The sequence below is a fragment of the Rhinoderma darwinii genome, chromosome 11, assembly GCF_050947455.1.
Source record: "Rhinoderma darwinii isolate aRhiDar2 chromosome 11, aRhiDar2.hap1, whole genome shotgun sequence".
Lineage (NCBI taxonomy): Eukaryota > Metazoa > Chordata > Amphibia > Anura > Rhinodermatidae > Rhinoderma > Rhinoderma darwinii.
Window position 1 is genome coordinate 100,380,885 of NC_134697.1, and position 72,089 is coordinate 100,452,973.

General features: G+C 46.8%; 4 protein-coding genes across 6 annotated transcripts in view; 2 read left to right on the forward strand and 2 right to left on the reverse strand.

Moving 5' to 3' along the window:
• The window catches only part of LOC142663484 (uncharacterized), a 13,754-nt gene extending 4,002 nt beyond the window's left edge, over window positions 1-9,752 (forward strand). Inside the window, exons 2-7 of one of the 2 annotated variants that reach the window (XM_075842155.1) lie at window positions 1,528-1,629; window positions 4,885-5,070; window positions 5,155-6,478; window positions 6,563-6,678; window positions 6,791-6,896; window positions 7,475-9,752. In XM_075842155.1, the coding sequence (XP_075698270.1) occupies window positions 1,534-1,629; window positions 4,885-5,070; window positions 5,155-6,478; window positions 6,563-6,678; window positions 6,791-6,896; window positions 7,475-8,370 (2,724 nt within the window). In that variant the 5' untranslated portion in view covers window positions 1,528-1,533 and the 3' untranslated portion in view covers window positions 8,371-9,752. The remainder of the gene's footprint in view (window positions 1-1,527; window positions 1,630-4,884; window positions 5,071-5,154; window positions 6,479-6,562; window positions 6,679-6,790; window positions 6,897-7,474) is intronic. The other variant, XM_075842156.1, reaches the window with a different exon arrangement.
• An 8,367-nt stretch (window positions 9,753-18,119) lies between these two features.
• Window positions 18,120-33,192, reverse strand: LOC142663517 (uncharacterized). The gene is made up of 6 exons (XM_075842240.1): window positions 31,545-33,192; window positions 27,306-27,411; window positions 25,003-25,252; window positions 24,791-24,888; window positions 22,417-22,525; window positions 18,120-21,892 (listed from the first exon to the last, which is right to left on the reverse strand). The coding sequence occupies exons 2-6, from the start codon at window positions 27,381-27,383 to the stop codon at window positions 21,012-21,014; spliced, it is 1,416 nt and encodes a 471-aa protein (XP_075698355.1). The 5' UTR covers window positions 27,384-27,411; window positions 31,545-33,192; the 3' UTR covers window positions 18,120-21,011.
• A 645-nt stretch (window positions 33,193-33,837) lies between these two features.
• LOC142663503 (uncharacterized) lies at window positions 33,838-43,050 on the reverse strand. Its single transcript, XM_075842215.1, has 7 exons — window positions 42,776-43,050; window positions 38,271-38,378; window positions 38,001-38,180; window positions 37,493-37,916; window positions 37,299-37,390; window positions 37,128-37,215; window positions 33,838-34,885 (listed from the first exon to the last, which is right to left on the reverse strand). Exons 2-7 carry the CDS (start codon window positions 38,340-38,342, stop codon window positions 33,855-33,857), a joined length of 1,887 nt encoding a protein of 628 aa, XP_075698330.1. The 5' UTR covers window positions 38,343-38,378; window positions 42,776-43,050; the 3' UTR covers window positions 33,838-33,854.
• A 38-nt stretch (window positions 43,051-43,088) lies between these two features.
• Window positions 43,089-56,689, forward strand: LOC142663492 (uncharacterized). 2 transcript variants are annotated; one of them, XM_075842179.1, is made up of 3 exons: window positions 43,089-43,152; window positions 51,895-51,959; window positions 53,394-56,689. In XM_075842179.1, the coding sequence occupies exon 3, from the start codon at window positions 53,395-53,397 to the stop codon at window positions 55,672-55,674; it is 2,280 nt and encodes a 759-aa protein (XP_075698294.1). In that variant the 5' UTR covers window positions 43,089-43,152; window positions 51,895-51,959; window position 53,394; the 3' UTR covers window positions 55,675-56,689. The 2 variants fall into 2 exon arrangements, with proteins under 2 accessions (XP_075698294.1, XP_075698295.1); XM_075842180.1 differs by lacking the exon at window positions 51,895-51,959 and having other exon boundaries at window positions 43,113-43,152.
• The last annotated feature ends 15,400 nt before the right edge of the window (window positions 56,690-72,089 follow it).

Genomic DNA, 72,089 nt, shown 5'->3' on the forward strand with positions numbered 1-72,089 from the left:
GCAGACTGTGGTGTCCTGCCTGGTATTATTATATTACAGGAGGAGCAGACTGTAGTGTCCTGCCTGGTATTATAATACAGGAGGAGCAGACTCTAGTGTCCTGCCTGGTATTATTATACAGGAGGAGCAGACTGTGGTGTCCTGCCTGGTATTATAATACAGGAGGAGCAGACTGTGGTGTCCTGTCTGGTATTATTATACAGGAGGAGCAGACTGTGGTGTCCTGCCTGGTATTATAATACAGGAGGAGCAGACTGTGGTGTCCTGTCTAGTATTATAATACAGGAGGAGCAGACTGTGGTGTCCTGCCTGGTATTATAATACAGGAGGAGCAGACTCTGGTGTCCTGACTGGTAGTATAATACAGGAGGAGCAGACTGTAGTGTCCTGTCTAGTATTATAATACAGGAGGAGCAGACTGTGGTGTCCTGCCTGGTATTATAATACAGGAGGAGCAGACTGTGGTGTACTGTCTAGTATTATAATACAGGAGGAGCAGACTGTGGTGTCCTGACTGGTAGTATAATACAGGAGGAGCAGACTGTGGTGTCCTGCCTGGTATTATAATACAGGAGGAGCAGACTGTGGTGTCCTGCCTGGTATTATATTACAGGAGGAGCAGACTGTGGTGTCCTGCCTGGTATTATAATACAGGAGGAGCAGACTGTGGTGTCCTGTCTGGTATTATTATACAGGAGGAGCAGACTGTGGTGTCCTGCCTGGTATTATAATACAGGAGGAGCAGACTGTGGTGTCCTGTCTAGTATTATAATACAGGAGGAGCAGACTGTGGTGTCCTGCCTGGTATTATAATACAGGAGGAGCAGACTCTGGTGTCCTGACTGGTAGTATAATACAGGAGGAGCAGACTGTAGTGTCCTGTCTAGTATTATAATACAGGAGGAGCAGACTGTGGTGTCCTGCCTGGTATTATAATACAGGAGGAGCAGACTGTGGTGTACTGTCTAGTATTATAATACAGGAGGAGCAGACTGTGGTGTCCTGCCTGGTATTATAATACAGGAGGAGCAGACTGTGGTGTCCTGCCTGGTATTATATTACAGGAGGAGCAGACTGTGGTGTCCTGCCTGGTATTATAATACAGGAGGAGCAGACTGTGGTGTCCTGCCTGGTATTATATTACAGGAGGAGCAGACTGTGGTGTCCTGCCTGGTATTATATTACAGGAGGAGCAGACTGTGGTGTCCTGCCTGGTATTATATTACAGGAGGAGCAGACTGTGGTGTCCTGCCTGGTATTATATTACAGGAGGAGCAGACTGTGGTGTCCTGCCTGGTATTATATTACAGGAGGAGCAGACTGTAGTGTCCTGTCTGGTATTATATTACAGGAGGAGCAGACTGTGGTGTCCTGCCTGGTATTATAATACAGGAGGAGCAGACTGTGGTGTCCTGTCTGGTATTATATTACAGGAGGAGCAGACTGTGGTGTACTTCAGTGTGGAAATTATATCGTTTTCAATGTAATCTCTCAACATAAAATCAATTTTATATCATTTACTTCTAGATTGAGATGTCGTCATGTGACGTGGAAAGAATCCTGAAGAGTCACATGACAGAGGGGATATTAACCCTCGCCCTGGAGATCCTGTACCTGCTGACCGGAGAGGTGAGGATTCTTGGAAATATGTCACATGACATCACTCTTCTCTATTAATAACACAGGGACATGACTGGAGAGGAGAGGATTCTGGGAAATATGTCACATGACATCACTCTTCTCTATTATAATAACACAGGGACATGACCGGAGAGGTGAGGATTCTGGGAAATATGTCACATGACATCACTCTTCTCTATTAATAACACAGGGACATGACTGGAGAGGTGAGGATTCTGGGAAATATGTCACATGACATCACTCTTCTCTATTAATAACACAGGACATGACCGGAGAGGGGAGGATTCTGGGAAATATGTCACATGACAGCACTCTTCTCTATTAACACAGGGACATGACTGGAGAGGTGAGGATTCTGGGAAATATGTCACATGACATCACTCTTCTCTATTAATAACACAGGACATGACTGGAGAGGTGAGGATTCTGGGAAATATGTCACATGACATCACTCTTCTCTATTAATAGCACAGGACGTGACTGGAGAGGTGAGGATTCTGGGAAATATGTCACATGACATCACTCTTCTCTATTAATAGCACAGGGACATGACTGGAGAGGTGAGGATTCTGGGAAATATGTCACATGACATCACTCTTCTCTATTAATAACACAGGGACATGACTGGAGAGGTGAGGATTCTGGGAAATATGTCACATGACATCACTCTTCTCTATTAATAACACAGGACATGACTGGAGAGGGGAGGATTCTGGGAATGACGTCACATGACATCACTCTTCTCTATTAATAACACAGGACATGACCGGAGAGGGGAGGATTCTGGGAAATATGTCACATGACATCACTCTACTCTATTAATAACACAGGGACATGACTGGAGAGGGGAGGATTCTGGGAAATATGTCACATGACATCACTCTTCTCTATTAATAGCACAGGGACATGACTGGAGAGGGGAGGATTCTGGGAAATATGTCACATGACATCACTCTTCTCTATTAATAGCACAGGACATGACTGGAGAGGGGAGGATTCTGGGAATGACGTCACATGACCTCACTCTTCTCTATTAATAACACAGGGACATGACTGGAGAGGAGAGGATTCTGGGAAATATGTCACATGACATCACTCTTTATTAATAACACAGGGACATGACTGGAGAGGTGAGGATTCTGGGGAATATGTCACATGACATCACTCTTCTCTATTAATAACACAGGACATGACTGGAGAGGAGGATTCTTGGAAATATGTCACATGACATCACTCTTCTCTATTAATAACACAGGGATATGACTGGAGAGGTGAGGATTCTGGAAAATATGTCACATGACATCACTCTTCTCTATTAATAACACAGGGACATGACTGGAGAGGTGAGGATTCTGGGAAATATGTCACATGACATCACTCTTCTCTATTAATAACACAGGGATATGACTGGAGAGGTGAGGATTCTGGGAAATATGTCACATGACATCACTTCTCTATTAATAACACAGGGACATGACTGGAGAGGAGGATTCTTGGAAATATGTCACATGACATCACTCTTCTCTATTAATAACACAGAGACATGACTGGAGAGGTGAGGATTCTGGGAATGACGTCACATGACATCACTCTTCTCTATTAATAACACGACATGACTGGAAAGGTGAGGATTCTGGGAAATATGTCACATGACATCACTCTTCTCTATTAATAACACAGGGACATGATCAGAGAGGTGAGGATTCTGGGAAATATGTCACATGACCTCACTCTTCTCTATTAATAACACAGGACATGACTGGAGAGGTGAGGATTCTGGGAAATATGTCACATGACATCACTCCTCTCTATTAATAACACAGGACATGACTGGAGAGGGGAGGATTCTGGGAATGACGTCACATGACATCACTCTTCTCTATTAATAACACAGGACATGACCGGAGAGGGGAGGATTCTGGGAAATATGTCACATGACATCACTCTACTCTATTAATAACACAGGGACATGACTGGAGAGGGGAGGATTCTGGGGAATATGTCACATGACATCACTCTTCTCTATTAATAACACAGGGACATGACTGGAGAGGTGAGGATTCTGGGAAATATGTCACATGACATCACTCTTTATTAATAGCACAGGGACATGACTGGAGAGGTGAGGATTCTGGGAAATATGTCACATGACATCACTCTTCTCTATTAATAACACAGGACATGACTGGAGAGGAGAGGATTCTGGGAATGACGTCACATGACATCACTCTTCTCTATTAATAACACAGGACATGACTGGAGAGGTGAGGATTCTGGGAAATATGTCACATGACATCACTCTTCTCTATTAATAACACAGGGATATGACTGGAGAGGTGAGGATTCTGGGAAATATGTCACATGACATCACTCTTCTCTATTAATAACACAGGGACATGACTGGAGAGGTGAGGATTCTGGGGAATATGTCACATGACCTCACTCTTCTCTATTAATAACACAGGACATGATTGGAGAGGTGAGGATTCTGGGAAATATTAATAGAGGAGAGATGTCATGTGACATATTTCCCAGAATCCTCACCTCTCCAATCATGTCCTGTGTTATTAATAGAGAAGAGTGAGGTCATGTGACATATTCCCCAGAATCCTCACCTCTCCAGTCATGTCCCTGTGTTATTAATAGAGAAGAGTGATGTCATGTGACATCATTCCCAGAATCCTCACCTCTGCGGTCATGTCCTGTGTAATTAATAGAGAAGAGTGATGTCATGTGACATCATTCCCAGAATCCTCCCCTCTCCGGTCATGTCCTGTGTTATTAATAGAGAAGAGTGATGTCATGTGACATATTTCCCAGAATCCTCACCTCTCCAGTCATGTCCCTGTGTTATTAATAGAGAAGAGTGATGTCATGTAACATCATTCCCAGAATCCTCACCTCTCTGGTCATGTCCCTGTGTTATTAATAGAGAAGAGTGATGTCATGTGACATATTTCCCAGAATCCTCACCTTTCCAGTCATGTCCTGTGTTATTAATAGAGAAGAGTGATGTCATGTGACATATTTCCCAGAATCCTCACCTCTCCAGTCATGTCCTGTGTTATTAATAGAGAAGAGTGATGTCATGTGACATAACACATGACATGACCGGAGAGGGGAGGATTCTGGGAAATATGTCACATGACATCACTCTTCTCTATTAATAACACAGAGACATGACTGGAGAGGAGAGGATTCTGGGAATGTATGTATATTATTAGGGTCTTCCTCCACTAACAGGATTACACAGTAGTGAAGACATTTGGTGACCATGTGACCCCCAGCAACCGTCCCCATGAGTCCGGAGGACGGAGCAGGACCCAGAGCCCCATCACGGAGCCTCCTCCTCACTCACTGATCCCTGAGAGGAACAACGAGAAGATCCTGGACCTCATCCACAAGATCATCGAGCTGCTGACTGGAGAGGTGACACTGCCGGGAATGCTGGGACATTATATAATAACACAAGGTATAATGTGTCTGGGTGATGACTGTATCATTGTGTGTCAGGTTCCTATAAGATGTCAGGATGTCGCCGTCTATTTCTCCATGGAGGAGTGGGAGTATATAGAAGAACACAAGGATCTGTACAAGGAGGTCATGACGGAGGACCACCGGAACCACACACCTCCGGGTAAGAGGGATCTGTACAAGGACATTATGATGGAGGACCACCGGAAACGCACATCACCGGGTGAGGGGGATCTGTACAAGGACGTAATGACGGAGGACCACCAGCCCCTCACATTACCGGATAAGAAGGATCTGTACAAGGAGCTCATGATGGAGGACCACCGGAACCGCACATCACCCGGTAAGAGGGATCTGTACAAGGACGTCACGATGGGGGACCACCAGCCCCTCACATCAGCGGATGAGAGGGATCTGTACAAGGAGGTCATGACGGAGGACCACCGGAACCGCACATCAACGGGTAAGAGGGATCTGTACAAGGACATCATAACGAAGGACCACCAACCCTTCACATTACCAGATAAGAAGGATCTTTACAAGGAGGTCATGATGGAGGACCACCAGAACCGCACATCTCCGGGTAAGAAGGATCTGTACAAGGACGTCATGATGGAGGACCACCATCCCCTCACATTACCGGATAAGAAGGATCTGTACAAGGAGGTTATTATGGAGGACCACCGGAACCGCACATCATCGGGTAAGAGGGATCTATACAAGGACGTCCTGATGGAGGCCCACCAGAACCGCACATCACCGGGTAAGAGGGATCTATACAAGGACGTCATGATGGAGGACCACCATCCCCTCACATTACCGGATAAGAAGGATCTGTACAAGGAGGTTATGATGGAGGACCACCGGGACCGCACATCACCGGGTAAGAGGGATCTATACAAGGACGTCATGATGGAGGCCCACCAGAACCGCACATCACTGGGTAAGAGGGATCTGTACAAGGACGTCATGATGGAGGACCACCATCCCCTCACATCACCGGGTAAGAGGGATTTGTACAAGGAGGTCATGATGGAGGACCACCAGCCCCTCACATTACCAGATAAGAAGGATCTGTACAAGGAGGTCATGATGGAGGACCACCAGAACCGCACATTACCCGGTAAGAGGGATCTGTACAAGGACGTCATGACGGAGGACCACCAACCCCTCACATTACCGGATAAGAAGGATCTGTACAAGGACGTCATGATGGAGGACCACCATCCCCTCACATTACCCGATAAGAAGGATCTGTACAAGGAGGTTATGATGGAGGACCACCGGAACAGCACACCACCTGGTAAGAGGGATCTCTACAAGGACGTCATGATGGAGGCCCACCGGAACCGCACATCACCGGGTAAGAGGAGAGTTTCAGAAGAGCAGTTTGAGGGTCACCCAGATCCTCCCATCATCTGATCATCACATATAACAATGTATTCAGTCACTGTGTCTCCTACAGATGGATCCAGGGAGAGAAATCCACCAGAGAGATGTCCCCGTTCTCCGTATTCCCAGGACTGTCCAGAGGAAAATCTCAATATCCCTCAGAATCATCAGGTAATTATCCGTAGGTGGCATCAACAGCAAATCTACAGTATGGCATATAGGGAACTGTGCAGATCTTATACAGTATTTCTGAAAAATTATTTTGTTTAACATTTTCTTTTAGGTTGAAGATCTGATTGATTTTAAAGTTGAAGTGATAGAGGAGGAGGCATTAGTGAGGTATGACAGACACTTTAAAGAGGAAGAGGTACCTACAGCTATCAGCACAGGTCAGTAAACAGCAGTTCACGCATTAGAGCCACGTTCCTTCTTCATGACCGGTCCTCTATAGGAAGTTAAAAGGGGATTTCCAGTCATAAGAAGCGGATAACCTAAACTTAGGATAGGCCATCAATATCTGATCGGTGGGGGTCCGACTCCCGGCACCACCGCCGATCAGCTGTTTTGAAGGGCTGCTGCACTCGTACGACCTCTGCTCCTTCTTCATTCCTTATCTTCTCGCTCTGTGAATCGCCAACTGAATCGACTCTGAGAATTTCTTATGACTGGACAACCCCTTTTCTGTCCTCCATGAAAAACAGCTAGACCATGTTGGAGATTATCGGACCTTCACAAGACGCCATCATTTAAAACTCCAAAGAGCCAAACCCAACAAATAAACTGGTGTTATTTACTCCTATTCAGTCATGCTACTTACCATCTACGTATCTTTCATGGAGGCCCCTTTTGAACTCGCACTCCCATTCTTCTGCATGTACAGTTATATCTGGTCTTAATCAGGTTTTGTAAGCTCCCGGAAGGTTTTTAATAAACCTTTTTTTTATCCTTTTATTCTTTTTATCCCTAGAATCTAGAAGAGAAGATCAGGACATGGGACAGGATTCCCCAGGAGAACACCCCATTACTTCAGCTATGTCCCACCACTACCTATTCCAGGCTGACCGATCCTCTGACTTCTCTAATCACGTGGCTCTCTTTCCAGATCAATCATATTTTGATGCTCAAAATTCAGAGCAGATCGGGGGGGAAACCTATTCCTGTTCCGAATGTGGAAAACTTTTTATGTTTAACTCCAAGCTTTTCGCTCACCAGAGAACGCACAGCGCGGCGAAGATGATCTTGTGCTCAGAGTGTGGGATTTTTTTCTCTCAAAAATTGTCTCTCGTTCAACATCAAAAAATCCATACAGATGAAAACTCCTCGAGTTTAGTCCAACATCAGTTCGGTAACGTGGCGGAGACATCACTTAATTGTTCTGATTGTGGGGAGAGCTTTACGGACAAATTTGTTCTGCTGAGACACCAGAGGAACCACATGGAGATAAAGAGATTTCCCTGTTCCGAGTGTGGGAAATATTTTTCATTGAAGTCCGGTCTTGCCCGGCACCAGCGAATTCACACGGGGGAAAAACCATTTCCATGTTTTGAATGTTGGAAATTTTTTGCCGTGAAATCAGATCTTGTAAAACACCAGCGGATCCACACAGGGGAGAAGCCCTTTCCCTGTTCAGAGTGTGGGAAACGATTTACTCAAAAGCCTCATTTTATTAAGCATCAGCGAACTCACACCGGAGAGAAACCCTTTTCCTGTTCCGACTGCGGGAAACGTTTCAGCCAGAAACCTCACCTGGTAAAACATAAGAGAGTTCACACGGGGGAGAGGCCGTTCGTATGTTCCGAGTGTGGAAGATGTTTTACTGGTAAACAAATTCTCCTTAAACATCAGAGAGTTCATCTAAGTTGATAACCACTCGCCCTCCTCCTCCGATCGTGCCACCATTAATAGCTGGGACTGAGAGCTGTATAAAGCCCGTGCTCTGTAGTACCACTGCCTTCTGAAATTCATGGACACCCGTGCATTTCAATGGGCACGTGATGTTCTCATACTAATGTGATATACTTTGAATGCTATCAGAAAAAAAAGCTGCCAAGTCTTTCTTTTTGGTAAAGACTTTAACATGTATGGACAGTGATGTCAGGGGCTCACATGTAGGTAGTCCCCAGCCAGAGCATCGGTAGCGCTCTGACCGAGGACTGGAGAAGCCTCTAACGTTACTATCCATATATGGTTAGTGACGTCAGGGGCTACTCCTGTCCCATAGTCCCCGGCCAGAGCGCTTCCGAAGCTTTGGCCGGAGACTCTGTATTTTAAAGCCCCTGACATCACTGTCCACATATGGACCGAGACGTCAGGGGTTCCCTTCAGGAACGTGTGTTAATCAGCCAGAGTGTATTAGACGCACGGATTGGGAATTTCGTAATCCTCATATGTGGTCAGTAACATCAGGGCCTTCGCCATGAGCAGAATCCCCGTGCAGGGCGCTACCAATGCTCCGGCTAGGGACTCTGCAGTTGAAAGCACCCAAAATCCCTGTCCATATATGAACACTGACGTCAGGGGCTTCCCCGGGCACAGTGCTTCAAGTAGTTCTCTGCCTGGGGTTTTCGGGCCACGTATCCCACTGTATGCCTGTACATTGGCATGCGTTGCTACCTTCGGGACTCCTCGTGACGTAAACCTCCGATCCAAGGAAAAAACAAGATGTGAACAGGGCCTTAATGCTGTGGGCAGGTGAGAGAAGGGAATTATTGGAATTCTTTTTGTACTTCAATGGTGGTCATGAAACTATCAAATTCTCATTGAAGTATAGTAGAGATAATCAATTTAAGATGTCAGTTTGGCCAGAAATTGGGACGACTTTGTGATGTATACCAAAACTACAGAGAAAAAAAATTACAATTTCATGCACCAGCTATATTTAAAGTTGACCCGTTACCTCTCCTGATATGTTTATTTTTTAGCAATTACTTGTATTCTCCATGGAATAACAACTCTGGCTCATGTTTTCTTAGAACCCTGCATTGTGACGTTCCTCTGTTATTCCTCCTAGAAAGGTAATCATAAATTGACCACGGGCGTTAACATTTCCCTTGTCAAAAGGGCGTGTTCCAATTTATCCAGACATTTCCAGGAGGAACGGAATAATGTCAGTCACCGGTCCTTTGATTGCTGGGACTGTAATACTGTTCCATACTCCAGTTTTGTATTTTTTGTATTATGCTTGGGTTTTATCATTGTTTTTAATCGGTCATATGTGTTCCCAAAATAAACTTACACTTTTTATATCTCCGTTTGATCTGTACCACTTCTATAGAAAAAGTAATGGGTATATCTAGTTGCTATTATTAATGGTAGGTGGGCTACACCAGGGAAGGCATGATTCCTATTTAAGTCCAAGTACCATCCCAACCTCAGTGTTGCGTATCTGTGGGCATCAGGTGAGGTGGCGTCACGCGTGTCACAGACGCGTTACATCGCATACCCGTGCCGGCCATGTGACGTGGAAGCGCGGATCCACCGGTTAGGAGATATCATGCGTGGGATGACGACAACTGCCGACTGTAGTTATTGAATTCATGTGTAATGGTCTTCTCCGGTTTGGTTTGTCGTGGGGACAAATATACGGCTGCTATCATCATTACTCCAGACGCAGGATGGTGCCAGTCCCAAGCAACAGAGGATATATCACCAGTCCAGGCGATGTGGCCACCCCACCAGCAGAGCAGCTATGGCGCCTGAGTTAAGCAGCAATTTTGCGTAAATCGTGGCAAAAAACACGACATGACTGCAATATGAAAGTTTACTCTTACAGATTATCCTACAACTACAGGGCTGGGGGTGTCTTTAAAGGTTTCTTGCAGGATATGGGGTATAGGCTCTCTATAAATGACAAAGAATGAAGAGCCTTGAATTTTCAAGCTGGCTGTAGATTATGGGATTTTATCAGAATGAAACGCTACAATATATATATATATATATATATATACACATACCGTGAAGGAAATAAGTATTTGATCCCTTGCTGATTTTGTAAGTTTGCCCGCTGTCAAAGTCATGAACAGTCTAGAATTTTTAGGCGAGGTTAATTTTACCAGTGAGAGATAGATTATATAAAAAAAAAAAAAAGAAAATCACATAGTCAAAATGATATATATTTATTTGCATTGTGCACAGAGAAATAAGTATGTGACCCCCTACCAACCATTAAGAGTTCAGCCTCCTCCAGACCAGTTACTGCTCCAAATCACCTTGGTGCCTGCATTATAGACAGCTCTTACATGGTCACCTGTATAAGAGACTCCTGTCCACAGACTCAATGATCAGTCTGACTCTAACCTCTACAACATGGGCAAGACCAAAGAGCTTTCTAAGGATGTCAGGGACAAGATCATAGACCTGCACAAGGCTGGAATGGGCTACAAAACCATAAGTAAGACGCTGGCTGAGAAGGAGACAACTGTTGGTGCAATAGTAAGAAAATGGAAGACATACAAAATGACTGTCAATCCACATCGATCTGGGGCTCCATGCAAAATCTCACCTCGTGGGGTATCCTTCATCCTGAGGAAGGTGAGAGCTCAGCCGAAAACTACACGGGGGAACTTGTTAATGATCTCAAGGCAGCTGGGACCACAGTCACCAAGAAAACCATTGGTAACACATTACGCCGTAATGGATTAAAATCCTGCAGTGCCCGCAAGGTCCCCCTGCTCAAGAAGGCACATGTACAGGCCCGTCTGAAGTTTGCAAATGAACATCCGGATGATTCTGAGAGTGATTGGGAGAAGGTGCTGTGGTCAGAGGAGACTAAAATTGAGCTCTTTGGCATTAACTCAACTCGCCGTGTTTGGAGAAAGAGAAATGCTGCCTATGACCCAAAGAACACCGTCCCCACTGTCAAGCATGGAGGTGGAAACATTATGTTTTGGGGGTGTTTCTCTGCTAAGGGCACAGGACTTCTTCACCGCATCAATGGGAGAATGGATGGAGCCATGTACCGTCAAATCCTGAGTGACAACCTCCTTCCCTCCACCAGGACATTAAAAATGGCTCGTGGCTGGGTCTTCCAGCACGACAATGACCCGTAACATACAGCCAAGGCAACAAAGGAGTGGCTCAAAAAGAAGCACATTAAGGTCATGGAGTGGCCTAGCCTGTCTCCAGACCTTAATCCCATCGAAAACTTATGGAGGGAGCTGAAGATCCGAGTTGCCAAGCGACAGCCTCGAAATCTTAATGATTTACAGATGATCTGCAAAGAGGAGTGGGCCAAAATTCCATCTAACGTGTGCAAACCTCATCATCAACTACAAAAAATGTCTGACTGCTGTGCTTGCCAACAAGGGTTTTGCCACCAAGTATTAAGTCTTGTTTGCCAAAGGGATCAAATACTTATTTCTCTGTGCACAATGCAAATAAATATATATAATTTTGACAATGTGATTTGTTTTTTTTTTAAATATAATCTATCTCTCACTGGTAAAATTAACCTAGCCTAAAAATTCTAGACTGTTCATGTCTTTGACAGTGGGCAAACTTACAAAATCAGCAAGGGATCAAATACTTATTTCCTTCACTGTATATATATGGCAAAAATTGACTTACCTGAAATCTTCCTGGAGTCCTCGGCAGCACCCATGGGCTGTTCATCCCGACCCATTCTAGGACAGAACATGTTATAAAGCAGCAGACTTTACACGGTTAACAATAGGAAACACCCCTCCATTATAAATGCCACCCACTACCCCCTCCAAGTGTGAAGTAATACTAAAGCTACATCACTAAATATATTTATCGGGTGGCCGTCTGCTGCCTCGGACTCAAGGAAAAGAAAACTTCAGGTAAGTCCATTTTTGTCTTCCTTATCGTCCTCAGCAGAATGAACGGGACTTAATAAGCGAAGACGGGAAGGGGATATTTTGTAACGTGTAAGGCCCCATGCACATGACCATATATTTCATCCGTAATTACGGACCCATTCATTTCTATTGGCCAAAGCCACCTTTCCGTATTTTTACGGATGGGAGTCCGTGCTGAGCAAATGATACAACCCGTCCTATTCTTGTCCGTAACTACGGCACGGACGCTCCCAAAGAAGCCTATGGGCGCTTCCGTAAATACAGATGGTGATGGATGTGCAACCGTAAACCGTCCGTATTTACGGAAGCATTGCTATGCAACATGTTGGTGACATTTGCAGCTCCTTTTTTTTTTTTACGGATCCGTATATACGGATGAAATACAGACCGTATTTACGAACACCCTTCCATATATATGGTTAAATTATGAATGACTACGGATCCTTATTTACGGACAGTATTTTGGGATAGATGAAAATACGGTCGTGTGCATGGGGCCTTACTGAACACTCTTGTGCCAGGATCTGTACGCCCAGAAGGAACGACCAGTCTGTAACGAGAGAGGAAGGTTCGAGCAGAAGCCCAGGAAGCTGCTTCACAGTTCTCGCTGCAGGACCACTGTCCCGTACTGTAATCATGTTTTCAGTATGGGACAGTAGTTCCACAGAGAGGCACGGACTCCTAGCGTCGTACATAACTATTGTCACGGTGCGGGGTGTGGACCCACTGGGCCGTACCGCGTAGCGGGGATGGCAGCTGGCCAAACCGGAAAGTACCCAGTTCAATGGTTCAGCGAGAGTACCTGAGGCAATCGTAGGCAGTGGCGAGGCGGACACGTCCAGAACCAGGCGGTGGGAAGTCGTTCGGTGAGGCGTAGCAGGGTAGCGTAGACTGTAGCACAGCACGGTAGGTAGAACAGCACGGCAATAGCACGAGTAGCACGGAAACAGGATACGGAATACAGGAGCAAGGTACACTGGGAGGCTGGAAGACACTGGGAGACCATAAGCAAGACGAACAACGGGAAAACGAACAACGCTCTGGCAAAGGGCAAGAGGGCAGAGCCATTTTTATAGCCCAGGGCATCCTGGGCCAGATTACAGTTTTTACAAAAACGTGCGCACTGTCCCTTTAAGGCCGTGCACGCGCGGGCGCGCGCACCCGCCGGAGACACTCGGAATCCGGAAGAGAGTGCCGGCGCCTGACTGGGGGACGACGCTGCAGGCAGGTAAGCTGTCCATGGCCACGGCCGTCGGGGTTAACGACCGATCGACGGGCCGTGGCCATAGACGTTACAACTATGATGCTAGGAGCCCCGTCCTTTACGGACCGAACATGCTCGTGTGAATCCAGCCTTATAGTGGCACCTCACTCCGCTCTGCCCAGGGAACTGCTGTGGGTCGTGTGGAATGAGCACGAATCCCCTCCGGTACTGGAACGCCTTCCAATGAGTAACAAAGCGAAGAAGTGGATTTTAACCATCTGGCAAGAGTGGCTTTTCTGGCCACTTGACCTTTTCTCCCACCAATGAACAGCAAAAATAGTCCTTCAGACGGTCTAAAGTCTTTAGTTCTGTGCAGGTAGATCGGGACTGCTCTTATATCCTCCAACAACCGCAGAGGCTGCGCATCTTCACACTCTGCAATGGTAAATGGAGGTAGATAAAACTCTCGGTTAACATCAGTATCAGAAAGAACTTCAGGAAGAAAGCGGCAGGAGAAGTTCTTAACTGAACACAATCTGGTAGAACTTTCAAGTAAGGAGAGAGCCTGCAGCTCACCGACTCTTTTTGCCGGGGCAATAGCAACCAGCAGAAGAACTTTCCCAGAAATGATCTTGAGGTCCACTTCTTCAAGAGGCTCAAAAAGAATCAGTTGTCAGGCGTTTCAGGACAATCGCTAAATCCCAGACAGGACAAGGAGATTTTACATTAGGTCAGGAGATCTTGGTCCTTTTAAAGAAACACCTGATGAGGTGGTTATTTGAAAAGCTGAGATCCAGTGAGGCATGAATAGCAGAAAAACGGACACTAAAAGGTTTTCACCCTGCTCGAAAACCTTGTTGCAAAAATTCAAAGCAACTCGGCCGATTGAATATCTCTGGGGGATAGATCACGGGCTGTGCACCTAGTTGAAAAAAAATGCGCCAAACACAATTATAGACCTTCTGAGTAGAATCTCTTCAAGAAGACAATAGAGTCTTGATGACATCTTGCAAAAGGCCTTGGTTATGGAGATTTATCCTCAATATGTATACCATCAGGTGCAAAATCTTCATGCCTGGGTGCAGAAATCTTTCCTGAAGAAGGAGATCCTCTGATAGGAAGTTTCCAACAAATTCTGTTTGAGAGTTCCAATAAGGCCTGAAACCAAGCCCTCCTGGACCGGAACGTAATTATTGCTAGGACCTTGGCCCTGTCTTGTCTGATCTTCTGTAGGCACCTGAATATCAGTTGCAGGGGGGGGGGGGGGGGGGGAAACAGAGTAATTTCCCCGTCCAGAGTCTCTGGATTGCACAGAATTTTTGAAGTTTCCTGTTGGAGGCAGTTGCCATAAAGTCCACTTCTGGTTGGCCTCATCTCTCTATTAACATCTCGAACACTAATGGATTTCCCTGCTCAGGAGATCTGCTGAGCAGTTTTCGGTGACTCTGATATGGACAGCTGCAATACTTACAAGGTGACATTTGCGGCCCAAGTAGGCGACATCAGGTACCAACCTGCTTGTTCAGGTAGAATACAGTCACCATGTTGTCTGACTGAACCTTCAGATGGGTACCTCTTATTCTGTTCGGGAAGTGGAACAAGGCCAGTCTCAGCACTTTCAATTCCCTGTAACTGGATGACATCTTGAGGTCCTGAGAAAACTAACCCTGAGAACTTGCTGTCCTGAGAACCCTAACCAAACATCATGAAGATGGGCACCCCAGCCGAGTTTGGAGGTGTCCGTAGTTAATATAATCCACTGGTGTGCAGCATGGATTTCCTTTTCAGAAGATACCTGTCCATCAGCCACCATCTGAGAGACAGCTTTGTTTTGGGAGAGATGACAATTCTCTTAATTAATCCGGCAGGGAGTCTGTTCCAAGATCTGAGGATCTCCGCTTGAAGTGGTCTGAGATGGGCTTTTGCCCACAGAACTGCACCTATAGAGGCAGTCAGAAGGCCCAGGACTCTCATTGCGTTCCTGATAGATATAACAGGGGAGAGGAGAATTGACAATACTGCATGCTGGATGATCAGAATCTTCTCTGTCGGAAGAAAATCTTTCATGGTTCTGGTGTCTATTTTGAGCCCCAGAAACTTGAGGGACCTGCTTGGGGAAAGTAGAGACTTTTCCCAATTGATTATGTAGCCATGGTCTTCGAGACAACATGTGAGGACTTGAATGTGTTCCATCAAGATCTCTGATAAGGAAGCTATTATCCACCAGTCGTCTAGATACGGGGCTAAGCATATTCCCTGAAGACGCAGTTTTGCAGCGAGCACCACAGATGTTTTGGTGAATACCCTTGGAGCAGATGAGAGACCAAACGGGAGGGCAGCAAATTGGAGGTGTTGAATCCTGTTGCCTTGATGATAAGCGACCCTTAGGAACTTGCTGTGTTCCGGGTGAATGGGTATGTGCAGGTACGCATCTTTGAGATCGATTTTTGCCATCACATCTTCTCTGGACAACAAGGCAATGGCATCCTTGAGTGACTCCATCTTGAATTTTTTGAAGACAATTATTTAGACCTCTTAAGTCTATAATTAATCTCCACTTGCCGTTGGGTTTGGGAACGTGAAATACAAGGAAATAATAAAATTTTCCGATTTCCGCAGGAGGCACAGGCTCGAAGGCCTGTTTCGCCAAGGACTCTTGAAGGAGAGATGCTATCGGAGGACGTCTTCCTGGGGTGATCAAATATCTCTGAGGAGGATGAGAAATAAACTCCAGCCGGAGTCCGAAACGGTTGATCTTTAACACCCAGGCATCTGAAGTCGAGGTCTGCCAGCTGGGGAAAAAATGCCTGAGCCTTGCGCCTACCGAAGACAATTGAGGCCTGGCGTCAGAAATGTTTATTTCCCGCAGAAATTGGCTTTTTGCGGTTCTTATCTCCCTCAGGTTTTCTCCTCCCTGCAGGCTCCGGTTTACAAAAGGAACAAAAATATCTCTTACCTTTGGGTGGAGAGGACCTGCAGAAACGGAAGGTACGATTTCTTCGCCTAGTCGTCCCTGGAAAGAAATGTCCTCTTTCTTCATTGAGCGATTTCAAAATGCTGGTAAGCTAATCACCAAATAAATGCCCTGGTTGGAGCGGGTGGGAACAAAAATGATTTTTAGACGATAAATTTCCATTCCAAGCCTTGGGCCACATAGCACGTCCAGCCGAGTTGGATAAGGCCATCAATTTGGAGGAAAGACATAACACATCAACAGGAAAGTCACATAAATCATCAGAGGCAGTCTATAAAGGTAGGAAACATCTCAAGATTTATTTCCCTAGGGCTTCCTGCCTATCCTTGATGGCCATGTCTTTTTTTCAACCGTACTATGTAACTCATCAGTCATGGCTTAGCCATACTCCAAGAGCTCTAGTAATAGGTGTGAATGCCAGAGAGGCCTTACACAGGGCAGCAGAAGAAGAGTAGACCTTCCCGAAGGCAGCGTCCGCCTTTCTATCAAGTCGATCTTTTAACATAGAGGAATCATCCACTGGAAACACAGCACATATAGCCAGCTTAGCAACTGCCAGATCGACCTTGGTTGGGGCCCCCGTATCCTTCTCATCTAATATGTGCACATTTTTTAATTGTACACCGAGATCCATCTGGTACTGCCCATTCTTTTTGAAGTGTCGATGTAAGGATTCGATGGGAGGGCAAAACTTTCGCTTTTTTTCTTGGGAAATCGAATACAGCCCGTATCCCTTCTTTAGGAACTTTATCCTCATCAACCTCAATTGTGGACTAAACAGCTTTAATTAGCTTTCGCATTATTTCTCCTTTAGACAAGAACTTATCATCATCAGTGTCAGAAGCGTCAGAGGACAACTTCATCATAACCGGATACTTTGATCCTTTATCCTCCGACAGGCTCCCCGGCCACGGTGTAAATTCTAGAAGAATTTCCCATAGCAGACGAAAATTCTTTAAGGGTCTCTGGTGAGTAAAGGCCTACAGAAACGGGTAGAAACCCTCTACCAGGAACTGGACATATACCAGCTGGACACCTCCATCCGGGATGGAGCGGGAAGGAGAGTAAATATAAGATATAATAGAAACAACTGCACATGCTACTTACCTCGTTTGATAGACGTATCCGACCGCATGTCCTATAGGGACAGAACAATTTTTAGGGACAAATGTACTTACCTGAAGTTTTATTTTCCTAGAGTCCGAGGCAGCAGACGGCCACCCAATCGATATATATAGCAATGTAGCTTTAGTATTACTTCACACTTGGAGGAGGTAGTGAGTAGTATTTATAATGGAAAGGGGTTACCTATTGTTAACTCTTTACAGTCTGCTGCTATATAATATGTTCTGTCCTAGAATGGGTCGGGGATCAACATCCCATGTCTGCTGCCGGGGACGATAAGGAAAGAATTTTTTTCTTCTCAGTTACAAGCCCAGAACCTATATCTATGTCCTTTATACTACAGTTCTATCCATACTAGTGTATTGTTCAGATTTATAACATACTTGGTACCACAGCGATCACAAGGACCAGTAAAGTTAAATTATTACTTATACTGCACAGCGTAAAAAACAAAACAATGAATTTTCAGTTTTTTGTTTTATTATGCCACAAAATGTTTTTATAAAAATTTCACGTACCCCAAAATGGTACCAATAAAACCTACAGCCAATCCTGCAAAAAACAAGCCCTCACTGCTAAGTTGACGGAAAAAAAAATAAAAAATGATGACTCTCGGAATGTGGCGACTCAAATTCTACCTTTTCTCAGAAAGGAAAAAAAAAAACACAAACGGGAAAAATTAAATAAAAAAAAAAAAAAAGGTATAAAAATTCGGTATTGCCGTATTCGTACCCACCCATACATTAAATGTGACATGTTATTTTTTACCACACAATAAAAACGGTGGGAAAAAAAACAAAGATGAAATTGCTGTTCTTTTTGCACTCCCCACTCAAAAAAAAAAAAATTGCAAAAGTGAATCAATAAATTATATGTACCCCAAAATTGTGGCATTAAAAAATACATTTTGTCCTGCAAAAAACAATCCTCACACAGCTGCCGATGGATAAATAGAAAAAGTAATGACTCCTGGAATCCGACAATGAAAATAAAACAAATTGCTTGGCCATTAACCCCTTTACGACCAGGAATATTTTGGCCTTAAAGAAGCTCCGTCACCAGATTATAAGTGTCCTGTCTCCTGCATAATGTGATCGGCGCTGTAATGTAGATAACAGTGGTCCTAGTAATAAAGAGGCTCTGTCACCAGATTATAAGTGCTCTGTCTCCTACATAAAGTGATCAGCGCTGTAATGTAGAGAACAGTGGTCCTAGTATTAAAGAGGCTGTCACCACATTATAAGTGTCCGGGCTCCTACATAATGTGATCGGCGCTGTAATGTAGATAACAATGGTCCTAGTAATAAAGAGGCTGTCACCACATTATAAGTGTCCTGGCTCCTACATAATGTGATCAGCGCTGTAATGTAGATAACAGTGGTCCTAGTAATAAAGAGGCTGTCACCACATTATAAGTGTCCCATCTCCTACATAATGTGATCGGCGCTGTAATCTAGGTTTTTATTTTAAAAAACTATCAATTTTGAGCAAGTTATGAGCAATTTTAGATTTATGCTATGTCGTTTCTTAATAGACAACTGGGCGTGTTTTTACTTTTTACCAACTGGGCATTGTACAGAGGAGTGTATGATGCTGACCAATCAGCGTCAAACACTTCTCTCCATTCATGTCCATCTGTACTCAGCACAGCGTGACCTCGCGAGATCACGCTGTGCTGTCACATACACCCACATTAACTTTACTGAAGTGTCTTGAGAGTGAAAAGACATCACCTCCAGCCAGGACGCAATGTCTATTCACAATCCTGACACTTGGGTAACGTTTCTGTGAATGACAGCACACGTGATCTTGCGAGATCACGCTGTGCTGTGTGAGTAAGTCCTACACAAACGTTACTGAAGTGTCGGGAGTGTGAATAGACATCATGTCCTGGCTGGAGGTGATTTCTATTCACTCTCAAGACACTTCAGTAACATTAATGTAGGAGTATGTGACAGCACAGAGTGATCTTGCGAGATCACGATGTCGGAGTACATGAATGGGGAGAAATGTATGACGCCGATTGGTCAGCGTCCTACACTTCTCTTCACAACGCCCAGTTGGTCAAAAGGTAAAAAAAAAAAAAGCCCAGTTGTCTACTAAGAAGCTAATTAGCATAAATCTAAAATTGTTCATAACTCATAATCTGGTGACAGCGTCTTTAATGACCAGGAATTCTTTTTAGTTTTTTCAAAAAAGTCATAATTTTTTTTCTTTTTCTGTCAACATAGCCGTATGAGGGCTTGTTTTTGCAGAACGAGTTTTCAATGGTATCATTTTCGGGTACATAATAGATGTTCCAGCATTGTTTTCCACGGTTTAAATTTACGCCGTTCACTATGTGGTGTAGATAACATGTTACTTTTATCTATGGGTCGGTACGATTACGGCGATACAAAATATGTACAGGATTTTTAAAGAAACATTTTTAATTAAATAATATTTTGTTTTTGCATTCTAGAAGCCAGGACTTTGGTATTTTTCCATCCACGTAGCCGCATGAGGACAAAGTGCTATTTTCATTGGTACCATAATGGGGTATATGGGACTTATTGATTAACTTTTATTATATTTTATTTTTTTGGGTTGGATGGAAAGTAAAAAAGCCAAAAATAGGCATGTCCTTAAGGGGTTAATAATAACAATAGTGTCAAGATTGTGGCACAGGAACACAAAATGACGCTTTATTTCCTTCTCTATGGTTAAATAGCGCCAGGACTTTGCTGTACTAACTTCTATCTATGGTCTGGCTTGGGACTTGGGCCAATCTGAAAATGCTCTACATTTGTTGAACTCCGGCCACAAACCTAGAGAAACTTTTAATTCTTCATTTCTAGTAGAACTTGTGAGAGTACAATCCGGCTCGTAGGTGGTTACAGGAAGAAAAAGCGAAGAGGGAAGGATGAAAAGTCAACAGGAAAGTAATGGGAAGGAACGCCATCAAGAGAGCAAGTTAGGATCTGGGATCGGAGCTTAGAGAAGACAACTGTTTTTGCCGACTAAATGTTCTGAAGTCCTTAGAGTGGAAAGTCCATATTGTAATGGTTGGTCGCTTCGAGAAGGAAGGGAGAGCTCAGCCTCCTTGAGTGCAGCTGCCTCTTAAAGTCAAGGTCTGATTGGCTCTAATAAAGCTGAATTCACCAGCAGATCCTATGAAGGCAGGTGACAAACGTCTAAGCTTGACAGGGGATCCCAAATGAAACTAACTTTCAAATAGAATTTTTATTTTCTTTCCTCCTACCTCCAAATGCTGGATCGGCCAGTCTTCTTATATGAAATGATGCATTCAGCCCTGCTGGTGGTACTTACTATCCTGACAACATATGGTCTCTATGTACAATCCTTCATTTGTAACAATTATTCTCAATACCGTGACAATGTGTCACCTCGTTGCCGTGTGAACTCTTTGATGATGTTTAACAAGACTCGATTTGTGTCCAAATAATTGCCCACAATGGGAACAAGAATATGGCTTCTCCCCCGTGTGAGTTCTCCGATGGCCCAGCAGCTTGGATTTTTGAGCAAAACATTTACCACAATCAGGACATGGAAATGGCCTCTCTCCTGTGTGGATTTTAATGTGATTTACAAGAATCGATTTCTGCGTAAAACACTTCCCACATTCGAAGCACTGAAATGGCTTCTCCCCGGTGTGCATCCGCTGATGCTTGATGAGATCCAAATTACTCATAAAACGCCTCCCACACTGTGGACATGGAAACGGCTTCTCCCCAGTGTGGACTTTCAGATGTTTCAGTAGATCAGATTTTTGCATAAAACATTTCCCGCACTCGGAACACAAAAACAGCTTTTCTCCAGTGTGTATAACCTGATGCTTGATGAGATGTGATTTCTGGGTAAAACATCGCCCACACTCCGAACACATAAATGGCTTCTCCCCTGTGTGAATTCTCTGGTGAGCGTCAACCATAGATTTATGGGTAAAACATTTGCCACATTCAGAACATGAAAATGGCTTCAAACCCGTGTGAATCCTGAGATGTCGGGACAGATTGGCACTGTTGTGAAAACACTTGCCACACTCCGCACATGCATGTGGCCTCCTCTCGCTTTGTGTAAGGTTATTTGATTTATCGTGACAACTTTGCTCACGATTGAAGGGCTCAGACGAGAGGTCTGAGGGGAGTTTTTGAGTCACGGGATTTACTCTCGAGGAATCATGAACGATATGTAAATTTTCCGTTTCACAATCTCCAGTCGAAATGAAAACTTCTTTTGAGGTATCCATACTTCTGTGCACATCTGTTAAAAAATAAAGCAGATTTCTGAAAATAAGTATCTTTCCATTGTATATGCCCTATGCCACATGTGTGTGTAAAAGACATCTCTCGACATCTGCAGCCAGTGTACAGTGGGCATAGCACCAGCCGAACCCCTCAATATACTGGTGGATTCAGACGACATTTTCTCTCATGCCCATGGCAACTTACATTTTATCTAAACTACAGATGAAAGTTGGATACCTACTGTATCATAAAGAGTCATATCTGAGACTACCAAGCCTGTATTGCCTATGGCCATACTCCAATGTAACGTTAGAATACGGGGGGGGGGGGGGGGGGGGGTGTGTGAATGGGAAACGTAAGCCCGGATTATTAGTGTGTAGATAGTGGAGTGGTCGGGCATGAAGGGACTAGTATAATGGGTCTCCTTGACTGGGCAGATACTTCTCATGAGTTTGCAGTGCGGAGAATAAGAGAGACAGTTGTAGAGATTAAACACGGAAAATATGTGACGCTTATCTTTATTTACCAGCTACTTCTCACCTGGGTTATTATCTTCAGGCAGCTCCTCCTTACATTGCTGATCAGCCATCAAATACGTCTCTTCTTCTCCTTCTACAACCTTTACTTTAACGTCAATCAGATCTTCATCCTAAATCAACAGAAGTATATATATAAAAACCAAAAAGTCCTATTCTTCCATGGTCAGAGAAGACAATATTCTTCCATGGTCAGAGAAGACAATATTCTTCCATGGTCAGAGCAGACAATATTCTTCCATGGTCAGAGAAGACAATATTCTTCCATGGTCAGAGAAGACAATATTCTTCCATGGTCAGAGAAGACAATATTCTTCCATGGTCAGAGCAGACAATATTCTTCCATGGTCAGAGCAGACAATATTCTTCCATGGTCAGAGCAGACAATATTCTTCCATGGTCAGAGCAGACAATATTCTTCCATGGTCAGAGCAGACAATATTCTTCCATGGTCAGACCAGACAATATTCTTCCATGGTCAGAGTAGACAATATTCTTCCATGGTCAGAGTAGACAATATTCTTCCATGGTCAGAGAAGACAATATTCTTCCATGGTCAGAGAAGACAATATTCTTCCATGGTCAGAGCAGACAATATTCTTCCATGGTCAGAGCAGACAATATTCTTCCATGGTCAGAGTAGACAATATTCTTCCATGGTCAGAGTAGACAATATTCTTCCATGGTCAGAGCAGACAATATTCTTCCATGGTCAGACCAGACAATATTCTTCCATGGTCAGACCAGACAATATTCTTCCATGGTCAGAGTAGACAATATTCTTCCATGGTCAGACCAGACAATATTCTTCCATGGTCAGAGAAGACAATATTCTTCCATGGTCAGAGTAGACAATATTCTTCCATGGTCAGAGTAGACAATATTCTTCCATGGTCAGAGCAGACAATATTCTTCCATGGTCAGAGCAGACAATATTCTTCCATGGTCAGAGCAGACAATATTCTTCCATGGTCAGAGCAGACAATATTCTTCCATGGTCAGAGAAGACAATATTCTTCCATGGTCAGACCAGACAATATTCTTCCATGGTCAGACCAGACAATATTCTTCCATGGTCAGAGTAGACAATATTCTTCCATGTTCAGAGTAGACAATATTCTTCCATGGTCAGAGAAGACAATATTCTTCCATGGTCAGAGTAGACAATATTCTTCCATGGTCAGAGTAGACAATATTCTTCCATGGTCAGAGTAGACAATATTCTTCCATGGTCAGACCAGACAATATTCTTCCATGGTCAGACCAGACAATATTCTTCCATGGTCAGAGTAGACAATATTCTTCCATGGTCAGAGTAGACAATATTCTTCCATGGTCAGAGCAGACAATATTCTTCCATGGTCAGAGAAGACAATATTCTTCCATGGTCAGAGTAGACAATATTCTTCCATGGTCAGAGCAGACAATAGGGTCTACACTAGGTATGTCCTATGCAGGCATTGTAGATTTCTCCCCAGAAATAGGACATATCACAATAGGGCTGGTGGTTTGAGGCTGGTAGAAAATATAGTGAAGAGGCATATTAGTGTATAAGATGGACGCACCATCTCTATGGTTCACATAGTGTAGATTGTATGTTACAACCGATACCTTGCACTAACGGCCAGGTTCAGAGATAACTCCAATCCTGGTCGATTAACCACTTAGAAGCCGCGGTCAATAGCGACCGCGGCATCTAAGCCATTGGAAGGAGTGGGGGAGTGCCATCGCCCCCTCCAATACCAATGGTCCCCAGTCCTGCCATCTGGGTGCTCCTATTAAATCCTCCACAGGATAGGTAATAATTATTTGAGCGCTGAGGGCCTCAGGTGCTGGCATACCCACCGATTGGAAAGAATGGGGGTCTCAAACCCCCTGTTCCTCCTAAATTCTTGACCGCAGTGAGGACTTTGAATGAAGCTCTCGGCAGTTTATGTCAGTCCTATAGACATTAAAGCGGGGGCGAATGCTCGACCGCAGCCCTAGTCAAGCTCCACTTCAGCCGCTGGACTCCAGCTACTGATATAAGAGGCGGTCGGGTTTTTGACGGAAACAGACAAGCGTGTTTTGCTACATTGTTTCTGGAACTCCAATAGAAGTAAATGGAAGTTATGGAAACAGCGTAGCTTCTATTTCCAGAAAACCTAGCAGCATCGTCGGTCATTGGCCGCCGAAGCCCAGCAGCCGTAGGTAGGACGGGGGTCAGGAAGCTCCGCTGTAGAGATCAGTGGGACCTGCATGCATCAGACATTATGGGCATATTCCGTGGATATGCTGTAAATGTCCGGGATGGGAATACCCCTTTAATATGAGAAAAAAAATGTAATCCATTCAAAACTCTGTGACAAGACCTACAGTACTGTAAGAAGTCCATCTACCTGATGATTCTGCGGGACATTGAGCTCTTCCTCTGGACAGTCCAGGGAATACAGAAGACTGGGACATTTCTCCAGTGGATATCTTATCCTGGATCCATCTATAGGAAACAGATACATAGAGCCGCCTGAATACTTAGTATATGATGATGAGATGATGGGAGTATGTAGCGGACACCCTCTCTCCTTTGCAATCAGTGAAAGTTTCTTCTTACCCGGTGATATAAGGGGGTGGTGTTTCTCCATCATGACGTCCCTGTACACATCATTCTTCACCTCTCCCGTCAGCAGCTCAATGATCTTGTGGGTGAGGTCCAGGATCTTCTCGTTGTTTCTCTCATGGATCAGTGAGTGAGGTGGAGGCTCCGTGATAGGGGTCTGGGTCCTGCTCCATCCTCCTGACTCATGGGGACGGCTGCCGGGGGTCACACTCTCTCCAGACGTCTTCTTCACTACTTTACAATCCTGTGTATGGAGAAAGATTATGATAAATATTATATACAGAACCAGAATCCTCCCCACTCCAGTCATGTCCTGTGTTATTAATAAAGAAGAGTGATGTCATGTGACATTTCCCAGAATCCTCACCTCTCCAGTCATGTCCCTGTGTTATTAATAAAGAAGAGTGATGTCATGTGACATTTCCCAGAATCCTCTCCTCTCCAGTCATGTCCCTGTGTTATTAATAGAGAAGAGTGATGTCATGTGACATATTTGCCAGAATCCTCACCTCTCCAGACATGTCCTGTGTTATTAATAGAGAAGAGTGATGTCATGTGACATAATTCCCAGAATCCTCCCCTCTCCGGTCATGTCCCTGTGTTATTAATAGAGAAGACTGATGTCATGTGACATATTTCCCAGAATCCTCACCTATCCGGTCATGTCTCTGTGTTATTAATAGAGAAGAGTGATGTCATGTGACATATTTCCCAGAATCCTCACCTATCCGGTCATGTCTCTGTGTTATTAATAGAGAAGAGTGATGTCATGTGACATCATTCCCAGAATCCTCCCCTCTCTGGTCAGGTCCTGTGTTATTAATAGAGAAGAGTGATGTCATGTGACATATTTCCCATAATCCTCCCCTCTCCAGTCATGTCCCTGTGTTATTAATAGAGCAGAGTGATGTCATGTGACATATTTCCCAGAATCCTCCCCTCTCCAGTCATGTCCCTGTGTTATTAATAGAGAAGAGTGATGTCATGTGACATATTTCCCAGAATCCTCACCTCTCCAGTCATGTCCTGTGTTATTAATAGAGAAGTGATGTCATGTGACATATTTCCCAGAATCCTCCCCTCTCCGGTCATGTCCCTGTGTTATTAATAGAGAAGAGTGATGTCATGTGACATATTTCCCAGAATCCTCACCTCTCCGGTCATGTCCTATGTTATTAATAGAGAAGAGTGATGTCATGTGACATATTTCCTAGAATTCTCTCCTCTCCGGTCATGTCCTGTGTTATTAATAGAGAAGAGTGATGTCATGTGACATATTTCCCAGAATCCTCACCTCTCCAGTCATGTCCCTGTGTTATTAATAGAGAAGAGTGTTGTCATGTGACATCATTCTCAGAATCCTCCCCTCTCCGGTCATGTCCCTGTGTTATTAATAGAGAAGAGTGATGTCATGTGACGTATTTCCCAGAATCCTCTCCTCTCCAGTCATGTCCTGTGTTATTAATAGAGAAGAGTGATATCATGCGACATATTTCCCAGAATCCTCACCTCTCCGGTCATGTCCTATGTTATTAATAGAGAAGAGTGATGTCATGTCACATATTTCCCAGAATCCTCACCTCTCCAGTCATGTCCTGTGTTATTAATAGAGAAGAGTGCTGTCATGTGACATATTCCCCAGAATCCTCACCTCTCCGGTCATGATCCTGTGTTATTAATAGAGAAGAGTGATGTCATGTGACATATTTCCCAGAATCCTCACCTCTCCAGTCATGTCCTGTGTTATTAATAGAGAAGAGTGATGTCATGTGACATATTTCCCAGATTCCTCCCCTCTCCGGTCATGTCCCTGTGTTATTAATAGAGAAGAGTGATGTCATGTGACATATTTCCCAGAATCCTCACCTCTCCGGTCATGTCCTGTGTTATTAATAGAGAGGAGTGATGTCATGTGACATATTTCCCAGAATCCTCACCTCTCCAGTCATGTCCCTGTGTTATTAATAGAGAAGAGTGATGTCATGTGACATATTTCCCAGAATCCTCACCTCTCCAGTCATGTCCCTGTGTTATTAATAGAGAAGAGTGATGTCATGTGACATATTTCCCAGAATCCTCACCTCTCCGGTCATGTCCCTGTGTTATTAATAGAGAAGAGTGATGTCATGTGACATATTTCCCAGAATCCTCACCTCTCCGGTCATGTCCCTGTGTTATTAATAGAGAGGAGTGATGTCATGTGACATATTTCCCAGAATCCTCACCTCTCCGGTCATGTCCCTGTGTTATTAATAGAGAAGAGTGATGTCATGTGACATATTTCCCAGAATCCTCACCTCTCCGGTCAGCAGGTACAGGATCTCCAGGGTGAGGGATAATATAATGCCGGTCTTATCCCTCCTTTCTTCTTCCATCCTTGGGTTCAGTAATAATTCTTCAGGACTATAAGAGAAGGACGGGATTTTTCTCAGGCCGCCACCCATGAGTCAGTAACTTGTCCCGCACTGGGAGTCACCGGTTAAAGGCATTGCGCGTTTTCAGCAAATTTATGTTATTTTTTGCTTAATTAGAAGTTTTCCAGTATACTTTCTGTATTAATTCCTCAAAGGTTTTCAAGAACTTTACAAGGTCATGTGATGGACACAAGTGCACAGCTCGTTACAGTATGTGTATCAGAGCTGTGGCTTCTAACGATCCCAATACCTGTGTCCATCACATGACCAGGTAACGAGCCGTGCACCTGTGTGTCCATCACATGACCATGTAACGAGCCGTGCACCTGTGTGTCCATCACATGACCATGTAACGAGCCGTGCACCTGTGTGTCCATCACATGACCATGTAGCGAGCCGTGCACCTGTGTGTCCATCACATGAACATGTAACGAGCCGTGCACCTGTGTGTCCATCACATGAACATGTAACGAGCCGTGCACCTGTGTGTCCATCACACGACCATGTAGCGAGCCGTGCACCTGTGTGTCCATCACATGACCATGTAATGAGCCGTGCACCTGTGCGTCCATCACACGACCAGGTAACGAGCCGTGCAGCTGTGTGTCCATCACATGACCATGTAACGAGCCGTGCACCTGTGTGTCCATCACATGACCATGTAGCGAGCCGTGCACCTGTGTGTCCATCACATGAACATGTAACGAGCCGTGCACCTGTGCGTCCATCACATGACCATGTAGCGAGCCGTGCACCTGTGCGTCCATCACACTACCAAGTAACGAGCCGTGCACCTGTGTCTCCATCACATGACCATGTAACAAGCCGTGCACCTGTGTTCATCACATGACCATGTAGCGAGCGGTGCACCTGTGTGTCCATCACATGACCATGTAGCGAGCCGTGCACCTGTGCGTCCATCACATGACCATGTAACGAGCCGTGCACCTGTGCGTCCATCACATGACCATGAAGCGAGCTGTGCAATGTGTGTCCATCACATGACCATGTAACGAGCCGTGCACCTGTGTGTCCATCACATGACCAGGTAACGAGCCGTGCACCTGTGTGTCCATCACATGACCATGTAACGAGCCGTGCACCTGTGTGTCCATCACTTGACCAAGTAACGAGCCGTGCACCTGTGCGTCCATCACACGACCATGTAACGAGCCGTGCACCTTTGCGTCCATCACACGACCATGTAGCGAGCCGTGCACCTGTGTGTCCATCACATGAACATGTAACGAGCCGTGCACCTGTGCGTCCATTACATGAACATGTAGCGAGCCGTGCACCTGTGCGTCCATCACATGAACATGTAACGAGCCGTGCACCTGTGTGTCCATCACATGACCATGTAACGAGCCGTGCACCTGTGTGTCCATCACATGACCATGTAACGAGCCGTGCACCTGTGTGTCCATCACATGAACATGTAACGAGCCGTGCACCTGTGTGTCCATCACATGAACATGTAACGAGCCGTGCACCTGTGTGTCCATCACATGACCATGTAACGAGCCGTGCACCTGTGTGTCCATCACACTACCAAGTAACGAGCCGTGCACCTGTGTGTCCATCACATGACCATGTAACAAGCCGTGCACCTGTGTTCACCACATGACCATGTAGCGAGCGGTGCACCTGTGTGTCCATCACATGACCATGTAGCGAGCCGTGCACCTGTGCGTCCATCACATGACCATGTAACGAGCCATGCACCTGTGTGTCCATCACATGACCATGTAGCGAGCCGTGCACCTGTGCGTCCATCACACTACCAAGTAACGAGCCGTGCACCTGTGTCTCCATCACATGACCATGTAACAAGCCGTGCACCTGTGTTCATCACATGACCATGTAGCGAGCGGTGCACCTGTGTGTCCATCACATGACCATGTAACGAGCCGTGCACCTGTGCTTCCATCACATGACCATGTAGCGAGCCGTGCACCTGTGCGTCCATCACATGACCATGTAACGAGCCGTGCACCTGTGCTTCCATCACATGACCATGAAGCGAGCTGTGCAATGTGTGTCCATCACATGACCAGGTAACGAGCCGTGCACCTGTGTGTCCATCACATGACCATGTAACAAACCGTGCACCTGTGTTCATCACGACCATGTAGTGAGCCATGCACATGTGTGTCCATCACATGACCATGTAACGAGCCGTGCACCTGTGCGTCCATCACATGAACATGTAACGAGCCGTGCACCTGTGCTTCCATCACATGACCATGTAGCGAGCCGTGCACCTGTGCGTCCATCACATGACCATGTAACGAGCCGTGCACCTGTGCGTCCATCACATGACCATGTAACGAGCCGTGCACCTGTGCGTCCATCACATGACCATGTAATGAGCCGTGCACCTGTGCGTCCATCACACGACCATGTAGCGAGCCGTGCACCTGTGTGTCCATCACACGACCATGTAACGAGCCGTGCACCTGTGCGTCCATTACACGACCAGGTAACGAGCCGTGCACCTGTGTGTCCATCACATGACCATGTAACGAGCCGTGCACCTGTGTGTCCATCACATGACCATGTAACGAGCCGTGCACCTGTGTGTCCATCACATGACCATGTAACGAGCTGTGCACCTGTGCGTCCATCACATGACCATGTAGCGAGCTGTGCACCTGTGCGTCCATCACATGACCATGTAACGAGCCGTGCACCTGTGTGTCCATCACATGACCATGTAGCGAGCCGTGCACCTGTGCGTCCATCACACTACCAAGTAACGAGCCGTGCACCTGTGTGTCCATCACATGACGATGTAACAAGCCGTGCACCTGTGTTCATCACATGACCATGTAGCGAGCGGTGCACCTGTGTGTCCATCACATGACCATGTAGCGAGCCGTGCACCTGTGTGTCCATCACATGACCATGTAGTGAGCCGTGCACCTGTGCGTCCATCACATGACCATGTAACGAGCCGTGCACCTGTGCGTCCATCACATGACCATGAAGCGAGCTGTGCAATGTGTGTCCATCACATGACCAGGTAACGAGCCGTGCACCTGTGCGTCCATCACATGACCAGGTAACGAGCCGTGCACCTGTGTGTCCATCACATGACCATGTAACAAACCGTGCACCTGTGTTCATCACATGACCATGTAGCGAGCCATGCACATGTGTGTCCATCACATGACCATGTAACGAGCCGTGCACCTGTGCGTCCATCACATGAACATGTAACGAGCCGTGCACCTGTGCGTTCATCACATGACCATGTAGCAAGCCGTGCACCTGTGTCCATCACATGACCATGTAGCAAGCTGTGCACCTGTGCGTCCATCACATGACCATGTAGCAAGCCGTGCACCTGTGTGTCCATCACATGACCATGTAGCGAGCCGTGCACCTGTGTGTCCATCACATGACCATGTAACGAGCCATGCACCTGTGTCTCCATCACATGACCATGTAGCGAGCCGTGCACCTGTGCGTCCATCACATGACCATGTAACGAGCCGTGCACCTGTGCTTCCATCACATGACCATGTAGCGAGCCGTGCACCTGTGCGTCCATCACATGACCATGTAACGAGCCGTGCACCTGTGTGTCCATCACATGACCATGTAGCGAGCCGTGCACCTGTGCGTCCATCACATGACCATGTAACGAGCCGTGCACCTGTGCTTCCATCACATGACCATGTAGCGAGCCGTGCACCTGTGCGTCCATCACATGACCATGTAACGAGCCGTGCACCTGTGCTTCCATCACATGACCATGTAGCGAGCCGTGCACCTGTGCGTCCATCACATGACCATGTAACGAGCCGTGCACCTGTGCTTCCATCACATGACCATGTAGCGAGCCGTGCACCTGTGCGTCCATCACATGACCATGTAACGAGCCGTGCACCTGTGCGTCCATCACATGACCATGGACAACATTTTATACACTGGAAGTAAACAATTAATGCTCCTACTGAATGACAGCAAGCAGAGATCTTGAAAGCGGTGAGAAATGAATATAGAAAGTATATTGGAAAATTGTATAACTTTTTATTAGGTTAAAAAAACATTAATTTGCTGAATCCGGACGACACTGAACATGTCAGAGAATAAACCGCGTTCTAATATACTCACCAATCACAGCATCCCAGCTCCCAGCAGCCTCAGCGCTCCCTGTCCCGGGAAATACTACATCTCAATCGGCTAAAGGACCTTTGATGACATCATGACCATGTGATCCATCACATGTATGGGAGGAGTCAAGCTGGAGGCAATGGTGATGTCACGATCATGTGATCAGTCACATGTGTGGGAGGAGTCAAGCTGGAGGCAATGGTGATGTCACGATCATGTGATCAGTCACATGTGTGGGAGAAGTCAGGCTGGAGGCAATGGTGATGTCACGATCATGTGATCAGTCACATGTGTGGGAGAAGTCAGGCTGGAGGCAATGGTGATGTCACGATCATGTGATCAGTCACATGTGTGGGAGAAGTCAGGCTGGAGGCAATGATGATGTCACGATCATGTGGTTTTCTCTTCATTATGTGTAGAAAATCGGTCACTAAAGGGTCGACCTGACCGTAATGCAGCTGAAAACAGCGCCGTCCTGCCGTTTGGCGCGATCGTCCTTGATTGTTAATGGCCGTGCCGTGATGCGAGTAAAGCTGCCATTTACCTGCAAAATTGTGTGGCAATTAACCCCTTAGTGACCAAGCCATTTGGTGGCATTCGGAGAGCTATGACCTTTTTCTTGTCCCCCTGACGCGGCCGGGCGAGGACTTGGTTTTTGCGGGACTGGTTGCACAGATGACATAAAGCTTAACAATGAACTTTTATAAGAAAATGTTGGGGGGGGCACCTAAATGTCACCATTCTTGTTTTCGTCTTAAATTGACACCGTTTACCGTGTGGTGCGACTAACTTCATTCTGCGGGTTGTGACGCTGTTTGTCTTTGTATCCCTGTATTCTAAGCGCCGTAACGTCCGTATTTTTCTACCGATGCCGTTGTATGAGGGGTTCTTTTTTCGGGGCGACTTGTAATGAACAGATAACAGAAATTCTGGCGTCATTTATTTTATTTTTAACGACGTTGACCGCGCCGGTTAAATAACGTAATACTTTTATCGTTGGGGTTATTACGGATGTGCGCGATGAGTCGCTTTTTCTTTTCTGTATTAATAACGTTACTAATCTGCTTTTTATTCTTTTCGGTCTCACTCCGGGACTCCGCCATGCAATCGTTTGATCGCTTTTATAATACACTGCAATACTTCTGTATTATGCCTGTCCGTGTAAAACCGCCTCTGGCAGGATCTAAGGCCCCATGCACAACACCGTAAAAAACTCTGTCGTTGCGGACCGCAATTACGGACCCATCCGGTTCTATTGGCCGCGGACACCTTTCCGTAGAGCTACAGGAGGGTTTTTGTGCTGTAGAACCGTGCCGGGAATTATGAAGAATGTCCTACTTTTCGGATTTTAGGCGCCATGCTCCCATACTTTGTACGGGGCACGGCCCGCGGGTGTCGGCGGCCGGCCGTGCTGTGATTACGGGCACAGCCGTGTGCATGAGGCCTAATAGTCCTACAATGATGGTGGATCCGGGGGCCTTTGTTAAGAGACTCGGCTGCAATGGAAACCATCAGTGCCCCACATTCACGTTGTAGGGGTGCCCCCTCCCTCCGATACCCCTTAGATGCTGATGTTGCTATTGACCATGGCATCTAAGGGGTTTGAACGGCTGAGATAAGAAGTAACTCCGACCCCGGATTCTTAATACATTTTTGCATCTTACCGCAGTTTGTTTCCTTCTAAGACCGGCGTATGAATCACCATTCTTAAAAAATTCCCGGCTAAGTCTTTCAATATCTTTTTATAGTTTTCTCCTGGGAGAGTCCGTTACCTTATTCCAAGTTACTTGGGGTGCATTCAGACACAGCAGTTGAGGCGCAGTTAAAACCACATACAAAAAAAACGAGTTTCTACTGCGCTTTGATGCGTTTTTCGATGCAGTTGCAGTGAACCGTATGCCAATGGCTGATAATGCAACACCCTGAGGGTCTAGTCACAGGTTTTTTGCTGCATCGGACCCTGCTCCAATCGGCTGTTCCGGCAGCTATGCAGGGGACGGTGTTGGAAGTGGAACTCTCCAACCACTGTACTGCGGCTCTGCTCCCATTCAAGTGAGTAGGCGCTGAGCTGCCGTAACTCAGACCGGACGCTGTACAGTGGTCGGAGCCTTCTGTGTCCGGCACCGCGTCGGACCCCCACCGATCATATACTCATGACCTATCCTGTGGATAAAAAACAGCTCCCAAACTAGACAAGTCCTTTAAGCACGGCAGCTTTCTACTAGTTCATAAAACCAGCTGAACACGGTGACGCCATATTTCCTCCGGCGCAAAACATGGAAAGTTTTCGAGGTTTTTAATTTGAGGCTTTCACAATATGTTTTTATTCTTATGAATTCTCTGATGTCTTATAAGAATTCCCTTCTGAGTAAAACGTTTTCCACACTCGGTGCATAAAAACGGCTTCTCGCCCGTATGGACTCTGATATGTCGTACCAGATCAGAATTTTTTGTAAAACATTTCCCGCATTCGGGACACAGGAATGGTTTTTCCCCCGTGTGGATACGCTGATGGTTAACAAGACTGGAGGAATTTGTGAATGACTTTCCGCACTCAGAACAGTTATGAAGCCTCCGCCGCCTGTGAACGACACCACTCGACCACTGTGTGAAATGATTCCCAGATTGTGCGCACCGAAAAGCATCGAGAATTCTCTCCTGATCGAGTGGAGTCCACTGTCGCAGGAAACATCCCAAACAAGGTAATGGCTTCTCCCCTGTGTGAAGTCTTTCAGAACATGAAGATGGCTTCTCTCCTCCCGCGTGGCTAATCTGATGGTTGATAATTCCATTCTGGGAAGAGCTTTTCCCACAATCTGGACCTGGAAATGGCTTCTCCCCTGTATGGCTTCTATAATGCTGAACAAGATCGGACACCTTTATGAAACACTTCCCGCACTCCAAACAGGAAAACGTCTTCTTATCGCTGTGAATTTTCGGACAGTTATCGAAGCACGGCATCTTGGTAAACCTTTCTTCACATTCGGGACAAGAGACCATATTTCCATCTTTCTGATCTCTAACCGGATCGATGTCATTTACGAGGCGCTTCCCGGAACAAGGAAATGTCTTGTCTTCCGGGTGAACTCCCTGACGTATAATAAGTCTGCCGTTCTGGGTTTCACTTCCTTCATGTTCAGCACAGGATTTTCTGCCTCCATGAACGGCACAATGAGCCGTTTCTGAATTATTAGGAACGAATTCCCCACTATTATATTCAGCTGATGGACCTATACTGTGGAGGACTGGCTGTACATTGGCAGAATGTAGTAAGACGCTGTTATTGTCTTTCATTTTCCAATCTGAATGTCCATCCAATAGAGAACCTCGGTACTGTCCACCTGTCAAAAATAAATGTATTGTCACATACCAGTGGCTATTAAAGGGGTTGTCCCAAGATTAAATGTTATCCCCTAACGACAGGATAGGTGATAACATGTTGATCGGTGGGGGTCCGACGGCTGGGACCCCACCGATCATGAGAACGGAGGACCTATTCCTCCAAACTAATGGAGCGGCAGGTCGAGCAAGCGCTGCTTGGCTGTTTCCATAACTTCGATAGAACATAATGGAAGGAACCGCTCTCCACTTAGTCCTAGCCTGGAATCGGCAGCCAGGGGCCGCGTCGCCGGACGAGACAGGGTGTGGGTGACCCGGAGGTGTGACCCGCATCTACCAGACAATAATATCCTGTAAATATTCCATAAATGTCTGAGTTGGGAATAACCATTTAAAGATGGAAACCTATTTCATGAAACCTATGAAACGCTTCTTATACTGTCACACCCAGAGGCAGGTTCGAGTAATACAACAGAGGATAGATGATTTTTACATGCCAACGACTTCAGCACTCAGCAGATAATAATAACACAGGTGACCGGGGCAGATCTAGCAGATAATAATAGCACTTACAGGTGACAAGGGCAGATCTAGCAGATAATAACACAGGTGACCGCGGCAATTCTAGCAGATAATAATAACACTTACAGGTGACCGCGGCAGTTATAGCAGATAATAATAACACTTACAGGTGACAAGGGCAGATCTAGCAGATAACACTTACAGGTGACCGCGGCAGTTCTAGCAGATAATAATAACACTTACAGGTGACCGGGGCAGATCTAGCAGATAATAATAACATGTTACAGGTGACCGGGGCAGATCTAGCAGACAATAATAGCACTTACAGGTGACAAGGGCAGATCTAGCAGGTAATAACACTTACAGGTGACCGCGGCAGTTCTAGCAGATAATAATAACACTTACAGGTGACCTGGGCAGTTCTAGCAGATAATAATAACACTTATAGGTGACCGCGGCAGTTCTAGCAGATAATAATAACACTTACAGGTGACCTGGGCAGATCTAGCAGATAATAATAACACTTACAGGTGACAGGGGCAGATCTAGCAGATAATAACACTTATAGGTGACCGCGGCAGTTCTAGCAGATAATAACACTTACAGGTGACCTGGGCAGTTCTAGCAGATAATAATAACACTTATAGGTGACCGCGGCAGTTCTAGCAGATAATAATAACACTTACAGGTGACCTGGGCAGTTCTAGCAGATAATAATAACACTTACAGGTGACCGGGGCATATCTATCAGATAATAATATCACTTACAGGTGACCGCGGCAGTTCTAGCAGATAATAACACTTACAGGTGACCGGGGCAGATCTAGCAGATAATAATAACATGTTACAGGTGATCGGGGCAGATCTAGCAGATAATAATAGCACATACAGGTGACAAGGGCAGATCTAGCAGATAATAACACTTACAGGTGAACACGGCAGTTCTAGCAGATAATAATAACACTTACAGGTGACCGGGGAAGTTCTAGCAGATAATAATAACACTTATAGGTGACCACGGCAGTTATAGCAGATAATAATAACACTTACAGGTGACCGGGGCAGATCTATCAGAGAATAATATCACGTACAGGTGACCGGGGCAGATCTAGCAGATAATAATAACACTTACAGGTGACCAGGGCAGATCTAGCAGATAATAATAACACTTACAGGTGACCGGGGCAGATCTAGCAGATAATAATAACACTTACAGGTGACAAGGGCAGATCTAGCAGATAATAACACTTACAGGTGACCGGGGCAGATCTAGCAGATAATAATAACACTTACAGGTGACCGGGGCAGATCTAGCAGATAATAACACTTACAGGTGACCGGGGCAGATCTAGCAGATAATAATACTTACAGGTGACCGGGGAAGATCTAGCAGATAATAATAACACTTACAGGTGACCGGGGCAGATCTAGCAGATAATAGCACTTACAGGTGACCAGGGCAGATCTAGCAGATAATAATACTTACAGGTGACCGCTCTCAGCCAAGCCATCAGTTCAGCTGTACTGACGGAATCGGCTCCTACGATACAGATTCTATCTATAATTGATAGATAGAAGCTGTATTGAATTTTTTTTAAAATCACCTAAAACATTGATTTAAAAAAAAATCCTTTCAAAAGTGCACATAGCTTTTAAAGTTTGGAGACAAGATACATTGATAGATTTGGACTGAGAAGACCACGGCAAAGTGCAGTCACCAACCTGAAGAGATATCTGAAGGAAGGTTCTGCTGACGGCTCCCGAAGTACAAATCTTCCTCTTCTACTTTAATGACCACCACACCTTCATCCTAAATAACCCAAAAGACAAAGCAAATCCGTCAATCCAAATAAACCCAATTATCAGCACATAAGAGACCTCCGCTCAATCTACCTGATCATCACGAGGGACATCTTCTTCTGGACAGTCCTGGGAATACGGAGGACGGGGACATCTCTCGGGTGGATTTCTCTCCCTGGATCCATCTGTAGGACACACAGTGACTGAATATATTGTTTTATGTGGTGATCAGATGATGGGAGGATCTGGGTGACCCTCAAACTGCTCTCCTGAAACTCTCCTCTTACCCGGTGGTGTACGGTTCCGGTGGTCCTCCAGCATGACCTCCTTGTAGAGATCCCTCTTACCCGGTGATGTGTGGTCCTGGTGGTCCTCCATCATGATGTCCTTGTACAGATCCTTCTTATCTGGTAATGTGAGGGGCTGGTGGTCCTCCATCATGACGTCCTTGTACAGATCCCTCTTACCCGTAGGTGTGCGGTCCCGGTGGTCCTCCATCATGATGTCCTTGTACAGGTCCCTCTTACCCGCTGGTGTGCGGTCCCGGTGGTCCTCCATCATGACCTCCTTGTAGAGATCCCTCTTACCCGGTGATGTGCGGTTCCGGTGGTCCTCCATCATGACCTCCTTGTACAGATCCTTGTGTTCTTCTATATACTCCCACTCCCCCATGGAGAAATAGACGGCGACATCCTGACATCTTATAGGAACCTGACACACAATGATACAGTCATCACCCAGACACATTATACCTTGTGTTATTATATAATGTCCCAGCATTCCCGGCAGTGTCACCTCTCCAGTCAGCAGCTCAATGATCTTGTGGGTGAGGTCCAGGATCTTCTCGTTGTTCCTCTCATGGATCAGTGAGTGAGGTGGAGGCTCCGTGATGGGGGTCTGGGTCTCGCTCCGTCCTCCGCATACATAGAGATGGTCGGTGGTCGTCTTTTCGGACGTCTTCCGCGGTGTATACGGCTTTATTCACCAATGACAATGATAAATGTGATAATCAGACAATTTATTCTTACGGTAGATAAATCACAATGACATTCCCAGAATCCTCACCTCTCCGGTCAGCAGGTAGACGATCTCCAGGGTGAGGTTTAATAGTTTTTCCACAATCTTGTTCCTATCCATTTCCGGGGCATTACTCAGGACTCGTGTGAAGAAGAACTGTAATATGGGGACATAAGGACCGTGAGACGTGCGGCTGTCACTGACGGGCTGGCGGTCATCATGCAGGCTATAATATGGGGACATGAGGACCGTGAGACGTGCGGCTGTCACTGACGGGCTGGCGGTCATCATGCAGGCTATAATATGGGGACATAAGGACCGTGAGACGTGCGGCTGTCACTGACGGGCTGGCGGTCATCATGCAGGCTATAATATGGGGACATAAGGACCGTGAGACGTGCGGCTGTCACTGACGGGCTGGAGGTCATCATGCAGGCTATAATATGGGGACATAAGGACCGTGAGACGTGCGGCTGTCACTGACGGGCTGGCGGTCATCATGCAGGCTATAATATGGGGACATAAGGACCGTGAGACGTGCGGCTGTCACTGACGGGCTGGCGGTCATCATGCAGGCTATAATATGGGGACATAAGGACCGTGAGACGTGCGGCTGTCACTGACGGGCTGGCGGTCATCATGCAGGCTATAATATGGGGACATAAGGACCGTGAGACGTGCGGCTGTCACTGACGGGCTGGCGGTCATCATGCAGGCTATAATATGGGGACATGAGGACCGTGAGACGTGCGGCTGTCACTGACGGGCTGGAGGTCATCATGCAGGCTATAATATGGGGACATGAGGACCGTGAGACGTGCGGCTGTCACTGACGGGCTGGCGGTCATCATGCAGGCTATAATATGGGGACATGAGGACCGTGAGACGTGCGGCTGTCACTGACGGGCTGGCGGTCATCATGCAGGCTATAATATGGGGACATAAGGACCGTGAGACGTGCGGCTGTCACTGACGGGCTGGCGGTCATCATGCAGGCTATAATATGGGGACATGAGGACCGTGAGACGTGCGGCTGTCACTGACGGGCTGGCGGTCATCATGCAGGCTATAGTATGGGGACATAAGGACCGTGAGATGTGCGGCTGTCACTGACGGGCTGGCGGTCATCATGCAGGCTATAATATGGGGACATGAGGACCGTGAGACGTGCGGCTGTCACTGACGGGCTGGCGGTCATCATGCAGGCTATAATATGGGGACATAAGGACCGTGAGATGTGCGGCTGTCACTGACGGGCTGGCGGTCATCATGCAGGCTATAGTATGGGGACATAAGGTCCGTGAGACGTGCGGCTGTCACTGACGAGCTGGCGGTCATCATGCAGGCTATAGTATGGGGACATAAGGACCGTGAGATGTGCGGCTGTCACTGACGGGCTGGCGGTCATCATGCAGGCTGTAATATGGGGACATAAGGACCGTGAGATGTGCGACTGTCACTGACGGGCTGGCGGTCATCATGCAGGCTATAGTATGGGGACATAAGGACCGTGAGATGTGCGGCTGTCACTGACGGGCTGGCGGTCATCATGCAGGCTATAATATGGGGACATAAGGACCGTGAGATGTGCGGCTGTCACTGACGGGCTGGCGGTCATCATGCAGGCTATAGTATGGGGACATAAGGTCCGTGAGACGTGCGGCTGTCACTGACGAGCTGGCGGTCATCATGCAGGCTATAATATGGGGACATAAGGACCGTGAGATGTGCGGCTGTCACTGACGAGCTGGCGGTCATCATGCAGGCTATAGTATGGGGACATAAGGACCGTGAGATGTGCGGCTGTCACTGACGGGCTGGCGGTCATCATGCAGGCTGTAATATGGGGACATAAGGACCGTGAGATGTGCGACTGTCACTGACGGGCTGGCGGTCATCATGCAGGCTATAGTATGGGGACATAAGGACCGTGAGATGTGCGGCTGTCACTGACGGGCTGGCGGTCATCATGCAGGCTATAATATGGGGACATAAGGACCGTGAGATGTGCGGCTGTCACTGACGGGCTGGCGGTCATCATGCAGGCTATAGTATGGGGACATAAGGTCCGTGAGACGTGCGGCTGTCACTGACGAGCTGGCGGTCATCATGCAGGCTATAATATGGGGACATAAGGACCGTGAGATGTGCGGCTGTCACTGACGGGCTGGCGGTCATCATGCAGGCTATAGTATGGGGACATAAGGACCGTGAGATGTGCGGCTGTCACTGACGGGCTGGCGGTCATCATGCAGGCTGTAATATGGGGACATAAGGACCGTGAGACGTGCGGCTGTCACTGACGGGCTGGCGGTCATCATGCAGGCTATAATATGGGGACATAAGGACCGTGAGACGTGCGGCTGTCACTGACGGGCTGGCGGTCATCATGCAGGCTATAATATGGGGACATAAGGACCGTGAGACGTGCGGCTGTCACTGACGGGCTGGCGGTCATCATGCAGGCTATAATATGGGGACATGAGGACCGTGAGACGTGCGGCTGTCACTGACGGGCTGGAGGTCATCATGCAGGCTATAATATGGGGACATGAGGACCGTGAGACGTGCGGCTGTCACTGACGGGCTGGCGGTCATCATGCAGGCTATAATATGGGGACATGAGGACCGTGAGACGTGCGGCTGTCACTGACGGGCTGGCGGTCATCATGCAGGCTATAATATGGGGACATAAGGACCGTGAGACGTGCGGCTGTCACTGACGGGCTGGCGGTCATCATGCAGGCTATAATATGGGGACATGAGGACCGTGAGACGTGCGGCTGTCACTGACGGGCTGGCGGTCATCATGCAGGCTATAATATGGGGACATAAGGACCGTGAGACGTGCGGCTGTCACTGACGGGCTGGCGGTCATCATGCAGGCTATAGTATGGGGACATAAGGACCGTGAGATGTGCGGCTGTCACTGACGGGCTGGCGGTCATCATGCAGGCTGTAATATGGGGACATAAGGACCGTGAGATGTGCGACTGTCACTGACGGGCTGGCGGTCATCATGCAGGCTATAGTATGGGGACATAAGGACCGTGAGATGTGCGGCTGTCACTGACGGGCTGGCGGTCATCATGCAGGCTATAATATGGGGACATAAGGACCGTGAGACGTGCGGCTGTCACTGACGGGCTGGCGGTCATCATGCAGGCTATAATATGGGGACATGAGGACCGTGAGATGTGCGGCTGTCACTGACGGGCTGGCGGTCATCATGCAGGCTATAGTATGGGGACATAAGGTCCGTGAGACGTGCGGCTGTCACTGACGAGCTGGCGGTCATCATGCAGGCTATAGTATGGGGACATAAGGACCGTGAGATGTGCGGCTGTCACTGACGGGCTGGCGGTCATCATGCAGGCTGTAATATGGGGACATAAGGACCGTGAGACGTGCGGCTGTCACTGACGGGCTGGAGGTCATCATGCAGGCTATAATATGGGGACATAAGGACCGTGAGACGTGCGGCTGTCACTGACGGGCTGGAGGTCATCATGCAGGCTATAATATGGGGACATGAGGACCGTGAGACGTGCGGCTGTCACTGACGGGCTGGCGGTCATCATGCAGGCTATAATATGGGGACATAAGGACCGTGAGACGTGCGGCTGTCACTGACGGGCTGGCGGTCATCATGCAGGCTATAATATGGGGACATGAGGACCGTGAGACGTGCGGCTGTCACTGACGGGCTGGCGGTCATCATGCAGGCTATAATATGGGGACATGAGGACCGTGAGACGTGCGGCTGTCACTGACGGGCTGGCGGTCATCATGCAGGCTATAATATGGGGACATGAGGACCGTGAGACGTGCGGCTGTCACTGACGGGCTGGAGGTCATCATGCAGGCTATAATATGGGGACATAAGGACCGTGAGACGTGCGGCTGTCACTGACGGGCTGGCGGTCATCATGCAGGCTATAATATGGGGACATAAGGACCGTGAGACGTGCGGCTGTCACTGACGGGCTGGAGGTCATCATGCAGGCTATAATATGGGGACATGAGGACCGTGAGACGTGCGGCTGTCACTGACGGGCTGGCGGTCATCATGCAGGCTATAATATGGGGACATAAGGACCGTGAGACGTGCGGCTGTCACTGACGGGCTGGCGGTCATCATGCAGGCTATAATATGGGGACATAAGGACCGTGAGATGTGCGGCTGTCACTGACGGGCTGTCAGTGCAGGCTATATGACATTGTGATACAGTGGGGGGGGGGGGGTAGAAATATATATTAGGGCTCAGTCATATATATACCACTGAGTACAAGCTCTGAACTGCTGGAGAACAAGAAGTACAAACTGCTGTTGTAAAACTACAATTCCCAGCATGCTTTCTGGAATATAAACGCCTTTGTCTGGCAATGCATGCTGGGAGTTGTAGTTTCTCAACAGCTGGAGAAATACTGTTGGTTGTTATGGAGACTAAAACATTTCTAGCAGAATTTCGGCCTTCAGAAGACTGATGTGGAGAGACTTTACTCAGTGACCTGCTTATGGGGAACACTAAATACTTCTAATAATACATTACCGCCTTCTGGAGACACCACCGGAGGTGCACAAAGGAGTCTGGGAGTTGTAGTCAGCCAGCAGTGACATCAAAGGCACAGCGACACTGGTTTTGGTATACAACAAAATGGCGGACGCATTCCTGCGCCTACATATAAATAATGTAATGTAGGCGTCCTACTCTTCTGTATTGTCACCCGTGGACATTAAAAAAAATCACAACATCTTGAAAATGATCATCCGCCGGCGTATTATTATCAAGGAGACCTCAACAAGATGGCCGCCGCTCAAACCCGGCTAAAGTACCGGCCGGAAGTGACGTCAGCTAAGACTGTGGGGAAGTGATGTTACACTTCCGGGTGTAAGGTCAGGAGTCGACGCGGTGAGGAAGTAGTCCAGGTATTAGTAATACTACTACTGCTGAATGTTACTGTTACTCCTAATACAGGAGGAGCAGACTCTGGTGCCACGTCTGTGTCGTCTTATAATACAGGAGGAGCAGACTCTGGTGCCACGTCTGTGTCGTCTTATAATACAGTAGGAGCAGACTCTGGTGCCATGTCTGTGTCTTCTTATAATACAGGAGGAGCAGACTCTGGTGCCATGTCTGTGTCTTCTTATAATACAGGAGGAGCAGACTCTGGTGCCACGTCTGTGTCTTATTATAATACAGGAGGAGCAGACTCTGGTGCCATGTCTGTGTCTTCTTATAATACAGGAGGAGCAGACTCTGGTGCCACGTCTGTGTCTTCTTATTATAATACAGGAGGAGCAGACTCTGGTGCCATGTCTGTGTCTTCTTATAATACAGGAGGAGCAGACTCTGGTTCCATGTCTGTGTCTTCTTATAATACAGGAGGAGCAGACTCTGGTGCCACGTCTGTGTCTTATAATACAGGAGGAGCAGACTCTGGTGCCATGTCTGTGTCTTCTTATAATACAGGAGGAGCAGACTCTGGTGCCATGTCTGTGTCTTCTTATAATACAGGAGGAGCAGACTCTGGTGCCACGTCTGTGTCTTCTTATAATACAGGAGGAGCAGACTCTGGTGCCATGTCTGTGTCGTCTTATAATACAGGAGGAGCAGACTCTGGTGCCACGTCTGTGTCTTCTTATAATACAGGAGGAGCAGACTCTGGTGCCACGTCTGTGTCTTATAATACAGGAGGAGCAGACTCTGGTGCCATGTCTGTGTCTTCTTATAATACAGGAGGAGCAGACTCTGGTGCCATGTCTGTGTCGTCTTATAATACAGGAGGAGCAGACTCTGGTGCCACGTCTGTGTCTTCTTATAATACAGGAGGAGCAGACTCTGGTGCCACGTCTGTGTCTTCTTATAATACAGGAGGAGCAGACTCTGGTGCCACGTCTGTGTCTTCTTATAATACAGGAAGAGCAGACTCTGGTGCCACGTCTGTGTCTTCTTATTATAATACAGGAGGAGCAGACTCTGGTGCCACGTCTGTGTCTTCTTATAATACAGGAGGAGCAGACTCTGGTGCCACGTCTGTGTCTTCTTATAATACAGGAGGAGCAGACTCTGGTTCCATGTCTGTGTCTTCTTATAATACAGGAGGAGCAGACTCTGGTGCCACGTCTGTGTCTTCTTATTATAATACAGGAGGAGCAGACTCTGGTGCCATGTCTGTGTCTTCTTATTATAATACAGGAGGAGCAGACTCTGGTGCCACGTCTGTGTCTTCTTATTTTAATACAGGAGGAGCAGACTCTGGTGCCATGTCTGTGTCTTCTTATTATAATACAGGAGGAGCAGACTCTGGTGCCATGTCTGTGTCTTATAATACAGGAGGAGCAGACTCTGGTGCCACGTCTGTGTCTTCTTATAATACAGGAGGAGCAGACTCTGGTGCCACGTCTGTATCTTCTTATAATACAGGAGGAGCAGACTCTGGTGCCATGTCTGTGTCTTCTTATTATAATACAGGAGGAGCAGACTCTGGTGCCACGTCTGTGTCTTCTTATAATACAGGAGGAGCAGACTCTGGTGCCACGTCTGTGTCTTCTTATAATACAGGAGGAGCAGACTCTGGTGCCATGTCTGTGTCTTCTTATTATAATACAGGAGGAGCAGACTCTGGTGCCATGTCTGTGTCTTCTTATTATAATACAGGAGGAGCAGACTCTGGTGCCATGTCTGTGTCTTCTTATTATAATACAGGAGGAGCAGACTCTGGTGCCATGTCTGTGTCTTCTTATAATACTGGAGGAGCAGACTCTGGTGCCATGTCTGTGTCTTATTATAATACAGGAGGAGCGGACTCTGGTGCCACGTCTGTGTCGTCTTATAATACAGGAGGAGCAGACTCTGGTGCCATGTCTGTGTCTTCTTATTATACAGGAGGAGCAGACTCTGGTGCCATGTCTGTGTCTTCTTATAATACAGGAGGAGCAGACTCTGGTGCCATGTCTGTGTCTTCTTATAATACAGGAGGAGCAGACTCTGGTGCCACGTCTGTGTCTTCTTATAATACAGGAGGAGCAGACTCTGGTGCCATGTCTGTGTCTTCTTATAATACAGGAGGAGCAGACTCTGGTGCCATGTCTGTGTCTTCTTATAATACAGGAGGAGCAGACTCTGGTGCCATGTCTGTGTCTTATTATAATACAGGAGGAGCAGACTCTGGTGCCACGTCTGTGTCTTCTTATAATACAGGAAGAGCAGACTCTGGTGCCACGTCTGTGTCTTCTTATTATAATACAGGAGGAGCAGACTCTGGTGCCACGTCTGTGTCTTATTATAATACAGGAGGAGCAGACTCTGGTGCCATGTCTGTGTCTTCTTATAATACAGGAGGAGCAGACTCTGGTGCCACGTCTGTGTCTTATTATAATACAGGAGGAGCAGACTCTGGTGCCATGTCTGTGTCTTCTTATAATACAGGAGGAGCAGACTCTGGTGCCACGTCTGTGTCTTCTTATAATACAGGAGGAGCAGACTCTGGTGCCATGTCTGTGTCTTCTTATAATACAGGAGGAGCAGACTCTGGTGCCACGTCTGTGTCTTCTTATAATACAGGAAGAGCAGACTCTGGTGCCACGTCTGTGTCTTCTTATTATAATACAGGAGGAGCAGACTCTGGTGCCATGTCTGTGTCTTCTTATAATACAGGAGGAGCAGACTCTGGTGCCATGTCTGTGTCTTCTTATAATACAGGAGGAGCAGACTCTGGTGCCACGTCTGTGTCTTCTTATAATACAGGAGGAGCAGACTCTGGTGCCACGTCTGTGTCGTCTTATAATACAGGAGGAGCAGACTCTGGTGCCACGTCTATGTCGTCTTATAATACAGGAGGAGCAGACTCTGGTGCCATGTCTGTGTCTTCTTATAATACAGGAGGAGCAGACTCTGGTGCCATGTCTGTGTCTTCTTATAATACAGGAGGAGCAGACTCTGGTGCCATGTCTGTGTCTTATTATAATACAGGAGGAGCAGAATCTGGTGCCACGTCTGTGTCTTCTTATTATAATACAGGAGGAGCAGACTCTGGTGCCACGTCTGTGTCTTCTTATAATACAGGAGGAGCAGACTCTGGTGCCATGTCTGTGTCTTATTATAATACAGGAGGAGCAGAATCTGGTGCCACGTCTGTGTCTTCTTATAATACAGGAGGAGCAGACTCTGGTGCCACGTCTGTGTCGTCTTATAATACAGGAGGAGCAGACTCTGGTGCCCTGTCTGTGTCTTATTATAATACAGGAGGAGCAGACTCTGGTGCCATGTCTGTGTCTTCTTATAATACAGGAGGAGCAGACTCTGGTGCCACGTCTGTGTCTTATTATAATACAGGAGGAGCAGACTCTGGTGCCATGTCTGTGTCTTCTTATAATACAGTAGGAGCAGACTCTGGTGCCATGTCTGTGTCTTCTTATAATACAGGAGGAGCAGACTCTGGTGCCATGTCTGTGTCTTCTTATAATACAGGAGGAGCAGACTCTGGTGCCACGTCTGTGTCTTCTTATAATACAGGAGGAGCAGACTCTGGTGCCATGTCTGTGTCTTATTATAATACAGGAGGAGCAGACTCTGGTGCCATGTCTGTGTCTTCTTATAATACAGGAGGAGCAGACTCTGGTGCCATGTCTGTGTCTTCTTATTATAATACAGGAGGAGCAGACTCTGGTGCCACGTCTGTGTCTTCTTATAATACAGGAGGAGCAGACTCTGGTGCCATGTCTGTGTCTTCTTATAATACAGGAGGAGCAGACTCTGGTGCCACGTCTGTGTCTTCTTATAATACAGGAGGAGCAGACTCTGGTGCCATGTCTGTGTCTTATTATAATACAGGAGGAGCAGACTCTGGTGCCATGTCTGTGTCTTCTTATAATACAGGAGGAGCAGACTCTGGTGCCATGTCTGTGTCTTCTTATAATACAGGAGGAGCAGACTCTGGTGCCATGTCTGTGTCTTCTTATTATAATACAGGAGGAGCAGACTCTGGTGCCATGTCTGTGTCTTCTTATAATACAGGAGGAGCAGACTCTGGTGCCATGTCTGTATCTTATTATAATACAGGAGGAGCAGACTCTGGTGCCATGTCTGTGTCTTCTTATAATACAGGAGGAGCAGACTCTGGTGCCATGTCTGTGTCTTCTTATAATACAGGAGGAGCAGACTCTGGTGCCACGTCTGTGTCTTATTATAATACAGGAGGAGCAGACTCTGGTGCCATGTCTGTGTCTTCTTATAATAAAGGAGGAGCAGACTCTGGTGCCATGTCTGTGTCTTCTTATAATAAAGGAGGAGCAGACTCTGGTGCCATGTCTGTGTCTTCTTATAATACAGGAGGAGCAGACTCTGGTGCCATGTCTGTGTCTTCTTATAATACAGGAAGAGCAGACTCTGGTGCCACGTCTGTGTCTTCTTATTATAATACAGGAGGAGCAGACTCTGGTGCCACGTCTGTGTCTTATTATAATACAGGAGGAGCAGACTCTGGTGCCATGTCTGTGTCTTCTTATAATACAGGAGGAGCAGACTCTGGTGCCCTGTCTGTGTCTTCTTATAATACAGGAGGAGCAGACTCTGGTGCCACGTCTGTGTCTTCTTATAATACAGGAGGAGCAGACTCTGGTGCCACGTCTGTGTCTTCTTATAATGAAGGAGGAGCAGACTCTGGTGCCACGTCTGTGTCTTCTTATAATACAGGAGGAGCAGACTCTGGTGCCATGTCTGTGTCTTCTTATAATACAGGAGGAGCAGACTCTGGTGCCATGTCTGTATCTTATTATAATACAGGAGGAGCAGACTCTGGTGCCATGTCTGTGTCTTCTTATAATAAAGGAGGAGCAGACTCTGGTGCCACGTCTGTGTCTTCTTATAATACAGGAAGAGCAGACTCTGGTGCCACGTCTGTGTCTTCTTATTATAATACAGGAGGAGCAGACTCTGGTGCCACGTCTGTGTCTTATTATAATACAGGAGGAGCAGACTCTGGTGCCATGTCTGTGTCTTCTTATAATACAGGAGGAGCAGACTCTGGTGCCACGTCTGTGTCTTCTTATAATACAGGAAGAGCAGACTCTGGTGCCACGTCTGTGTCTTCTTATTATAATACAGGAGGAGCAGACTCTGGTGCCACGTCTGTGTCTTATTATAATACAGGAGGAGCAGACTCTGGTGCCACGTCTGTGTCTTATTATAATACAGGAGGAGCAGACTCTGGTGCCACGTCTGTGTCTTCTTATAATAAAGGAGGAGCAGACTCTGGTGCCATGTCTGTGTCTTCTTATAATACTGGAGGAGCAGACTCTGGTGCCACGTCTGTGTCGTCTTATAATACAGGAAGAGCAGACTCTGGTGCCACGTCTGTGTCTTCTTATAATACAGGAGGAGCAGACTCTGGTGCCATGTCTGTGTCTTCTTATAATACAGGAGGAGCAGACTCTGGTGCCATGTCTGTATCTTATTATAATACAGGAGGAGCAGACTCTGGTGCCACGTCTGTGTCTTCTTATAATAAAGGAGGAGCAGACTCTGGTGCCACGTCTGTGTCTTATAATACAGGAAGAGCAGACTCTGGTGCCACGTCTGTGTCTTCTTATTATAATACAGGAGGAGCAGACTCTGGTGCCACGTCTGTGTCTTATTATAATACAGGAGGAGCAGACTCTGGTGCCATGTCTGTGTCTTCTTATAATACAGGAGGAGCAGACTCTGGTGCCCTGTCTGTGTCTTCTTATAATACAGGAGGAGCAGACTCTGGTGCCACGTCTGTGTCTTCTTATAATACAGGAGGAGCAGACTCTGGTGCCACGTCTGTGTCTTCTTATAATGAAGGAGGAGCAGACTCTGGTGCCACATCTGTGTCTTCTTATAATACAGGAGGAGCAGACTCTGGTGCCACGTCTGTGTCTTCTTATAATACAGGAGGAGCAGACTCTGGTGCCACGTCTGTGTCTTATAATACAGGAGGAGCAGACTCTGGTGCCATGTCTGTGTCTTCTTATAATACAGGAGGAGCAGACTCTGGTGCCATGTTTGTGTCTTATTATAATACAGGAGGAGCAGACTCTGGTGCCACGTCTGTGTCTTCTTATAATACAGGAGGAGCAGACTCTGGTGCCATGTCTGTGTCGTCTTATAATGCAGGAGGAGCAGACTCTGGTGCCATGTCTGTGTCGTCTTATAATGCAGGAGGAGCAGACTCTGGTGCCATGTCTGTGTCTTCTTATTATAATACAGGAGGAGCAGACTCTGGTGCCATGTCTGTGTCTTCTTATAATAAAGGAGGAGCAGACTCTGGTGCCATGTCTGTGTCTTCTTATAATACTGGAGGAGCAGACTCTGGTGCCACGTCTGTGTCGTCTTATAATACAGGAAGAGCAGACTCTGGTGCCACGTCTGTGTCTTCTTATAATACAGGAGGAGCAGACTCTGGTGCCATGTCTGTGTCTTCTTATAATACAGGAGGAGCAGACTCTGGTGCCATGTCTGTATCTTATTATAATACAGGAGGAGCAGACTCTGGTGCCACGTCTGTGTCTTCTTATAATAAAGGAGGAGCAGACTCTGGTGCCACGTCTGTGTCTTATAATACAGGAAGAGCAGACTCTGGTGCCACGTCTGTGTCTTCTTATTATAATACAGGAGGAGCAGACTCTGGTGCCACGTCTGTGTCTTATTATAATACAGGAGGAGCAGACTCTGGTGCCATGTCTGTGTCTTCTTATAATACAGGAGGAGCAGACTCTGGTGCCCTGTCTGTGTCTTCTTATAATACAGGAGGAGCAGACTCTGGTGCCACGTCTGTGTCTTCTTATAATACAGGAGGAGCAGACTCTGGTGCCACGTCTGTGTCTTCTTATAATGAAGGAGGAGCAGACTCTGGTGCCACATCTGTGTCTTCTTATAATACAGGAGGAGCAGACTCTGGTGCCACGTCTGTGTCTTCTTATAATACAGGAGGAGCAGACTCTGGTGCCACGTCTGTGTCTTATAATACAGGAGGAGCAGACTCTGGTGCCATGTCTGTGTCTTCTTATAATACAGGAGGAGCAGACTCTGGTGCCATGTTTGTGTCTTATTATAATACAGGAGGAGCAGACTCTGGTGCCACGTCTGTGTCTTCTTATAATACAGGAGGAGCAGACTCTGGTGCCATGTCTGTGTCGTCTTATAATGCAGGAGGAGCAGACTCTGGTGCCATGTCTGTGTCGTCTTATAATGCAGGAGGAGCAGACTCTGGTGCCATGTCTGTGTCTTCTTATTATAATACAGGAGGAGCAGACTCTGGTGCCATGTCTGTGTCTTCTTATAATACAGGAGGAGCAGACTCTGGTGCCATGTCTATGTCTTATTTATAATACAGGAGGAGAAGGTTTCGGGGGTCTGCTACATTTTAAAAGCAGCACAGAGGAATGCTGCACAATTATAAAACCTCTTTTCAGGAATCGTATTCGGATCCCTATATTGTTCTTGTTTGGCCTTAAAGGGCCACCCCCCCCCCCTCAGCAGAATATTCCATCTCTGATCTGTGCGGGCCCCAGCGGTCTGACCCCGCGATCTCAAGAATGAGGGGCCCATTAATTTGAGGTCAGATTTTATATCTGCGCAGTGCGGATGACCGGTCACCTAAACACTAACCAGACACTAGAGTCTGCTCCACCTGTACTGTATCGCATAGCAACAGGGTAGAAATGTATGGTTAAGGGATTGTAGCTATACGGATGTGACGGCTGCCGCGGGGTCCGCTGTCGGGGGAGGGTCCGAGCTGAACTCCCACAGTAGAGATGTCGCCTTGTAGAACTATTAACCTCTTAGTGATCGCCGCTGCGCCTTTTCATGGCGGTCAGTTACGGGCGCTAGGCTTGTCTGCCGCCTCTTCCTGGCAGCCGGGTCGAGGTCCTGCGTGGGTGGCGGGTGCCGTCTTATGAGGCAGCCGGTCCCTGCTCTAGCAGTTGTGATTGACGTTTCCTTAGATTGCAGCTATTTAACCCCTTAGATACTGCGGTCAGTAGCGCCCTCCGTCACCCATCGGTGATCGTGGCCCGCCAATGTGTTGCCATGGCAGCCGGGGGCCTGCCCTGACAAAATGCCTATTAAGCCGAACCAAAAGAATAAAAAAAATATACGTAGTATCGCCGCGACCGCAATGACACGAACAATGACTTATTTATACTGCGAGGTGAACATTGTAAAAAACACAAACGCAAATAACTTTGGCGCAATCGCTATTTTTTCTATTGCCGTCCCAATAAATAATAGTCCCATATACCCCAAAATGGGACCAATCACAACTAGCCACTCAGTAAGGGGTTAATCTCCCAGCTGTAACTCACAGCCGCTCCCTCCTCCGGACCTGCCGCCTCTTCCTATACCTGGCAGGTTGTGTCCCGCTCCTTCCCCCGCTCGCTGTCCCGCAGGTCTGTCCCCTCCTGGTCCGGACAGCTCTGATCCGCCAGCTGAGTCCCCGGCCCTACAGATGTAAATTCCTTCACGTATCTCCGTACCGCGAGAGGGATGACTGACCGCCTGACATTATCTGGGTGACCTGAGCGCTCACATGGCTGACAGGAAGTAGCCGGCGTGCAGGACGGCAGCGGGTTGGGTGCGGGTCTTTAGTGCGTCACATTTACATCTGTCGGTTTCCACTTCATATTTTTTCTCTGTTTTATTTGTAGATCGTTTTATCCTTTTATTTCTGGTCGTTTTCACCACGCTCTCCTCGGATCCATCAACAGACCAGGTAGAGACGATCAAAGCGATCACTTCCCTTCCATGTCTTATTGGGAGGGGGAATGTTCTCCCGACTATTGTCACGGGAAGATATCTGTAGACGCAGACACGGACGAGCCTCTGTAAATAACCAAGAGGTGACGGAGCGGAGGTCGTCGTCCCCCCGTAATCAAACCCCGATCCTAAGGACACGCCAGCGCCGTCTCGGCAAACCCCTTTAAAGCAGATCTGTCAGCGTCATTTATGTTAGAGCGGCAGCTGACGGCTACAGGTTCCTACTACCGGTACTAGTAGTCCAAAAAAATACCCGGCCTCCTAGTTTAAGGCCAGGGCTACACCCAGATTTTTTGTAGCGCTACGGAGTGATTTTAGTCTACAGTCCACAGGAGCACGCTGAGTTGCGGGAGCACGCGGAGTTGCGGGAGCACGCTGAGTTGCGGGAGCACGCGGAGTTGCGGGAGCACGCGGAGTTGCGGGAGTACATGGAGTTGCGCACATTGTTGTGGACGGCAGCTGTCACTCAAGAGTTCAAATCAACCAGTATCGCTATACAAAGTCTGGGTGCAGCCCCGGCCTAAGAGGCTGGAGCATCCATCAGGAGAGCGTCCTCCGGGCCGTGAGTGACCGGCGGCTCCGCATGCACCACCCTGACTGGCGTGTAGGGAGGGGGGCGCTCTTATGTATACCCCAGACTCCTAGACTATGAGACCAGGGATTCTTCACAGCCAAATGGCACAACAGTTTTTGGTGGCGTTTTGGCTGTGAGTATTGCGGACCTGAGGCTGTAATATGCAGCTGACCTACTAAGCTGACGGATCCGCTTTTGGCAGAACCCTCCAGGATGGCAGCCACATTGTAGCTGGTGATGATCTCAGGTCTCATATCGCTGCCTCCGACAGCTCCCGGCACTGGTTAATCAGGAGATAATTGATCTGTTCTTCACAGTAAATGGCAGAATTCTATGATCGTCTGTGACCGTTACACGGGAAGTAAAGCGACGCTGTAGTAATGGCCATTAAAGGGGTTATCCGGGGCAGTAATGGTAAAAATAATCAACTATCCGATACTGTCTCCTCGCTGCAGCGGAGCGGCGACCCGGAAACTCCTGCAGCGGTCACGTGACGTTCGTAGCAGCATCACCGTTTCAGCATTTCAGGGGGGGGGGGTGAGGATCGGATAGTTTATGACTTTACATTATGACCTGCCTTAGGCATTTTTTTGAAGTCCCGCATAATCTCTTCAATGGCTGTAACCGGTCCCGGGATAACCAATCGTCTACCGGGTTATACAGCAGAACGTTCCTGCTGAGCGAGCGGATGAAGCGGCCGCCATATTAGTTGTCACGCAGCTTTCCTTGAAACGGATAGAACGGAGAAGTAGCCGCAGGGACGTTTTTACCTTGTCTTTATATTTACCTGGTGTAAATCCTGTCTTGTCTTTGCAGCATGCCTGTCTGCATTGTCGCTGGATGTCCGTCGGGAGGTCGCCAGAAGGAGCACGGGGTCATCGTTCATGTTTTTCCAAAAGATAAGAACATGATCCGGGCCTGGCTGATTCAGACGAGACAAGATTTCGGAGATCTGGAAGAGTATGTGAATAAGGTTTATGAGGGGAAAAAAACGGACAGCTTCAGACTCTGCTCCAAACACTTCACTTCCGACTGTTACACGCATTTGGACGGATGGCGCAAAGTCTTGAGGAAAGACGCTGTCCCCACTATTTTTGAACATCCGAGCTTAGATAACAATGTCAAAATTCCTGCTCGAAAAAGACGCCGAATGGACAGAGAATCGGGGTACCCAGCACCTCTTGGGTTTTGTGCACACTGTGGGCAACAGTCGATACGTTCCCCCAATGTCATGTCCGTCGGGGTTAACACGCAGTCATTGATGGTAAAGTGGGACAGATCCACCCAAACCGACCCAAAAATAGGCTCTAGGACTGTAGCCGTAGAACATAAAATAAAGACCTACCGCAAAAAAACCCAGTGTAACTTGCCCTTTAACCGAAACAAAGTGAAGCCCAAAACCAATGATGGCAACAAAATGCCCTACGCCAATGCGCTCTTCAATGAAAGATTAAATGCACTCGGCGGTAACGGGGTCTCGCCTTATGACGCTCATCCAACCAACCACTCCCCAATGGCTTCACTTTCCCTTCCAGTAGAGAAAGGAATCAATGTGGAGAACACAATCGTAGAAAGTGGCGCGGCCGATAAATCGCCACTAAATGACATCAATCCGATATTTCAAGACTCAAAATTTGTGGAATCTTCCACCGCTGATGAAGCCAACCACATAGAATACAGCCAGAAACCAGGCGCCGATCCGGACGCCATGAGTCCAAATTTGATGACGGAAAGAAAATTTCTTGTTTTTGAATCGTGCCTGGACGCCCTTATCGCCATGGTGTCCTGCAAGTGGCTCGGCTCCTGTGGGAAGCCCATCGTTAAAATCTTCAAAAAACGAGTGGGGACCTTCGTTAGCGTGTATGTCACCTGCTCAGACAACCACCGTACACATCTGTGGGAAAGCCAACCCAAAAGAGGCAACGTGCCCGTAGGGAATCTCGCTCTTTCGGCATCCGTTTTATTTAGTGGTTCCACCTTCAGGCAGGTGCACAATTTCTTCTACCTTATGGGGCTGGAGTGCATTCGAAAATCCACCTACCACAATTATCAAAGAAAATATTTATTCCCTACAGTGAAACACCACTGGAAGAAAGAACAGGCAGCAAATCTGGCCGTTTTTGGCCAGTCGTCAATCTGTGTGGTCGGCGATGGACAGTGCGACGGTCCCGACCGACATCTGGGATATTGTCTCTACACGCTGATAGATGCCTCCACCAAGAAGGTGCTGCACTTTCAGATCGAGCAGCTGCGACCGGGCATTTCGTCTGCCCTCTCGGAGGAAGTGGCCTGTCAGAAATCCTTGGAAAAACTTCAAAAGAAAAATGTCAGCATCAAAATCCTATGCACTGACAAATGTGCCGGCATCAAGAAGATGGTCCAGACCGATTTCAACACCATGGTGCACCAGTTTGACGTGTGGCATGCGGTTCGATCCATCGGGGCGAAGGTTCTTTCCGCCAGCAGAAGAAAATATTGTGGTGAACTGAGTTTGTGGGTGAGCGTTGTACGAGATCACCTGTGGTGGTCCGCCAGCACCTGTGACAACAACCCAGAACTTCTTCTCGAAAAGTGGAACTCGTTGCTGAACCACACCGCTAACGAGCACTCGTGGTCCGGCAACAAGCTCTACCACCGCTGCGAGCACGATTCCGTAGAGCAAGACCATCGGCGGAGGACATGGCTTCACTGGGGAAGTGCCGCCCACAACTCACTCCGAGAAATCGTCTTAAATCCCAGGTTACAGAAAGACCTAAAGCGCCTCTTCACCTTCAGCCACCCCGGAGACATAGAGCTGTACCACAGTGCCATTCTGAAGTACCGGCCGAAGAGAGGCGACTTTATCAAGGACAGCGTGAAGGCCCGGATACAATTAGCGGGTCTCCACCACAATTACAACATTCACAGGGTCCGGCACGAGGGTAGGAAAGCCGCCGCGAGATCGGCGCCCCAAAGGCGCCCGGCCGTTTGCAGCAAGTGTACGAAACAGCAGTTCCTATGTTCTGTTTACGAGCCGAGTAACCAGAGTTTCTTACTGGAGATTATGAAGGATGTTTTGAAATTAGCGGACGGAAGCAGAAGTTTTGACTGTACATGACGGGGTTCAGGGGGTTTTGGGAAAAAACATGAAATATGGATCTTTTGTCCACGTCTATGGAGATGCGAATAACATCCCTACGATCATTTACTTTCTTAGGTAGATATATTATAAGGAAATCTATACTTTTCTTTCGATATTTTTTTTTTTTGTACAAAACTTTTATAGGTAAGGTTCCCCAACCCCCCTCCCCCAAAAAAATAGCTCAATCACATGTCAAAAACGGCACCTCCACCAAACCTGGGGATTGAGTTGATGCCAGTCTTGACCACCAATTAGGAGGTTATCATACGTGTACAATTAGGGCCTGTTCACACCACTGTTCACATTCCGTTCGGTCGGAGGTTTCCGTTGGGTGAACCCCGCAAGTGAAAGTGAAACCACAGCTTCCGTTTCAGTCACTATTGATATCAAGTCGACTGCGCTATTGATTCCAACGGAAACCTGCCGGAATGGTCACGAACGTAAACCATTAGCGATGGTTCCGTCCCCATCGATATCAATAGTGACTGAAACAGAAGCTGTGGTTTCAGTTTCACTTTCCGTTGCGGGGGTTCACCCGAAGGAAACCTCCGACAGAACCCCAGAACGGAATGTGAACTCTGATGTGAACGGGCCCTTACTCTGCCATAGAGTTACAGAAACCAGTGAATAAAAGCCGAGATGGTCCAGTTATTATGGGGGGGGGGAGGGGGTTCTAGATGACAACCCCCGGTGGATGTTTCTGGAACAACCCTTTAATTTGACCTGTTTTTAACATTTTTATAAAAAGCAGCTGGGATGTTATTTCGGTGTCCTGTATTTTTCTTCAAAAAGTTTTTTTTTCTTTAAAGTCATTAAAATCTGTAACTTCTTCACCTGCGGTTTACCTAAAATAAAAAAACGACACGCACTATAATATAAAAACGTTCAGGATAATTTTTGAGAATAATCCAGGATGAAGTTTGAATACGTCAGCTGGAAATGAAAGTTTTTCTTATTGTCTACATTGAATAAAGCTGCGAGATTTTAACCAGTTCAGTGTCGGGTGCTGGATCTTCTTCTAGAACGCTGGTTCCACGTGGCTGTCAACTGAAAAGCTGATCGTGAGCGGAGAATAATCTCTACTGATATTAAAAGTGTCTAAATTAGATATACAAAATAAATATATATATATATATATATATATGGCCTATATTGTACATGATGTGATCGGCGCTGTAATGTAGATAACAGTGGTCCTAGTAATAAAGAGGCTGTCACCACATTATAAGTGGCCTATATTGTACATGATGTGATCAGTGCTGTAATGTAGGTAACAGTGGTCCTAGTAATAAACAGGCTGTCACCACATTATAAGTGTCCTCTCTCCTACATAATGTGATCAGTGCTGTAATGTAGATAACAGTGGTCCTAGTAATAAAGAGGCTCTGTCACCTCATTATAAGTGCCCTATCTCCTACATAATGTGATCAGTGCTGTAATGTAGATAACAGTGGTCCTAGTGATAAAGAGGCTCTGTCGCCACATTATAAGTGGCCTATATTGTACATGATGTGATCGGAGCTGTAATGTAGATAACAGTGGTCCTAGTAATAAAGAGGCTGTCACCACATTATAAGTGGCCTATATTGTACATGATGTGATCGGAGCTGTAATGTAGATAAGTGGTCCTAGTAATAAAGAGGCTCTGTCACCACATTATAAGTGGCCTATATTGTACATGATGTGATCGGCGCTGTAATGTAGATTACAGCAGTCTTTTTTATTTATAAAAACGATCATTTTTGACGGAGTTATGAGCAATTTTAGATTTATGCTAATGAGTTTAATAGACAACTGGGCGCGTTTTACTTTTTGGCCAAGTGGGCGTTGTGGAGAGAAGTGTATACTTCTCCCCATTCATTCACACTGCAGATAGCTATATCACTATGTACACACACACACACACACACACACCACCCCCCCCCACCCCCCCCCCCGCAGTGTCCTGACAGTGAATATACATCACCTCCAGCCAGGCGTAGTCTCGCGAGATTACACTGTAAACTGTCATTCACAGCGAGATCTCGCTGTGCTGTGCTGTAAATCACAGAGAAGTGTCAGGATTCTGAATAGACATCCCGTCCCGGCTGGAGGTAATGTATATTCATTGTCCGGACACTGCAGTAACGTTATAGTGTGTGTATGTGGCTGCACATAGTGATATAGCTATATCACTTTGTGCTGTGTAAATGAATGGAGAGAAGTGTATGACGCTGATTGGTCAGCGTCATACACTTCTCTCCACAACACCCACTTGGCCAAAAAGTAAAACACGCCCAGTTGTCTATTAAGAAACTCATTAGCATAAATCTAAAATTGCTCACAACTCCATCAAAAATGATCGTTTTTCGAAATAACAAACACTGCTGTAGAGCGCTGATCACATCATGTACAATACAGGCCACTTATAATGTGGTGACAGCCTCTTTATTACTAGGACCACTGTCATCTACATTACAGCACTGATCACATCATGTACAATATAGGCCACTTATAATGTGGTGACAGCCTCTTTATTACTAGGACCACTGTCATCTACATTACAGCGCTGATCACATCATGTACAATACAGGACACTTATAATGTGGTGACAGCCTCTTTATTACTAGGACCACTGTTATCTACATTACAGCGCCGAACACGTCATGTACAATATAGGGCACTTATACTGTGGTGACAGCCTCTTTATTACTAGGACCACTGTCATCTACATTACAGCGCTGATCACATCATGTACAATACAGGACACTTATGATGTGGTGACAGCCTCTATTACTAGGACCACTGTTATCTACATTACAGCACCGATCACATCATGTACAATATAGGGCACTTATAATGTGGTGACAGCCTCTTTATTACTAGGACCACTGTCATCTACATTACAGCGCTGATCACATTATGTACAAGATAGTGCACTTATAATGTGGTGACAGCCTCTTTATTACTAGGACCACTGTTATCTACATTACAGCGCTGATCACATCATGTACAAGATAGTGCACTTATAATGTGGTGACAGAGCCTCTTTATTACTAGGACCACTGTTATCTACATTACAGCGCTGATCACATCATGTACAAGATAGTGCACTTATAATGTGGTGACAGCCTCTTTATTACTAGGACCACTGTCATCTACATTACAGCTCCGATCACATCGTGTACAATATAGGCCACTTATAATGTGGTGACAGCCTCTTTATTACTAGGACCACTGTTATCTACATTACAGCTCCGATCACATCATGTACAATATAGGCCACTAATAATGTGGGGACTGAGCCTCTTTATTACTAGGACCACTGTTATCTACATTACAGCGCCGATCACATTATGTACAAGATAGGACACTTATAATCTGGTGACAGTCTCTTTATTACTAGGACCACTGTTATCTACATTACAGCGCTGATCACATTATGTAGGAGACAGGCCACTTATAATGTGGTGACAGCCTCTTTATTACTAGGACCACTGTTATCTACATTACAGCACTGATCACATCATGTACAATATAGGCCACTTATACTGTGGTGACAGCCTCTTTATTACTAGGACCACTGTTATCTACATTACAGCGCTGATCACATTATGTAGGAGACAGGGCACTTATAATGTGGTGACAGCCTCTTTTTTACTAGGACCACTGTCATCTACATTACAGCACTGATCACATCATGTGCAATATAGGCCACTTATACTGTGGTGACAGCCTCTTTATTACTAGGACCACTGTTATCTACATTACAGCGCCGATCACATCATGTACAATATAGGCCACTTATAATGTGGTGACAGCCTCTTTATTACTAGGACCACTGTTATCTACATTACAGCTCCGATCACATCGTGTACAATACAGGCCACTTATAATGTGGTGACAGCCTCTTTAAGTGTCGTCTCCAAAAGGTTTCACTGGATCTATTCCACCCTGGCATTGTACATAAAGTGACGCTCCTTCAGGAGTGTTACTTAAAATCAAACCTGCATGAAACTGTGTTCGTAAAACTGTTTATTAGTTCAATAGGAAACCGTTCAACTATTGAAAGTCAAAACCTCCCAAAACTCCCGAAGAACTTTACACTTACGCAGACGACACATGCAGTCTATGTCTAGTTTCCTAGCTCTCTCATTTTCAATGCTCAGTACTGCAAGCCTAGGAAGCCTTTGGTCTGACATATTGCTCCTCAAGTCGTTTTTATCAATATTAGCTTGGAAAAGGATTTTTCCGCACTAGCTACTGTCTCAGGTAATGTTAAGAATAGTAGCAAGGCTGCGCACACATCAGGCAGTGTAGATGAAAGGGCTCCGCACTCTACCAATAGGAGGAGGTGAGCGAGGTCACTATCGGAGGATGAATTGTGAATCTCTTCACCTAATGCAGAACGAAAACTAAGCAGTTGTCCAGGAAAAGTAGGTGATAAATCTTCCTGGTAGACTTCTTGCAGATTTGTATAGATCATCCTCAGATGCAGATGAAAGCATTGCAGGCTGAATTATCGACCGAGAACCTGATAAAGTCCCTTAAATCTGTTTAGAAGCTGAGATGTTATAATATCTAAACATGGGGGAAAAAACTAACTTTAAAATGTTTTTCAGAATCATTTAATCTCTCCAACGGGCAATTCATTAAAATGGCGCTAGACTTTGGGGATCCGTTTCTTTTCAAATTGCGGAGAAACGCCCCAACGTTGTGCAAGTGACGCTGCAGTTTGTTTTGCTTCCTCAAACTGACGACAAATCAGTGTTTTTTCTTTTGCAAAACTTTTGAAATGTCATTTACCTTTTGCTAAATTTTTGTCTGAAGTGCAACTAAAAATATATAAATGTAAATGTTTTGTTTTCTCTTTCTTTTGATGCGGTAATCATGATCTTTGACAGTGCTTGCAAAACAGCCATAGAACGGAAACGTAAAGCGAGCAGGATTGATAGCGTGATGACCAGCGTGTAGGGCACAACTTCTTCATTGTCATGCTGGATTAAGTTGTGAATGAAGAAAGGATTTCCCACCGTTTTATACGATCAGCAAAGAAAGTACACAAATTCTGCGCTACATCAAAAAAACGTGCTATTTCTCTAATATTAGCCATTGCATCTTGCAATCCCGGGTTCACATTGTGTTCGGCACAGTGCACATATACAGCATTTTGCTCTTTTTCACTCCTGTGCTCATTGTTGCAGCTCCTTCGTACCCCTGACCACGACACTTATTTAATGTTAGGCCTTTGCTCTCTATACAGGCGATTATATCATTTTCTATGCCTGCAGCGAGGGCCGGCCTTAGGATAGATGGCACCCCGTGCGAAATGATCTTTCGGCGCCCCACCCCATCAAAAAAAATGCCCCATAAAATAATTATAATGCCCCTTTAGTACCCCCATATAGTATAATAATATTTAATAATATATTACAACCCCTTCAAGGACACAGTATTTTGCCCTCATTGTGCCCCCAGTATTATGCCCCCTGTAGTACCCCTACACAGTATAATGTCCGCTTAGTGGCCCCCACAAAATATAGTGCCCCCTGTAGATTTTGCCATACAGCCTCCCTGTAGACAGTGCCATACAGTCCTCCACCTCCCCGTTGTAGACAGTGCCCCCAAACAAACACAGTAAAATGACCATCAGCCCGTCACTCACAGTAATGACATCAGCCCCCACTCACAGTAAAATGACCATCAGCCCGCCACTCACAGTAAAATGACCATCAGCCCGCCACTCACAGTAAAATGACCATCAGCCCGCCACTCACAGTAAAATGACCATCAGCTCGCCACTCACAGTAAAATGACCATCAGCCCGCCACTCACAGTAACATGACCATCAGCCCCCCACTCACAGTAAAATGACCATCAGCCCCGACTCACAGTAAAATAACTATCAGCCCGCGACTCACAGTAAAATGACCATCAGCCCACCACTCACAGTAATGACATCAGCCCCCACTCACAGTAAAATGACCATCAGCTCGCCACTCACAGTAAAATGACCATCAGCTCGCCACTCACAGTAAAATGAATATCAGCCCCCCACACACAGTAATGACCCCTGGTAGGGAGCGCCACACAGCCCCCTTGTAGATAGCGCCGCACAGCCCCCTGTAGAGAGTGCCACACAGCCCCCTGGTAGGGAGCGCCACACAGCCCCCTGGTAGGGAGCGCCACACAGCCCCCTGGTAGGGAGCGCCACACAGCCCCCTGGTAGGGAGCGCCACACAGCCCCCTAGTAGAAAGCGCCACACAGCCCCCTGGTAGGGAGCGCCACACAGCCCACTGGTAGGGAGCGCCACACAGCCCACTGGTAGGGAGTGCTACACAGCCCCCTGGTAGATCGCACCCCCTCCTTCCTGTAGATAGCGCCACTGTAGCTCCCTGAAGGAGCGGAATCTCCTGGAGCACTCCGCTTGATTTCTCTGTCCATATATGAACTGTGACATCAGGGGAAACTCCTGAAGCGGGATCCCCGTCCACAGTGTCTGCAACGCTGTGGATGGGGATTCCGCTTCAGGAGTTAACCCTGATGTCACTGTCCATATATGGACAGAGAAATCAAGCGGAGTGCTCCAGGAGCGGAATCCACGGCCACACAGGGATTCTGCTCCTTCAGGGAGCCACAGTGGCGCTAATAGCAGAGCAGGGAGATACCTCCCCGCTCTGCTATAGTGCAGTCGCTACCGCTGTAGCAGCGGCGGCAAGCGGCGCCACCGCCCTCATGCCCGGTGTTGACGCAGGCAGCCGCTATGGCTGCTAGAGCGGTAGCGACTGCACGTGAAGAAGCGCCCAGGTGGAAAAGCGACTTGAGTCGCCGGCCCTGTGCTCTTTTGAAACAAGCAGGGGAAGGGTGCCAGCGCAGCGCCACCTTCCACCTGCTGGAGTGATGCGCCCTGTAGCGTCCATGGCCGCGGGCCGACGGGTTTACTCACCTCCCGACGCCTGCAGCCATGGATCCGTGAGCGCTGGTCCCCATCTCCTTCCTAAGATATGCCAGCGCTCACTTACGCTCCGTTCTGCTGTGTCCCGAAGGGTGCGCGCGCACCCTCGTGCCCGCCCTTAAAGGGCCAACGTGCACAAATAGGAAGTCGTCATCCTCATCAACTGCCACGATTTCCTGGTCTATAAAAAGGCCCAGGCCTTCTAATCCTTACCTGGGCGTTGTTAGTCTGTCCCAGTCTGTCTCGCAAATGGTCCCTTAATGTTTCCCCGTTCCAGTTGTTACCCGTGCCCTGTTACCCGTTCCTGTGTTCCGTATTGTTCTTTTTCCTGTGCCTACCAGTGTTGGAGTCGTGTCTACTGCACCTGCTGTCGTTTGCCACGTCCAGTGTCTTCTGCCACGTCCAGTGTTTTCTGCCACGTCCAGTGTCTTCTGCCACAGACCCTACAGGCGATCCCTATCGGGCAATTCCTGAGGATAAGGAGGATATGCTCCTCTGACACCATTTTTGAGGAACAAGCCAAGGATTTAAAAAACCGCTTCATTGACCGAGGTTATAGTATGCGGTCCATTAAAAAAGCGTATCACAGGGCCAAGCATGCAAATAGAGATGATCTGCTGTTCACCAAAAGGAAGAAAGACACACAGACTAAGGTGAGGTTTATAACTAACTATCACTCGAGGTGGCCACAAATGAGGGAAATCTTTCAAAGGTATTGGCCAATTTTACTTACGGACCCAATTCTCACCAATTATGTGACTAGGTACCCCAGTATAACAGCAAGACGTGGGAAAAATTTGAAAGATCATCTAGTGAGGAGTCACTATGATCCGGTTACGAGAAAACACCCATTTGGGTCAAAGGGAGCGAAATGGGGGTGTTCCCCTTGTGGGCACTGTGTGGCATGTCCTAACATTGAGAGCATAACAACATTCCCCAATGTTACAGGTACGAAAACGTATACTATAACACATTCGATAACATGCACCACTAAAGCAGTGGTGTATTACGCAACGTGCCCATGCCCTAAAGTATATGTTGGTCTCACTTCTAGGGAACTAAAAGTGCGGGTGAGGGAGCACATGTCTGACATCAGACGAGCAGCAAATGAGGAAGTCGTGGAAACTTTAAAACCGATACCGCGACACTTCAAAACATATCATTCCTGCGATCCAACAAAACTAAAGGTGAGAGGCATTGATCACATTGTTACAAACATGAGAGGGGGGAACATTAAGCAAAAACTAACACAATGCGAAGCACGCTGGATTTGGACCCTTGGGTCAATGCATCCATTGGGCCTTAATGAATCTCTGAGTTTCGCTCCATTTCTCTGAACCACTGACTCTCTGCGGGTCTAGGCTTTTTAACATATTTTTAATATTTTTTATTGGTTGTTATTTTATATATATATATACAGTCATTACCTTGTTATCTACCCTCCTCTATGAATTCTTAATTCTTGAAGGTATACAGAAATGCAGTTATATTTGGAGATATGTAAAATGAAGACATTGGAGGTCATGGACTTTGGAGATGATGAAGATAATATATATATATGTATGCCCATTGGTCAATGGGCATGTGTCATCCTAGTTATTTATTTATTTATGTTTTATTATTTTTCCTATTTCTTTTTTCCACCACAGGGGGTGTTGTCACTATACATGTGCGGTTTTTATTGGTCACAATATGCACCTTAGACATATATATGTATAATTGATATATTATATATATTGTCATCCTATTAATAATGTATTGCTAATTATTATTAACTGTGTATTCTTTTGGTTTTACATATATTATTGTTGACCTTTTGTACAGATTTCTAGTATATAGATATGTAGATATTCATGCATTGGTTTATGCTATAGTACATATATAGATTTTTAATTTCTAGTATATAGATATGTAGATATTCATGCATTGGTTTATGCTATAGTACATATATAGATTTTTAATTTCTAGTATATAGATATGTAGATATTCATGCACTGGCTTATGCTATTTGATATATTTTTGTATATATATGTATATTTTTATATGTCTTCTGTATATATATGTATATTTTTTTATTGATGTATTTATAATTGCGGACATCATTTACCATGCACTTATATATAAAAAAAAATTGTATACATCCTTTTCTGGTTTATGCTATTTAATATATTTCTATACATCTTTGTATGTCTTTTGTGTATATATATATTTTTTATTGATGTATTTATAATTATGAACATCATCGATCATGTACTTTTTTTCTTAATCATATAGTTGTATGTTGACTACATTTTGATATATATACATATAACATACTACCATGCGTCTTTATTTATTCACACATACCTTGCAATCTTTTTCACACAACAATTAATTAATTATTTATCTAGTTTTTGGGTTTTTTCAGTCCCTTTCTTACACATCAGTGTATCTTTTTAGTATTATATGGACCGTCTTCCCGTCACATTAACATACACTTGCGTTCTCTCTTTTTTCTTCTTTTTTCTTTTCTTTTTCTCTTTTTTTCTTTCTTCTTTCTTCTGACAGGTTACATTTATATGTGCTATATCCCCACTATTTAAATAACATTTATCGCCTCTGAAGTCCCTGATCCACATGTGAGAGAGGTGTGCGCTGGCTAGGGGTGGGGGAGTGGCTCACTCACTTTCGGCCGAGTCTCTAATCTTGGTTGGACGTGGGCGGCGCTGTCAGACAGCGTCCGCGCACGTCCGCCTCGATGACGGGATACCGGAAGTGGGGCAGTAGCCATCTTGCTACCCCCGGCCTGTCGCCAGTAAAACCTCCCACATCACACACACTGACACCAATTTTCTCTAATTACGCCTGCATATAAGGGAGGGCCCCGCTGGGAAGACGCCACCCCCGGATGAAGGCATCTGCCGAAACGCGCGTCGGGACTGGCGTCTCCCCCATGCGGCTACATGAACCCGGGTATGTGCAATTACTCATGTACTAAATGTATGTGGTTGCTCTGTTATTAAGATCTAGGCTGTACTTTCTTTATATCAGCCTCAGTTATATTGCCATGTGGTACAAAATTATATTTACTGGTCACTATTTTTAATACCAGTTAATGGTGCCTCTCACATTAGAATCACTTGATTTCTATGTATTAGTACTGTATAATTATTCATACATATTTTTCTTATACACATGCCATATACATCGAGCTTGCCACTGATATCAACATTCTACCCTGGGTTCCTGCTACTTATTATTATAATGTTCCATTATCATCTCATGTATTCCGTATGGGCTGACGCCTCTTTTACATTGTATGACTCATTTTTAACTGTTTGTTTTTCTATCTGTTAATAAAGAAGTTTTTTCCATTACACATTATTTTGAGTGTACTTGACCTCTTTCTCTATAGGTTTCTCAGTATATGTATGGTCAGAGTACCAGGTTATATTGGGGTTATATGTATGTTCTTCCTTTGCTATAGTTATGGTTATCTATTGCACCCTGACTGCTACCGACACATAACAAGATATATACTTATAGTGTCTTTTTTGACTTGGAGTTCATACTATTGCTGCTCATGTACAATTTGGTTATCTACATCGGATACTGCCCCGCCACGTCTGGCGCTACCTGCCGCACCGGCCTCCATCCGTGCTGAAGCCACAGCCACCGTCTGGACTAGTTCAGGTACCCAAGCATTGCTATCTGCTATTGACTTTCGTATAGACTGTGACCTGGTCAGCTGCCTCCCCGCTACGGCGGAGCGGCCTAGTGGGTCTACAAACCCTGTGCCCGTGACAGTACGCTCAGGCCATGGAACCCGCTGGCCAGCCCAAGACCGCAGTCCAGAAGATACAGATAGAGATGCATGTCCTACGCACATGTCTGGATCAACTCCTTGAGGCTGTGACTTCTATCCTGGTCCGCCTGGATCTACTCACGGTTCCACCCCTGATTCTTCCATCTGAGGATGTTGCTGTGCCACTGCCCGTTGCTCCTCCTGTTTGTTCCGGATCCACAGTTCCTCTGCCTCTTGCTCCTCGCTACGACGGTGATCCCAGAGCATGTAGAGGATTTCTTAATGCACGGTTCATTTTAGGCTGCGGCCTCATCTCTTCCCCTCCGAGGAGGCCAAAGTGGCGTTTATTATCTCCCTCCTCGTTGGCAAGGCCCTCGCATGGGCGAACCCAATCTTGGAGCAACAAGGACCTGTATCCTCAGACCTAGCCTTGTTCCTGCAGTCCTTTCGTGCCGTGTTCGAGGAGCCGGGTCGAACATCCTCTGACACATCTACTGTGTTGACCCTCAAGCAAGAAGGTTCCACAGTAGGGGAGTATGTTATCTCCTTCCGTACCCTAGCAGCCGAGCTGGCATGGAACAATGAGGCACTGGTGGCAACCTTCTGGCAGGGACTGTCCTCTCTCATCAAGGACGAACTGGCGGCCCGCGACCTTCCTTCTACCTTGGATGCCCTCATGCTATTAGCCACCCGGGTTGATATGAGAATCCAGGAGCGCACTCAAGAGGTTCCACAGGAGAGCCAGGTCCACAGACCAGCACCCTCGGTCCAGAGACCACAATTGTCTTCCCCTAGTACGCTGCCTGAAGAACCCATGCAGGTGGACAGAGTCCGGTTATCTGAACAGGAGAAGCAGCGCAGACGCTCCTCTGGACTATGTATGTATTTTGGCCATAAGGGTCATTTTGAGCGCCAATGCCCACAGAAACCGGGAAACTCCAGTACCTAGGGTTGGTGGGAGAGGCAACTCTAGGTGGAACGTCTCCAAACGTTAAAACCTCTTCCAGATTATCGATTCCTGTGGCCATCGTCTCTGGAGAAAAGTCACATCCTTCCTCCGCCTAGCTTGACTCTGGAGCGGCTGCTAATTTTATCCAGCAGGATCTAGTGGATCGTTTACGCCTACCCACAGTCCGTCTGGAGAGACCCCTGGCTGTTGCCTCTGTGAATGGTCTACCATTGCCCGACCCGATAATGCTTATCACGGAGTCATTTACACTACAGGTCGGTTCTCTTCACTCTGAACAGATCACCTTCCTGGTACTACCTAAGGCTATCAATCCTATCCTGCTGGGCCTGCCATGGCTCCGCCTACACTCCCCGGTTCTTGACTCGAATTCCGGAGAGATTCTTCAATGGGGTTACAGATGCCATAGCCATTGCCTGTCACAAGTCCGTCCTGTTATGCCCCCTCTGCCTCAATCACTCTCCACTCTACCATCTCAGTATGCCAGTTTTGCGGATGTCTTCTGCAAACGAGAGGCTGAGACGTTGCCTCCACATCAGAGTTCTGACTGTCCCATTGAACTGGTTCCTAATGTTACTCTTCCCCGTGAACGAGTATATCCCCTCTCCTTGCCAGAGACTTTATCTATGTCAGCCTATATCAAGGAGAACTTGGAGAGGGGTTTTATTCGAAAATCTTCTTCCCCAGTTGGGGCAGGCTTCTTCTTCGTTAAAAAGAGAGATGGATCTCTCCGACCCTGCATTGACTACCGTGGTCTCAACCAGATCACGGTCAAGAACAAATACCCGTTGCCATTTATATCCGAACTGTTTGATTGCATACGAGGAGCTCAAAAATTTTCCAAGCTAGATCTGCGGGGGGCTTATAATCTAATCCGGATTCGCCAGGGTGACGAATGGAAGACAGCATTTAACACCCGCGACGGGCACTACGAATACTTAGTGATGCCCTTCGGACTGTGTAACGCTCCCGCAGTATTTCAGGAATTCGTCAATGATATTTTCCGAGATCTCCTCTATGTCTGTGTTGTTGTTTATCTCGATGATATTTTGATTTTCTCCCCAGATCCGATGACCCATCGGAGGCATGTCTGTCAAGTTCTTCTGCGAGTAAGAGAGAATCGCTTATATGCCAAGTTGGAGAAGTGCGTCTCTGACAAGAAGTCTTTGCCCTTCCTGGGCTATGTCATCTCGGATCAAGGTCTTAAGATGGACCCTGAGAAACTAAAGTCTGTCCTGGAATGGCCACGTCCTGAAAGCCTAAGGGCCATACAACGGTTCCTGGGATTCGCCAATTTCTACCGGCAGTTTATTCCGAACTTTTAATCTCTGACGGCTCCCATCTCTACCCTTACCAAGAAGGGTGTGAACGCCAAGGTGTGGACTCCAGAGGCAGAGTCCGCATTCATTAGCCTCAAGAAAGCCTTCACTTCAGCTTCGATCGTCCATCACCCTGACGTATCTCGGCAGTTCTCACTGGAAGTGGACGCTTCCTCTGTTGGTGCAGGTGCACTTCTGTTCCAGAGGAGCTCCAAAGGAAAGGCAGTAGTATGTGGCTACTACTCAAGACTGTTTTCTTCTGCTGAGCGCAATTACTCTATTGGAGATCGTGAGCTACTGGCCATCAAATTGGCTCTGGAGGGTTGGAGACATCTTCTAGAAGGCGCAGCTCACCCCATCTTGATCTACACCGACCACAAGAACCTTACCTACCTTCAGTCCGCTCAAAGACTGAATCCCCGTCAAGCCAGGTGGTTGTTCTTCACCCGTTTCCAGTTTCTGCTCCACTACCGTCCCGCTGACAAGAATGTGAGGACCGATGATCTGGAGATAATTTGAGACGGAGGACACGGTGGAGTCCCTTCAGACAATCATAGACCCGTCCTGCGTTGTCACCGCTAATCTGCTGCAGATTAGAGACATCCCTCCAGGGAGAACTTTTGTTCGGTTGGCAGACAGGAGAAGAATTCTCCGCTGGGGACACAGTTCTAAACTGGCTGGGCACGCTGGTGTCCGTAAAACCCAAGACCTGATTGCTCGTCACTTCTGGTGGCCCACGCTACCTAAAGATGTTCTGGACTTTGTCTCTTCTTGCACAGTGTGTGCCTCTAACAAAGTTTCTCACTCCAAGCCTGCCGGCCTGCTTCAACCTCTGCCTGTACCCAATGCCCCTTGGCAGCACATTGTAATGGACTTCGTCACAGACCTTCCTCTCTAAGCAGGATGCAACACCATCTGGGTGGTGGTGGACCGGTTCTCTAAGATGGCACATTTTATCCCGCTGACCGGCCTACCTTCTGCTCCCCGACTGGCGAGTCTCTTCATTCAACACATCTTTCGCTTGCATGGCTTGCCTCTTCACATTGTGTCCGACCGGGGGGTCCCCCCAGTCCAATGGGCAAGTTGAAAGGATCAACCAGATCATGGAGAATTATCTCTGCCACTTCATCTCTTCACAGCATGATAACTGGGTACAGCTTCTTCCATGGGTCATACAACAACCACACAAGTGAGTCCACCACTTCCACTCCATTTCACATTGTGTACAGTCAACATCCTAGAGTCCCTCTTCCTGTGTCGACTTCATCTCAGGTACCCGCTGCTGACTCTGCTTATGGGGACTTCCTGCAAATCTTGCAACAGACCCGGTCCTCTATTTTGCTGGCAGTAGATTGCATGAAGCGAAAGGCAGATACTAGGAGAAGAGAGCCGCCTCAGTATCTTCCGGGGACTAAAGTCTGCCTGTCCTCTCGGAACATTCGCTTGAGGGTGCCTTCATACAAGTTTGCTCCCAGGTTCCTTGGTTCTTTCGAGATCCTGCAACAAATCAACCCTGTCTACTATAAGCTGCGGCTGCCTCCTACCCTCAGAATCCCCAACTCCTTTCATGTGTCCCTCCTGAAACCAGTGGCCCTGAACTGCTACAGCAAGACTTCTAGTTCCACAGTTGCTCCCAGCGGTCCTTCTGATGTATTCGAGGTAAAAGAGATCCTGGAGTGCAAAAGGGTAGGAGGAAGGACTTTCTATTTGGTGGACTGGAGAGGGTTTGGTCCTGAGGAGAGGTCCTGGGAGCCAGAAGAGAACCTTAGCGCTCCTGCTCTTATTAAAAAATTCAGAGGGGGGATACTGTAGCATCCACGGGCCGTCGGGTTTACTCACCTCCCGACGCCCGCAGCCATGGATCCATGGGCGCTGGTCTCCATCTCCTTCCTAGGAGACGCCAGCGCTCACTTCCGCTCCGTTCTGCTGTGTCCCGTAGGGTGCGCGCGCACGCTCGTGCCCGGCCTTAATGGGCCAGCGCACACAAATAGGAAGTCATCATCAACTGCCACGATTTCCTAGTCTATAAAAAGGCCCCAGGCCTTCTAATCCTTTCCTGAGCGTTGTTAGTCTTTCCCAGTCTGTCTCGCAAATGGTCCATTAGTGTTTCCCCGTTCCAGTTGTTACCCGTGCCCTGTTACCCGTTCCTGTGTTCCGTACTGTTCTTGTTCCTGTGCCTACCAGTGTTGGAGTCGTGTCTACTGCACCTGCTGTCGTTTGCCACGTCCAGTGTCGTTTGCCACGTCCAGTGTCTTTTGCCACGTCCAGTGTCGTTTGCCACGTCCAGTGTCGTTTGCCACGTCCAGTGTCTTCTGCCACGTCCAGTGTCTTCTGCCACGTCCAGTGAATTCTCTGTTAAAACCTTTTGTGTTATAGAAAAAAATGGTATAAAGAGGATTTTCTGACAAAAATAAATAAATATGTAAATTTCACCTCTACTTTACTCTAAATTCCTGTGAAACACCTAAAGGGTTCATAAACTTTCTACATGCTGTTGTGAATACTTTGAGGAGTCTAGTTTCTAAAATGGGGTGTTTGATGGGGATTTCTAATATATGGGCCCCTCAAAGCAACTTCAGAACTGAACTGGAACCTAAAAAACCAAAAAAATGAGGCAATACTACGCTTCTCCTAATGAGCATTGCCTACTCCAAGATGACCACAGTTTTGACCGTTTGTATAAACGGAGACCCTTATTTGACCGTTTCAGTGCCCGGTTTTTCCAGCATTCACCCCCGAGACGTGTATTTCTATTGATGAGTCCTTGGTACATTTTAAAGGGAGACTTCAATTCCGTGAGTACCTGCCAGGTAAGAGGGCAAGGTATGGTGTGAAGATGTATAAGCTGTGAGAGTGCATCAGGGTATACCTACAGGTTTAGGATATATGAAGGGAAGGACACCAGTGCTCAGCCCCCAGAATGCCCCCCCCCCTTACTGGGAGTTAATGCAAAAATTGTGTGGGATTTGGTGCACCCACTGCTGGACCAGGGTCACCACCTCTACCTGGATAATTCTTATACCAGCGTCCCACTCTTCAGGTGCCTCTCTTCCAGAAGTCCTGCGGCATGCGGCACTGCTAGAAGAAATCTGAGAGCCCTCCCTAAGACTCTGCAGGGCAAACAAGAAGGGGTGAGAGCCGGGCACAATCCAGCAGCAACATATTGTGTGTCAAGTACAAGACAAGAGAGATGCCCCACCAGTACCCATGTACGAGGTACCAGTACAGAGACCCCCAAACCAGACTGCATCCTGGACTACAATAGGTACATGGGAGGGGTGGACTTGTCAGATCAAGTCCTGAAGCCCTACAGCGCTATGCGGTGTGGTATAAGAAGCTGGCCGGAAACATCATACAGATCGCATTGTACAATGTGTACGTGCTAC

Bases quoted from the DNA above. Each gene is read 5' to 3' on its own strand.
- LOC142663492 (XM_075842179.1), top strand. From the start codon at position 53,395: ATGCCTGTCTGCATTGTCGCTGGATGTCCGTCGGGAGGTCGCCAGAAG.
- LOC142663503 (XM_075842215.1), bottom strand. From the start codon at position 38,342: ATGGATAGGAACAAGATTGTGGAAAAACTATTAAACCTCACCCTGGAG. The intron at 37,391-37,492 runs GTAAGAGGAGAG...TGTGTCCTACAG, and splicing joins CCGGAACCGTACACCACCGG to ATGGATCCAGGGAGAGAAAT. The intron at 37,216-37,298 runs GTAGATTGAGCG...TGGGTTATTTAG, and splicing joins ATGTCCCTCGTGATGATCAG to GATGAAGGTGTGGTGGTCAT.
- LOC142663517 (XM_075842240.1), bottom strand. From the start codon at position 27,383: ATGGAAGAAGAAAGGAGGGATAAGACCGGCATTATATTATCCCTCACC. The intron at 24,889-25,002 runs GTAAGAAGAAAC...TGTTTCCTATAG, and splicing joins CCACCCCCTTATATCACCGG to ATGGATCCAGGATAAGATAT. The intron at 22,526-24,790 runs GTAGATGGACTT...CTGTTGATTTAG, and splicing joins ATGTCCCGCAGAATCATCAG to GATGAAGATCTGATTGACGT.